We start from the raw sequence: 69,610 nt of genomic DNA on the forward strand, positions 1-69,610 counted from the left end.
GACTTCCGGAAGCGGCTTCCACACAGAGAACCGGTTGGTCACCTATGTGAATCCCACCACTGGTTATAGGGTCTCCTGCTTGAGCAGGGGTTGGACTAGAAGACCTCAAAGCTCTATTCTGATTGATTGATTGATTGATTGACCATTGCTTTTATACTCTGAGTGTATATTCCACCTAGCGCTAATGCTAAGGAAGCGCTCTGTGTACTTTACCGGACTATCAACAAACTGCGGAACACACACCCTGACGGATTATTTATTGTTGCCGGAGATTTCAATCATGCAAATCTCAGAACTGTGCTCCCTAAATTTCATCAAAATGTGGACTTTGCAACCAGAGGGGAAAACATGCTGGATGTTGTTTATACAAACATCCTGGGTGCATATCGGGCGAAGCCCCGCCCCCTCCTTGGTTATTCAGACCACATCTCTGTTATGCTAATTCCAGCACACAGACCACTCATCAGGCGTTCAAGGCTAGTACGGAAGCAGGTGAGGACCTGGCCAGCAGGAGTCATCTCTGCTCTTCAGGACTGCTTTCAATGCACTGACTGGGACACGTTTAGGGAGGCTGCAACCAAGGGCGACTCCATTGACTTGGAGGAGTATGCATCGTCAGTGACCAGCTATATCAGCAAGTGCATTGACGATGTTACAGTCTCCAGGAAAATTATCTTACACCCCAATCAGAAGCTATGGATAACTGGAGAGGTGCGTGCTCTATTGAAAACTCGAGACTCTGCATTCAGAGCAGGCGATATAGCAGCTCTAAGAATAGCAAGAGCCAAATTGTCCCGGGCCATCAGAGGAGCAAAGCGTGCACATGCTCAGAGCATCAACCAATACTTCACGGACAGCGGCAACACACGGCGTATGTGGCAGGGCATCCAAGCCATCACTAATTACAGAATATTACCATCTGCCTGTGAGAGCGATGGCTCACTTCCAGATGTGTTGAACAGTTTCTACACCTGTTTTTTTTAAAATCCCATTTATATCCCGCCCTTCTCCGAAGACTCAGGGCGGCTTACAATCTAAAGCACAAATCAATGTGCTTAGCAATAGCCTTCATTCTATGTATATGCCTGCTTATTAGGGCTTCCCCCCCCCCCAAGCGGCATTTTTACAAAGTCAGCTTATTGCCCCCAACAATCTGGGTCCTCATTTTACCTACCTCGGAGGGATGGTAAGGCTGAGTCAACCTTGAGCCTGGTGGGACGCGAACCTGCACTAATTGCAGGCAGCTGGTGTTACTTAGGGAGGCATTAGCCCACTGCTCCACCAAGGCTCTGTGCTGTTCATAGACTTTAGTTCAGCATTCAACACTATTATTCCCCAACACCTGATGGGGAAGCTGGCCCTGTTGGGCCTGAACACCTCCCTCTGTAACTGGATCCTGGACTTTTTGACTGGAAAATCTCTGGATCGCGAATAACATTTCTAACTGGGGCCCCTCAGGGCTGTGTGCTCAGTCCCCTGTTGTTCACCTTGCTGACACACGACTGTGTAGCAATGCACAGTTCGAACCACATCATTAAGTTCGCTGGTGACACGACCGTGGTGGGTCTCATCAGCAAGAACGATGAGTCAGCATATAGAGAGGAGGTGGAGAAGCTAATAGACTGGTGCAAAGCCAACAACCTGTCTCTGAATGTAGACAAAACAAAAGAGATGGTTGTTGACTTCAAGAGGACAAAATACGACCGCTCTCTGATGAACATCGATGGCTCCTTCGTGGAGATTGTAAGGAGCACCAAATTTCTTGGTGTTCACTTGGCGGAGAATCTCACTTGGTCCCTCAACACCTGTTCCATAACAAGGAAGGCCCATCAGCGTCTTTACTTTCTGAGGAAACCGAGGAAGGCACAGCTTCCACCACACATCCTCACAATCTTCTACAGAGGGACTATTGAGAGCACCCTGAGCAGTTGCATTACTGCCTGCTTTGGAAACTGCACCGTTTCGGATCGCAAAAACCCTACAGTGAATAGTGAGGATGGCAGAGAAGATCATGGGGGTTGCTCTTCCCTCTGTCGTGGATATTTACATCACGCGAAGCCAGAAACATTGTGGCTGATTACACCCCCCCCCCCATACACACTCTTCACTCTTTTGCCATCTGGAAAGAGGTACAGGAGCATTGGGCTCGGACATCCAGATTGTGTAAGTTTCTTCCTACAAGCCATTAGAATTCTCAACACAAAGAAACTGGAACTATAAATACTTGTATTTGTAGTTTTTTTAGTTTTTAGTTTAGTTATGTGTAGTTTGTGTTCTGTTCTTTTTTGGATTCCTGTCGTCTGATGTAGCACCTTGGTCCCGGGGAAACGTTTCATTTCACCGTGTACTGTACTGTATATTGTTGAAATGACAATAAAGTCTACTACTCTCTACTATAAAGTCTACTACTACTCATTGATTGATTGACCCCTTTTAAGTAGGGTTTCAGAGTGGGGTACTTGCAGCTTCTTTCTCAGCAGCGAGCCCTCCTGGCTGGGAGCATCTTCCCTCTTGGGACTGAAAGCCTCGGTTTTCCCAGGGTGGGGCCTGTGTCCAGCCTCCACAAGACAATGTCCACGGAGCAATCGGTCCCATTGAGGGTGATCAAACTGCAGGTCTAGGATGCCATCCAGAGACAACTGGGAAACGGGCTGGCAGGGGAGCCAGATGAGTCCTGGTACTGAGGGGCTGGCTTGGACCACAGCGACGGGAAGGCGGCTGCTTGGTCGCCAGATGTGCACCACAACAGGTGGCCACGGCTGCCGAGCGGTGAACTGAAACTCCTGCGCACTCTGCTCATCCCTCTTCGAGGCCCCACCAGGGATGAGACTCCAAGCCTGCTGCTGAATTCAAAAGTGGGGAAGGGGAACAAAATCAGCGGCCTCTACATCAGCCCCTCCCGCCCTTTGTCGCCACGCGGGGTGGGGAGGGGAGGGGAGGGGGGGCGTCTCCGGGAGCGTGGGAAGCAGGTCTGCTCTCTGGTGGCGGGGGGGGGCGCATCGCTCTCCCCAGGGCCGATTCCCACCGAGCGCTTCCTGGGGCTGAGTGCAGCCGGCCGGGGGAGGCCCCGCAGGGACCCACCTGGGGGACGCGGGACGGGCAGGGGGAGGCAGGACAGGAGCCGGGCGGTTCGGGCCCGGTCGCCCCCGCGGCTCGGAGATGGGCTGGAGGGCAGGGAGGGCGAACCCTTACAGCCCAGGCGCCCCTCCCCGCCGCGCCCACGGCTGGGCGCGGAGCTTGGCCCGGGAGCTCGGGGCCCCCCCGCCCGGTGGGATCCGGCCTTCGGAGCCCGGAGAGCCTCCCGCCAAAGAGCGGCCGGGGCGGCGCAGGGGAGGGGGCTTCCCACGCGGGGCCCGAGGCGCCCGCGGCTGCACCTGCGCGGGGCCCTTCCTGGGCGCCTCCCGCCGGTTAAAGAGCTGCCAGGCTGGCTTAATGGTTAACTGGCGCCGCCTCCCGCGCACGGCAGCCGCGCCGTCCGGGCAGAGGAGCGGAGCGGAGCAGCGGAGATGGCGGCGCGGCTGGACTCGCTGGAGCGCTGCCTGGAGCGGCACCTGCCCGCCGCCGAGCTGGCCGAGGCGAAGCGGCTCCTCCTCGGGGACCCCCTCAGGTGCGCAGGGGGCCGGCGGGGCTTCGGGGGCCCCTCTGCCGCTTAGCCCCGATCCGAGCAATCCACCCCCGAGACCCGCGCCGGGCCCTGCGGAAGAGGGGAGCCTCCCGGGGCCCCGGCCCTGGCAACGGCGGAGGGGAGGGGGAGGGCCGCAGCCTGGACTGGCCTTCCAGCCGGCCCACCTGAGCCCCACCCAGCCATGCAGGAGCCCTTGGCCGGGTACCCCCCCCCCTCGAGGCTGCGTGACCCTGCTCCGCTTCCGCGGCCCCGGGAAAGGCCCCGCCAGAGGCTCCCCTGCCTTCCTGGTGGGCTTCTGGCGCTGCGCCGAGCCGGCCCTGATCCCCCGCGGGATGGAAAGGGGATCTCCGTTGGCCTGCCTTTGGGACCCCCTTCCCCTGCAGGCGCTGGGAGGAGGTGGAGGCGCAGCCCCTGGCACACGCAGCCCCCCCCCATTGTCCAGGGATTAGGGTTCAGCTATTAATCTCCAGGTTCACTTTGTGTGCAGGATCCGTTAAAAATGAAAGGAAGTAAATATTTGGTTCTGGCTGTGCTCAAAAGTCAGTTGTGGTCTTCAAGTGAATAAAAAGTGCTCACACAAAGGAAGGGAGACTTTTAGAAGTTCCTTTTGTGTGTGAGGTATCATCTGTCCCAATTTTACACGTAGTTAAGGGTACATTGAAAAACTAACCTCCATGACATTTTAGATCCCGTGATTACTTACTGGCATTCTATGGTTGTATTTTACTTTTCCGCCCAATTAATATGTTTTCCACATTTCATTTGGATATAAAAAGTCTGAAGATGCCTTTATTATTTGGTTGGCAATTGCAGAAAAAAAAGAGAGGCTTCCCTCCTTTTCTTCAACTTATTTCAGGCCACTGGATCTGCCCAAGGAGGCTCTCTCGGCTGCTGCAGAGAGGGACTTTGAGCTGCAGGGCCACAAGTTTGAGGCGTCAGCAGAGCAGCTGCGGCAGCCATGCCTGGTCCGAGTGGGGCTGATCCAGAACAAGATTCCTCTGGCCACAGACGCGCCTGTCGCTGAGCAGGTAAGAGCTGTGGGGGTTCTCATTGCAGCCTCGGCATTCACTGTTGGTCTGCAGGGGCCCTCGGAGCCCGGAAGGGAGATAGGAACCAGCACATTGGGGCAGACGGAAACCACCGAGGGCTTGGTGGGGACATGGACATGTAGTGGCCGGGAGGGTGAAAATTCTCCTGCCTGCTGCACCCTCCGCGTGTTTATCAGGTGGGGCAGCTGCTGCCAGCTCCCCGCTTTGCAAGTTCAGAGGCAGGGCTGTGGGATGGTTTTGGGGTGGGCTCTAGGACAATGGAAGGGACGCGGTGGCTCAGTGGGTTAGGATGCTGAACTTGTCGATCGGAAGGTCGGCAGTTTGGCGGGTCGAATCCCGAGTGCCGCGTAGCAGAGTGAGCGCCTGTTACTCGTCCCAGCTTCTGCCAACCTAGCAGTTCAAAAGCACATAAAAAACGCAAGTAGAAAAATAGGGACCACTACGGTGGGAAGGTAACAGCGTTCCGTGCGCCTTTGGTGTCTAGTCATGCCGGCCACATGACCACGGAGACGTCCTCGGACAAGCACTGGCTCTTCGGCTATGAAACGGAGATGAGCACCGGCCCCTAGAGTCGGAAACGACTAGCACGCGTGTGCGGGGGGACCTTTACCTTTACCTTACCTAGGACAATGAGACTGCAGATAGAGATGCTCAGATGCAGTCCCCAAAGGATGTCTCCTCCTTCACAAGGCCACAAGCAAGGTTTGGCCGCCTGCCACTGTTGTACATCATGCAATTGCCTTCATTACAGTAAAGTATACCAAACTTATTTTGATGAAGTACACAACTCAAAGTGGTGGCCATAGGACAACTCAACCATCTCGTTACTCAAGACTTTAGCTCGGGGCACGCGTGTGACTTTGGGGCGTGAAGGTCCTATGGCCACAGGGATGCCACCCTGGCTCTGAGCACTGGCAGGGCCCCCCTTGTGCAGCCAGGGGCGAAGGAAGCCCTTCTTGGGGAGAAGAAGCAGAAGCTGCTTGTGATTCCAGGATGTCCCTGGCAGCAGTAAGACATCTGACGGCCCCTTTGACCTGGGGGGATGCTGCCCCTTTTGCTGGGCTTAAAAGTTAAATATTATTGGTCTTATTCTCCAAAGAACTGCTGGCTCTTGTTCTCTCAAAGAGGAGATGCTCCTTTACCTCTTTTAAGAAGCTTTGAGTGTGGAACTCACTAAAGAGCCTCCTTCGCAATCCTTCAGCATCAACCCCTTTCCTCACCTGGCATTTACCTGTCTTTTGGGGGGGAGTATAATAGTAATTTATTCACACTACGTTGCTTTAACCGTCAATGCTGCTTCTGCCTAGGTAGCTGCACTGCACAGACGCATACAAGAGATTGTGGAAGTGGCTGAAATATGTGGAGTAAATGTGATCTGTTTCCAAGAGGCTTGGAGTAAGTCGCAGGTGGTCTCAAAGCTCGGATTTGTAGAATAATTCAGCAATCAGACAAACGTTGGCCTTACGGAGAGGTCTGGAGCGGAAGGACTGCACTCAGCTAGCATCCATAGGGAGGGGGGGCATGAAATAACCTTGTTGGGTAGGTTTCACTGTGCTGCAAAATAACTCTGTGAAGGGAAATTTACTTGTTACAGCATAAGCCATTTTGGATGAAGAGGGCGAGGGCTATTTGGAAGCTAGTGGAGAGGAGACGGCCAGAAGGCAAAGCTAAAAGATCAGTCGGGAGGCAGGACCAAGAAAATAGGAAGAGGCCGGAGGGAGAGGTTCTCGGCCTGGGCTAGATCATAAATTCCTCCCAGGTTGCAGCTCCTGGCCAGAGCCCCAAGGGAGGGGCCTGGGAGGTGAGGTGACTGACCCTGATGTGGAGGATTAGGGTCTTCTGGAAGTTCTCCCTCCTTCATTCTTGTAGGCAGAGGAGAGGCAGTGATGGGGGAGGGGGGAGAGCTTGGTGGGTTTTTTGGCAGGATTTGCCAAAAATTGGTGATAGATAGATAGATAGATAGATAGATAGATAGATAGATAGATAGATAGATAGATAGATCCTGATTGGCTTCAGCAGAGGGGACAGAACAGCCTGGATGGGGGAAAAATAGCTTGACCTAATATAAGGCCCATATCAGTATTCCTCTGAAATTTGTTGTAATATTTTCTCTTAGGAAATCGAGTTTTAAAATAAAATGGAAGACTATTTTGCAAATACTTGACTTTGATTTTAAGGAATATAAAACAGCAAAGTCAACCCCGCTCACCTGGTTTAGATTTCCATCTTTGCAGAGATGATTGCATTAGTGGCAGAGAGTGAGTCAGTCAATATTTACAGGCTTCCTGACCAGGTTAAACACCGTTTTGTTTAACCAGAGCAAAGTTGGTGCTCATTTTTTTATGCTATTTCACCAGCCATGCCGTTTGCTTTCTGCACTCAAGAGAAACTGCCATGGACTGAATTTGCTGAATCAGCAGAAGACGGACCCACCACAAGATTCTGCCAAATGGTAGAGAAGTCCTTTTTTGCTCTCCCCCCTGCAAACACCATGTTTTCCCAAAAATAAGACCTATCCTGAAAATAAACCCTAGCTTGATTTTTACGTTTGTGCCTAATATAAGCCATACCCCCAAAATAAGCCCTAGTTAAGAGCCTGTGCAGCTGGCTGCCCGCACGTTCCGTCTGGTTGTTTGTGGTGCCACTGCCACGAGGTGAGGTAAGGCAGACGGGGAGATGGGGAGCTGCCCCACGCGCCCTGCACCTGTTTACCTCAGGGCTCCTGCAGCCAGGCTTCCCATGCCCCAACATTTGCCTTGCCTCATGGCAGCGGCACCCACACTCCTGTCCAGCAGGAGCCCACGTGGCCGCCACCGGCCCACTTCTTCTGCAGTCGCTTTCCACCACTCACGCACATCAGCCTCTGCATCCATTCATCTGCAGAGGCCTTCAGGAAGGCCACACATGCTGTTCTTTTAACATTGACATTTTAACATTTGACACGCATGCTGTTCTTTTAACATTGTTTGTGGCACACAGTTTGGTTCTGCATAATATTGTTTTGCATTCATATCCTGCATTTCCTCTATACATTCTCATCCTTCTGTAAATTGGGAGGACTATGAATATCTTTTACTGCAGGAGCCAGCCACTCTGCCAGAAGGAGGCTATGACTGATCATGCTTGTGATTGTGTACACCGCCATTTTGGAGTCAGACCCATTTAGCTAAATCGGACATTTGTTTGTTATGAGATTGTGTTGGGAAGGAATTAACAGTGAGAAATGTATAGTCTGGGTGGCTCCATTTATTGTTTCAATCAAAATGGGAGGATTGGGTCTCTGATGAGGAGGAGGAGGAGGCTGCATCTTTGCAGCTTTGTGCATCCAAGTGAACTTGCCTGAAAGTTCATCTTCTCTTCTTGAGTGGGAAGCATCTTGTTCTGTTTGCTGATTCCAAAGGGACAAAAATGCTCTGGTTAGCATCTCGACTATTTTCACTAAAGTGTAAGTTCAAGAATGGGTGACTATTAATGTGAGATTAATTGCATCCTGGGGGATGTTGTGGTAACATTCAGACATATGGAATCACAAGATGATCCAAGGGGAAGGAAGAGAGAAGGTAATTGGATCAAGAAAGACATAACCTATCAAGGTTGAAATATAATACAAAACGCTCTTTCCAGAAAGGGCAATAATGTAATCATTCACTTTAAGTTGCACAGAGAGGATAATTGCTGTGTTTCTAGAAAATGAACGCTGAACATGGTGCTCCTGGCTGATCTTAGAGGTGCTCTGCAAAAGGGCAGTTCTGCTTCTCCATTCCCCTTTCTGGTGCAGCCACCTGTCTGAATGAACAACACCCCCCCAAAGTGCTGAATACAACGTGGCATAATTCTGTTTGCAGCTGGCTAAGAAACACAATCTGGTTGTGGTCTCTCCCATCCTGGAAAGGGACGCTGCCCATGGAGGAACCCTGTGGAATTCAGCCGTGGTCATTTCCAGCTCCGGTTCTGTGCTGGGGAAGAGCAGGAAGAATCACATCCCCCGGGTGGGCGACTTCAATGAGGTGAGTGTGGGATGGCCGGGGGGGGGAGCACGGGGACCTCAGCTGTCTCTGCAGGGCTGGAGCTTTGGGGTCTGGAGGTGGCAGAAAAGCGCTCCCTGGACTGGAAATGGTGGCTGATCCTTCCCACAGCACTGAGAGGGAGTCGTGTGCGGGGAAGAATTCCTGGCTTAATCCCCAGAAGGGACAGCAGCTGATGGAAAGGCAGAGACCTCGGAGCAGGCAAAGTTGGATGATCCAGCTGAGCAGCCCAAAGAAAAAAATGGACACCCAGCAAGCAGGGCTGCCATCATCTGATCAGGGATGAGGCCAGGGCCCCCTTCCTCTCTTCGGCCAGGCAGGGCAGGAGAGCCTCTCCAGGCCTGGCTGCTTGGTGAAGGATAGAGGATGTAAAGCGTTTGGTTTTGAAAGCGTTCCAGGGCAAACATCCACACTGGATCCCATTTCGACGGCAAAAATGCGGGTTCAAGGGCGAAATGGGCTGTTTTGAGGATCTGAGATTCAAGGAGGAGGAGCTGCATTGTGGGACTGCCCCAGGAGGGGCTCTTCAGGGTTGGAGCCCTGGAGTTTTGCAACCTGTTCTGGGACCTGCAATTGCCTCATCAAGGTTCAGCGAAGCCAGGAAGATGTCGCTGTGCCAGCAGAGGGGTGAAGGCCCGTATCTCCTCTGGGGCAAAGGTTCTCTGGAACAGATTCCATTAGGTCTCCCTCTCCTAACCAAGTGGACAAACGACAAAGGAAAGAACAAATGGCCACCGGGTTTCTAGTGAGGAGATGTGTATACCCTAATCCCCCCCAAGCAACCAGGGACGCAATCAGAATAATTCCCTCCCTGGAATATTCCACATGTTGTTTTTTACTAGCCGTACAGAAAATTTACTTTCTACTGCAGGTTTATTTTTATCCACGGTCAGACTGTGATAGTGGAATAATCCCAGGCAAAGGACAAAGCCTCCAGTCATCTGAGCATTGCTGCAAATCTGTAAGCGATTGGGGAGCCAACCCACCAAGCGGCTCTGGGTGCAAGCAGACATTTGGCATAGCCAAACGTCCAGCTTCCCTCCCCTCCCCCCCTCCAGACACTGCCAAGCATCACCTTGACCGCCGGGACTTCCTGGGAATGTGGGAGCGCTCAAAATGTCTTCTGAAGAATTGGGCCTTGGGTCAAGCCAAGCATTCTGAAAACCAAGGTGCAGAGCGGCAATCCAGGTTTCATGTGGAAGCGAGAGAGGACTGGGGAGGGAGGGGTCTGCGGGAAGAGGACACGTGTGGAGGTCGGCCTTGTGAACAGCTCAGTCCTGGTGAGGTGTCCTCTAGATGGGGCTGGACGTAGACTAGATAGGAATTTATTTGTGCAAAGTCCAGCAAAACAACTGAAATTGCTCTTGGAAGAAATGGGTAAAGCTTTCTTTAGCTATTCTGAATACCTTCAGATTGGCCACAGAGCTTTTACCAACAGCTTACAGCTAGGTAGTAGCAACAGAGGTTAAATGGACGAGACGGGCTGAAATGAGCCCCTCTGGTTGTTCTGTGTCCTGACTTGGGTTATTTTCCTGCTAATTAACTTTTTTTTCAAGGAAGGGAACTTCAAAGAACTGAATGCAACTAGAGAGATTCTAGAGAATCATTTGCAAGTAGTGATCTTGTAGGTAATGAATTAAACACAATAGGTAAATAAAATGTGTTGGAGGCTACAAGTTTAATAAAGAAACTAAGGAAATAAAGCAAAGGGGAGACTGAAGTGGCAAAATCAAATTTATTATCTTCACTGTTCCTGCACTGAAGTTTGAAATACAGGTAACAACATGAGCTGAGTATCATGAGGCACAAAGACCTATCAAGGATTACAAGATTCCCCCCCCCGAGAAACGTTGGATTTGATGTGGACACCTTGAATCAGAGGAAAGTGGACCACGAAAGGGGAGAGAGGTGTTGAAGTCCTGGATTGGCCCAACATCGATGGTAATACAAGCCTAGAAGGCCTGCGAGTTAAGATAAAAGGGAAATCTTATAGGAAAGACGTCTCGCTGGGAGTCTGTTGCAGACCACCAACCGGTCGGAATATTTATTAAAGCAATAATGGAAGCTTCAAAACACCATGAAGTGGCTGTGATGGGATATTTCCATTACCCAGACATCTGTTGGAAGACTAATTCAAAAAGCTGGGAGGTCTGGCTCACACCTGGAAGAGCGACGGAGATTGCAGTCTCATCTGGATAATGTAGACGTCTGGGATCAGCAGGACAAAATGTCCTTCAACAGAGAAAAATGCCAGGTATTATATTTAGAGGGGTAAAATACGGGATGCACATGGTGATGGATTCATGCTTGAAACACGATGTTGGAGAACGTCTTGGGTGCGAGAGGATTGCCGGAAGCTCTGGCACCCAAGAGTGTAGCACTTCAGAGCCATGGTGGGAAAAGCACCGCGTTAAAGAAGGGGAAGATTTCACCCACCCCTCCCTCAGCCCTGGAGCATCGTGGGTGATTCTGGGCACTACATTTCAGATGCTTTTCGCAGGTCAGAAGACATTCGGAGGACAGCAATGACCCAGGCCTTGAGGATGGTCTGCAGAAGAGCGATGGAAGGGAGAAGTGGTGCCAGGGTCCAGTTACATAAAAGGGGGTCCTAGAGGAACGGTTTCCCAGGCCACAGAATCTAGGGCCAGAAATAAGGGATATAAGTTGCAGCCACCTAGATTTCATTTAAATGTAAGGACAAAGCTTTTCGCAGTACGTGCTGCTCTAGTGGCCTATCTGCAGAGGCTAGTGGGTTCTCCATCTTGAAATCTGTGAGAAGAAGGTGGAGAGCAGCCGTTCAGGGTGGGAGTAGAAGAGGCTCCGGAGTTCTAACCGTGATTTAGTCCTGAGGTGGCGGATCATCTCTTTTGCAGTCAAGATATTACCTGGAAGGGGACCGAGGACACCCAGTGTTCGAGACCCAATTTGGGAAGATTGCGGTGAATATTTGCTTTGGTCGCCATCATCCCCTCAACTGGCTCATGTACAGTTTGAATGGAGCAGAGATCATCTTTAACCCTTCGGCCACTATTGGCAAACTCAGGTATAGTAACCATCATTTTGTTGCAGAAAAATGGAATAAAATAGCTGGATAGATCCCACGAATAGCAGGATTTGGCAGCTTCCTAATGAGAAGGCATTCAGATGGTCTCTTGATCTGGATTCAGGTCTGTGACTTACCTGTCTTTAATGAAAACCTTGTCTCCAGAAGCTCAGATCCTTCCATCCATTTTGCAGCACGTCCTGGTTTGCCAAGAGGACGGCATGTTTGGGTCTGCCCCTTCAGCCAGGAGAGCCAAAAGGAGGCCGTGGCCTTCCCCTTTCTCCTCATCAGAAGTGCCAGGAGGAACCCGAGCCAGCTTCTCCGAGATCTGCTGCTTGCGCTGTTGAGAAGTCTGGGAGCCTTTTCCCAAGCAGTCAGCAGTGCAGACTTGCCAGCTTAAGTTCTCTGTTCTCTTCCTCTCCCTCCCTCGATTCTCTCTCTCTCTTGCAGTGGTGGCAGATATCTGTAGCTCCGGTGTGGATTTGTTCTCCCCCGAGCTTTTGTTACCAGGTTAGGTAACATCTCTAGCAGAGTTTAGCAGGCGTCAGTGTTTCTCTCTTTATAAGGGTTTTGTGCGGTCAGTTGCTCTTGTGATGGGGAGGTCAGGTCAGGTGAGGGTCTTGTGATGGGCCTTTGATTCAGTTGGATCAATTGGAGCAATACAAGGATCATCGGCTACACTATCGTCATGTTCGCGAGTTTATTGAAGCCTGGCACTCCACAAATAATTCCATCAATAGATGGCAGCCTACAACTAGCCTACGAACTCCTCAGAAGTCAAATCAGCTGCACGGCCAACCAGCAACAGCAGGACCCTCAGCCAACTCATGCAACCCCCCAACCACCTCTCAACCAGCCCTTCACCTCCCAGTGACCCTCACCTAATGTTTCCCTCCCCATTACAAGATCCTCACCTGATTTGGCCCACACAAGACCCATCACAAGACTCTCATCCGAAGTGATTCCCTATTACAAGACCTACTGATCACAGGAAGCCCTTATAAACAGGACCGCCAACATCGACACCCCCTAAAGTCCCCTGAAGATTTTACCTAGCCTGGTAACAAAATATTCAGAAACCAACCCACAAGCTCAGAGAACGAACCTCCACCCTTATCTCTGTCTCTGTCTCTCTGTCTCTGCATCAGTGCATAGCTGCACAGATACAGAAGAGTGATTTTCAAGTTTTAGAAGTGGAATCTTTTTCATGTAAGGAACCTAGGTTACATGAATGCAAAAAGTAAAACAGTGATAGAGCCAAGATACAACCCTTATTATTTCACCCACTACCGGGTAATGGAGCAGTCCAAGATTACGTAGGAAACGTAAAGGAATGCTTCATAAGCAGGTAATCTGTGTGCACGAGTTCACCCATAACCACAAATAACTAGTCGCAGGCAGGTTCCTCCTGATTAGGTTTTATTAAGTTTATATACTGGATGCTGTTTCAGATGACAGATTTTTTAGACCATCATGTTTCCTTTAAGGAGATCCAAAGGAGCCAGACCCCACCCCCAAATGGAGTTTGGAAGTTGGGTTTTCCCCGTAATTTTTCCACATCTCTTCTTCAACTTCTTCAATCATGGTTTGGATGCAAAGAAGGATAGGATGAAAATAAGCAAACGCTGCTTCAGTCCAAACAGACCCAACAGAGGTCCTGTGATTGGTAGAATTGGGGAGACAGCTGTGTTGGTTGGGTGGGTCATGCTGCCTCTAAAACTTTGGCATCAGGTGGTTCAGATGGTCCTCAGTTCATCACTACCTTGGGAAAATCAAGGTGAAGTTCCGGCACCCGCTCTTAGCTGGTCTGTCATTCAAACAGTGAGACTTTGTAAATTGGACTTTCCTTGAAACGTGCTGGAGAAATGTTCAACTGGTGCAAAACGTGGCACTGGGTTTTATCAGAAAGTGTTTCATTGGCTTTCAGTTTGCCTTGAGGCGTAAGTCAAATGCAATAAGGGCCGTCTTCCCATAGCGCTGTGTTTTGCTGAACGCCCCGTGCCCAGGGGACCACGTGGTGGCCCTCTCAGAGTAGCTCCTTCACCAAGTCTAACCCTCTTCAGTAGCTCCTGGGCAGGTTCATTTTTCATCCCTGGTTATTCATGGTCTTACGAGATGTTTGCTGCATTTCATTGCATGTCTATCAGGGTGCCCAGTGGGCAGCAGGTGCCCTGTGCCCATTTCATGACAAAACAAGCCACGTGGGTGGGAGAGAAAGTTTGTCTGCAGAATATAATTTTCTTGGTGGCCTTTACAGTGAATCCATGTGGCCCATCGAGGCAAGAAATGCCGCCATTGCCAACCACTGCTTCACTTGTGCCATCAACCGCGTGGGGACGGTAAGGCCTTTTGGCTCTCCTTGGCCAAAGATTTGACTTTAGAAACCGTCACTTTAGAGAAAATAGTCTTTGCGAGGTTGTCTTGTGTGTCAAGTACATAATCCCCATTCTGAGGAGCATGGGGGAGAGGGGCTCGTGCCATGAATCAACTCTCAGCTAGTCAGGTGCTTCTTAGCTATACTGTGGCTAAAAGTCTCTCTCTGCACTAAATATGGAGCAGTTTAACATGAAACATGGTTGATTTAACAGAATTTTCTATATAACAAATATTTAATAAACACTTGATATAGAAGCTGATAAAGACACATGTGTGTATGCTTAAGTCCATAAGGGATGTGTGGGGGGAACATTCAAACTCACCCTGTGTTCTTAGCTGCCTTCTTCCCACTGTTTCCGGGGAGGGAAGTGCCCCCTCCTGCTAAGGAGTCTTACCCTTCCCTTCCTTCCCCAACACCTAGACATGCTGAATGCCAACCACAATTCTGCTTGTTGCCCCGAGGGGGATCCTGCCCCTGGAAGCTCCAGGCACCTCCAGTGTTCCTGGGGGTCTGGTCATCAGGTACCTGCCCCGGGGAGGTGGGGCGGAAGGTACAGGCATCTCCGCTTTCCATGTTCCTTTCTCAAAGCCAACAACCGCTCGAGAAGATGCAATAAATTCTTCCAAGGCAGACAGAAGCTGTTGGATGGACAAGGATTGCTGGCTAATGTGGCCTCCTGGTTTTTTTAGAGCAGAGATGGGGAACCTTTGTAACTTGTGGACTTCAGCTCCCAGAATTCCTGACCCAGCATGAATGACTCAGGAATTCTGGGAGTTGAAGTCCACAAGTCATAAAAGGGCCATATTCCCCACCCCTGATTTAAAGTACGTAAGTTTGTACCTTTTGGCTTCTTACAGGAATTTTTCCCAAATCCCTTTACATCTGGAGATGGAAAACCGGGTGCGTATGGTTTTTTCCTGGGGGGGGGGGGCTGGCTGGCTGGCAACTGCAGGAGCTCTTCCCCCATTGTCTCCCCAAAGTCTTTGAGGGCTGAAATCTGGCAGGAGTGGGAGGATGCCAGCCAGGGCACTGCCTCCATCCACCTGCCCTTTTCCTTCCTAGGAAAGTGATATTGATGGTAGCTGGGAAACAACAACGGAAGTACGTTAGACTGAAATGCTGCACTGAGGAAAAAAGAGTCAAACACATTATTGCTTGGAAAAGTGAACATGACAAGAATCTAGAGTTGCAATTGGTCACAAACTAGAACAAAATTTCACTCTGTTCTCCGTGAACTAACTGTGGCCAGTGTTGAACACTGGGCTTCTGAAAAGGATTCAGACAAATTGGAAAGGCTTCTGTGAAGGAGAGGGAGGGTGAACAGGCAGCCAAGAAATGTGTCAGGAGAACAGATTGGAGCACCGGAGTAGAGCAGGTCGAAGTCCATCCTCAACTATGGAAATTCACTAGGTGGCTAAGCTCTCCCCTCCCCCCTCTGAGAATTGGAAGTGGGGGGGGCTGTTTATATCCCTCGAGCTGAAGAAAAGGCCCCATATGAGTCTAATGGGTGGTTAGGTAGATGGGCAAAGAGAATCCTGGGGAAAGATTCCTGAAGAGAAGATAGCAGCTGGAGAGATGGCACATCTCTTGCCAGAGAGCAGGATTAACGGGAAGGCAGATTCCGATGGAGGGTAATGAAAAGCCTAACCAATAGAGCACTTGGGAAGCTGGGGGGCTCTCTCCATCTTCTCTCTGGGGTACTTGAATTGGAACCTGATGGGCAAGGGATGATCTAAATTATCTCCAACAGGAGAATAATAGGGCCCTGATCACATGCTATCGTCGCTCTGCTTTGGTGAATCTCTTTGTTGACTATTAATAAAATCCTGTTGTTCTGTATTAATTTATGAAGCCCATCGTGACTTGGGCTATTTTTATGGCTCAAGTTATATAGCCGCTCCAAATGGAAGTCGGACCCCAGGACTGTCAAGAACCCGAGATGGACTCTTGGTGGCAGAGATGGATCTAAATCTTTGCAGACAAGTTAATGATGAATGGAATTTCAAGGTAAGACTTTTTTCATCTCTCAAACTCTTCAATGCACATTTCAGATCTGGGAATTTTGAACTCTGGTGGCTTTTATTCTTCTGAATATCATCTTTTATATTTGTGTTCTAGAAAAGTGCATCTGTTCAGGGAAGGTTAATATTTTGTAGGACCTGCAAAATATGGTCATCAACAATTAGAAAATAATATTTTATTCTGAGTGACCAAGACTAGACTATTACAGATTGGAGAAATATTCATTATCCTTTCTTTTGAAAAAAAGTACTGTAATTTAAATGTGAATAATTTCATCATGATGATCCAAGTTAGTCATATCTGACACTTCTTAAAAGGATTACCTAAGAAAATATTTTCAAGAATTGCCCACAGTTCTTACTTATTTAAGAGCCACTGTGTCCTTAAGTACTTCAGCAGTGCTGTGGCTGCTTCTCAGGGGCAAGAATCCCCTCTGAGCCCAGAGGCAGGGCAGACGAACAGGACCCCCAACCCAGAATGACCTTTGCTGTATGGGACCCCAGCTGGGAAATGCACCCTGTGAAGGAGCAGAGACACATCCAAGGCTGCTTTTGGACTGATCGGTCATTACGGCCTTGAGCAGCTTCTCTGGCCCAAACACCTCTGACCAGTCTCAGCTTCAGCAGTGAGTTGCTTAGCTGCAGCCATCTTGCATTATTATCTCAGAAGAAACCCAGAACCTTCACCTGGTGCAAAACGTGTCTGGGAGGGTCGAAAGCAGTAGCAATAGCACTTAAACTTATATATTGCTTCATAGTGCATTATAGCCCTAAGCGGTTTACAGAGTCTGCCTATTGACCCCAACAATCTGGGTCCTCATTTTACCCACTTCGGAAGGATGGAAGGCTGAGTCCACTTTGAGCCAGTCAGAATCGAACTACTGGCAGTTGGCAAAATTAGCCTGTGATGCTGCATTCTAACCACTGCGCCACCATGGCTCAAAGAATTACAACCAGGTCTTGCTGACCTGTATTTTATGCTAGGCAGGATTTTGAAGAGGCAGAGGAACTAGAGATCAAATTGCCAACATACGTTGGATCATGGAGAAAGCTAGGGAGTTCCAGAAAAACATTTACTTCTGCTTCATTGACTATGCTAAAGCCTTTGATTGTGTGGATCATAACAAACTGTGGCAAGTTCTTAAAGAGATGGGCGTACCAGACCATCTTATTTGTCTCTTGAGAAACCTATATGTGGGCCAAGAAGCAACAGTGAGAACTGGACACGGAACCACTGATTGGTTCAAAATTGGGAAAGGATTCCAGCAAGGCTGTATACTGTCGCCTTGCCTATTTAACTTATATGCAGAGCACATCATGAGAAAGGCAGGGTTAGAGGAATCAAAAGTTGGAATTAAGGTTGGAACCTAAGATATGCAGATGATACCACTCTAATGGCAAAAAGTGAAGAGGAACTAAAGAGCCTCTTGTTGCGGGTGAAGAAGGAGAGTGCAAAACTTGGGTTGAAACTTAACATTAAGAAAACCAAGATCATGGCATCCGGCCCTCTCAATTCCTGGCAAATAGATGGGGAACAAATGGAGGTAGTGACAGATTTTATTTTCCTGGGCTCCAAGATCACTGCAAATGGGGACTGTAGCCAAGAAATTAAAAGACGCTCCTGGGGACGAAAGCAATGACAAATCTAGACAGCACACTAAAAAGCAGAGACATCACCCTGTCAACAAAACTGCGTATAGTCAAGTCTATGGTCTTCCCAGTTGCAATGTATGGCAGTGAAAGTTGGACCATAAGAAAGGCTGAGCGCCAAAGAATTGAGGCCTTTGAACTATGGTGCTGGAGAAGACTCCTGCGAGTCCCTTGGACTGCAAGGCGATCAAACCTAGAGGAGATCAACCCTGACTGTTCTTTAGAAGGCCAGATCCTGAAGCTAAAATTCAAATACTTTGGCCACCTAATAAGAAGGAAGGACTCACTGGAGAGGAGCCTCATGCTGGGAAAGATTGAGGGCAATAGAAGAAGAGGACGACAGAGAATGAGGTGGCTGGATGGAGTCACTGAAGCAGGAGGCGTGAGCCTAAATGAATTCCAGAAGATGGTGGAGGACAGGAAGGCCTGGAGAAACATTGTCCATAGGGTCGCAATGAGTCAGACACGACTTCGCAACTAAAAAACAACAACATTTTACGCTAGCCCTATTTATTGTGACTGGAAACAATTTGGAGGCCAGCGATGGTGGGGAAAAAGTTGGCAGGATGCAGCTCTTCCCATATCAACATCCTGCATTGCAAGGAAGGATCTCAGGAGGATCAGTTTTGTAGTACTTGTCCTGGGGCCTTTTTCAGATCTCTGTTTCATCTTCATGTCTATTAATAGAAGATTTTACAGGCCAAACAGATCAATTGTTAGGATGACCTTTGCCCTCCCCCAAGGATTTAGCGCGTACACACACACACACACACACAGAGAGAGAGAGAGAGAGAGAGCGAGAGAGAGAGAGCGCAGTTGAGATCTCTGATGCTGATGGAGTCCTGCAGGATCATGATCTCTCCCAGAACATTGCTGGCTGGAAAGCAGAAACCTCTTTCCTTCCTTCCTGGACTTCCTGCATGAGGGCTAGGGTTCTCTTGTTCCTCTGGGCAAAATATTTTTATCTGGATATGTCCCCTCCATCCTTCGAGTGATTCTCCAGTGTATAAAATGGGAGACTGCCCCTCAGGAGAGTTGATATAAAGGTTTCCACACACATTCAGTGTTCCCGTGATGCTGCTGGAGCTGTGGACCATTGTGGCCCCACTGAGAGCTATTGCAAAGTAGCTTTGGGGACCGGTGAGAACCAATCATGAGACCCCAGGAAGCACTGTTTGATCGCCAACCTGGTTGCCTTCTGGCCCTGACCTGTAGCTGCCTATCATAGGCCGAGAGTCTCTGCAGAGTGCACGTAACACAACCTGCCCTGAACAGAACTTTTCTTGTCAGATTCTGTAGTTTTATAGCATCTGAGCAGGCTGTTGCTGTGTTCAGATATATAATGATGGAGTAATTCATTTTATGAAGCATTTGGTAAGTTAATCCTGGAAAATTGGACCTCCTTTTCCATCACTAATGTGAATATTTGTTAGGGGATGCTAACCATGATTGCTTAAAAACCAACTTAGCCCCTAGGCTTGAAATACCACTCTAGAAATGTTTGCAGCAAGAGCTGGTGTGTGAAAATAGTGGTTTCTTTTTCTCCCTTTTCCAGATGACTGGAAGGTACAAGATGTATGCCGAGGCACTTGCTGCATTTGCCCAGCCCAACTTTGTGCCCAACGTCGTCCGAGAGTGACCTGTAAGGTCCTGCCTCGGCTCTCTTCTCAGGAAAGCAGGACTCTTGAAACAGGCGTTATTTCAAAAGGATCTTTTACTGAGAGAAAGTGATTGTAGAGAAGCCAGACGGAATATGAAGTTGCCGCGTGAAATGTTAAGCTAATTACCCATTATTCAAACCCCAACCCAATGCCACAGTCCATCAGGAGCCAATCCGCTTGTGTGAAGGTGTGAAAGCTCCAAGATGAGAAGGTAATAACAAGTCATTCTCTGGCACTGACACCTTGGTAACAGGCGGGAGCTGGTCTGAAAGGAGCGCCTAATTCCCACACAGATTCCTCAAAGCAAAAGCATCAAATTCTTCAATCCCAAAGTAACATTCCCCCCTTCCCTCGCAATGGCAGCATTCTGACAGGGACCTGATATGGTGCCCCCCTAAAAGCAGAGCTTTTATTCTCATAGAACACTCAGAATGGCGTTCCGGCACCTTTTTTTGCAAAAAAAAAAAAAGCTCCCTCTGAAAGCCAATTGCGGGGCTAGGCAATCTTGGCCCTTTTTATCACTCGTGGACTTCAGCTCCCAGAAATCCTGAGCCAGCCATGAGGACATTAAAATTATTTACAGGGTTACTTCTTTAGGAAGTAAACTTTTAGAATCTAAAACAGCTAATTCAAAAAAGCCAACAGGAAAGAACCTCACATTTTTCATCTGCTTCTGTCTTTTGGAAGGTAAAATTAGATAACAAAATAATCTATTTCCTATGTTAACATCTCTGCAATGAAATCAATAAAGGTAACAGGAAAGAAATGAGAAACATATTTTTCAATGTAATATGTGTAATTAGCTGATGCTAGAAAAAGAAATCTTTTGTGCATACTCTTGAAAACCGTTTTGAATCTAACCATCTATTACAACTAAACCACTTTAAATTAAACAATTCTTAAAAATGAAATATTCTTAATTTGGACTTTACTTTTATTGTTTAGACTGTTGTGTGTTTTGAAAAATAGATTATTTAGAATCTAGTTATGTTGCACTTCAGTCTTTAAATAATTAACCTATATCATAACTATATATGATATTTTCCATTTTATTAAAAAGGCTAAAATAATTTCTGGTGGTATTATCTGTACATTAAAATTTTGTTTAGTCACAATCTTTCACTTTTCACATTCTGGAAAAGCAGTGGTCATGTATCCTAGCAAAAGATGTTACATATGTGCATAAGCGTAGTCAGTAGCATATGCCTTTTTAAAAATTTCAAACATGCAAAGAAACAAAAATAAGTCCAAAATATCTGTATTGCATCCAGAAATGCCAACTTTGCAACCAGTATTTCTCATCCATAACTATGGCACCCTAAGGATACCTGCATACATGCAAATGCTTCTCTGGGATCAGTAACACAGCAGGAATTGCTTTTTCCTTCCAGTAACAGATTGCTGGGAAATACCAAACATGGCCTTAAGAATTCCAGTGTTTGTTACAAATTTTTCTGGATGTGGTTGGAAAGAGGCCTAGAAATGCCAGCACAAATACATCACACTTGCTGAACATGCACACGCAACTAATTACAATCTTCAATTATATGTGATATATCCAGGGCTTTTTCCCCCATAGAATGCTCAGAACAGTGTTGCGGCACCTTTTTTGCACACACACACACACACACACACACACACACACACACACACACACACAAAAGCTGAAGGAAACTGTTCCAGAGAGCCAAATTCTCCTCAGGCAGCCAGGTTGCAGAGCAGCAGAATGCATTGCAGCGACAGGCCTTCAGATGGCTCAAATCGAAGGAAATGCGATCCGTACAGGCTAATTTAAAAGTGGGAGGGTTTTAAGGGCCAAGTGTGAACAGGTTGCTTAGCAACCTGCTTAAACAGTCTGTAACTTTCAGCTCCCGGTGCCTTGCCTTTTTTAAGCTGGGAAGTTGGGAAAAAAAGGCTAAAAAGAAGGCAATAGAGTGCTATCAAGGAAAATGTATAGATATAGCCAGCAGATGTTTAGGGAACCTTTATTTTTCATACACTGTTCGAATTTGGTTTTAATGCCATGGTGATACACAATCAAATGTAGTCAGTCTTTTTTTTAATCCCAAAGCATCTTTTCGTTAAATACAGTATAACAAAGTTTTGGATGATGGAATTATCTAAGGATAACTAATGATAACAGCTCTTAAATCTGTTATTTTGTTTTATTTTTGCACAAAAAAATGTATAATTTGCATTTGCATTCATTTACAAATAGAATATGTTGTTAAAATGTATTGGTGTTGAAATAATTAGTGCACACATATACCTAAAATCAGTTTATTGCATTTGGCAATTGTACTAAAAAAAATCTCATTGTCAACCAATACAATTCATTTAATTTGAAATCAAGTGAAAAATTGATTTAAATTATTTTATTAAAACAAATTAATGGCAATTCTTTTATAAGAAGTTGCCTCAAACAAAATGAGTTTGACATGCCTGCTCTAGATAGTTGAATGCTCCAAAATAAATTCTAGACCAGGCCTGTACATGCAGCCTACCAAGCACCCTTGGACAGAGCGCAGACTTTTTTTAAAAAAAAAATGTAATAAAATCACCACCACTGCCCTGAAAGTCATGTTGCCTAATGCCTCCATGGCTTACCATAACCACGAACTCTAGCACTGTAGATGCTCCTCTAGTCACCAAATCATTGATTAGCCCACCAACATTCCTTTGCAGACCACAAAGATTTTTAATTTTTCAGTGTGGGCTGAAGTTGCCCAGATCTCTTCTAGATTTTCCTCTTGCCTTTCCGAGTTAACTCCTTGGTCTGTCATTGAGCAAGAATTGACTTTGTAGGAAAGCATATTATCATTTGATATATGTTTAACGTATGGCCACCTAATGAGAAGGAAGGACTCACTGGAGAAGAGCCTAATGCTGGGAAAGATCGAGGGCAATAGAAGAAGGGGACGACAGAGAATGAGGTGGCTGGATGGAGTCACTGAAGCAGTAGGCGTGAGCTTAAATGGACTCCAGAAGATGGTAGAGGACAGGAAGGCCTGGAGGAATGTTGTCCATAGGGTCGCGATGGGTCGGACACGATTTCGCAGCTAACAACAACAACATAATATTTGTATGCAATCCACATGGCGAGGTTTGGGGCAACTTACAATATTTTTAAAATCATAAGATTAAAACATAAAAGCAGGGCTTTTTTTCTCATAGAATGCTCAGAATGGTGTTCTGGCACCCTTTTTTGCACAAAAAAAAAAGCTTTTGCACAAGCTATGCTACTCCCTCTATTGGCTTTCAAAAGCCTATTGGAATTTCTAAAGCCAATAGGAATTGCTGCTGAGCATGCCAAAAGACCTGACCGGCAAACGTTGCATTGGCAAGTTGTCTTCAGTGAAGGCAAGTTGGCAGGAACTTTGTATCCCTCCCTGCTGCCCAACTACACCATCTCAACTAGGTAAGAGAGGACAAGGAGTGGGAGGTGGGTTCTGCAGAGTCCATGTGCACTCCTTCCTTGTGCTCACCCATGTCAGCCAGGCTGGTGGCCTACCTGGTACTGGACCTGTGCCACCATCGCCTCGCTCTGCGTGCCTAAGTGGCCGCCCTGCATCGCCTGGCCTGCCCCGCCTCTGCCGCCCGCCCCGTGCAGCCCTGCCATATAGAGTGGGCCCCGCTGCTCCCACAGCACTAGCTGTGCTGGCTCTGGCCCTGGGGGGCAGCCCGCCACCAACACCCCTCGCACCCGTGACCGCAGCAGCGCCGTCCCCCCCACCTCCTGCACCCGCCAAGATGAGAGTTCCTGCACTTTTTTTTTAGAAGAAAAACACTGCCTAAAAGCTTTGTACCTGCAGGAGAGAAATTAATAAATGGGGAGCAAGAAAACAAAGGTTATACTCATTTTGGTTTATCTGGGTACCGATTGTGGAAGCATTTAAGTATTCTAGGGGCCTTAATGTGCTTCTTGTTTACCCATTTGTCCTGGGCTGAAGGGAAACCTTTCCGTGCTACTACGTATTAAGTGGTTCCCCTCTGTGTGCCTGAGTCAAGGATTTCTTTAATTTCAAAATGCTGTTCCCCTTCTACCATCAATGGTTCAGGTACAGGTGGGGGCATTGGCCTTAAGTGGGAAAACCGTTACATTTTTTAACAGACTACAGTGGAATACGGGGTGTATCTTTCTCAGTGACTTAGGCAACTCCAACTCTACTATAACTGATGAACTCCAATGTTAACTTTATTAGGCATAAAACAATCCAGCAAGTTTGAAGAAAAGCTAACTCTGAAACTATGGCGGGAAAGAGATAATTAAAAGAGTAAAACTTTCCGATCCCTCTCTGACAGTTCAGGTCATTGTCCAATATACCTTCCCGTAATTATGATGAGACGAAACTTTAGCTGCCAAAACAACTCCTCACCTCTCAGGTTGATAAGGAACACCTGTGGATTCAAAGCTTTCCCCTCTTCCCCTCCTGCACTGTTGGCAAGCTGGAAGCAGGCAGTGGTCCCAGAGGCAGGAGGCTTCGCTGCTTGACACAAATTCTTCAGTCCCAAAGTAACATTCCCCTCAGAATAGCAGCATTATGACCGGGACCTGATGTGACTTCTCTGCCCAGAGGGAGAAGAGTCTTCTCCAAATAGTTCCATCTTTACAGGAATGGCCTCTGCTTTCTGAACTGTTTCTTCCTGACTGTCTGCTCCCCTATATTAAAAGCTGCCCTGATACCTTCTCAGCTGCAAAGGTTGTGTTATGGGGCATGGAGACAAGCATCAACCTAGAGTCTCCCCCATTGAATGGAAATATTTGGTCCTATCCTATCCTAAAAACAATTATAAAGTACGTGCCTTTGATGAAGGTGAGATATACTCAAGAGAAGTTCTTAGTTCAGAAAGGCAAATTATCAGATGATAAAGAACTGGTGGACGATGCCTACGAGGAAGAGAGCAGGGCAAACCAGGGTCTTCTCCTTTACTAGAGAGGTGGAGGGAGAGCCAAGTGGTGATGAACACCTGGATGGAATCCAGAAGACTGCTTCAGCGCAGTATCTTAATAGTGTTGCAGAAGTAGACTGGAAGTTCAACAGTCAAACTTCAGAGAGACAAGGGCAGGTTTCATTGAGGGAATGAGCACGAAACACACAGAACAGGATGGGGATTAATGAAATATGCGATATTGTGCCCTATTCAGGTGACCCTGAGGGCACAAATGAACCTCCAGTTGGCCTCAGAGTGCTAATGACCAGCTGACTGCAAAGAATATAAATCCTTCCATCCTCCACCATCTGGTCAGAACTGAGTAAACTTTTTGGATGAGAGGCAAAATGTCTTGAAGGAAAGACAAAGGCCAATTGCTTTTGGAAAAAACACCTTTGGGGCATTAATGAAATGTATTAGCCTCCCAAGGCCCTGCAACACCAGGTGGTTTGCAAACTGTTTAAAACATTTAAGAACAAAAAGGAGGCTAAGGGAACCAGCCCCTCCCCCTCCTCCAGCCCAAAGGAGGCTTCAGGCCAAAGGCCTCGCTCGGTCCAAGGAGAAAAGAAAAATAATGGCTGAAAGGGAGGCAGAAGAATTTTAGGCACAAGCCATAGAAAAGTAGCTTCCTACTTGGAAGTTGCTTGTTCCATTTTATTTTGTATTAATGCCAAACTGCACCTCCAGTATTGTGTTCAGTTCTTTGTGCAGTATTTAAGAAGTCAGAAAAACCTGAGCCAAAGGACAGCCAAGACTGTTGGGGGTGGGGGGGAGAGATGCTACAGGGCAGACCGCTGGCTGCATTGAGCTTAGACTAGTGACCGGTGGCACTGCTCAACTCCCCGAGGGAATTGCACAGGTCAAGATGGGGCTCTCGCTCCCGAAGGCAGACACGGAATCACAGGACCACCCCAACCACGAGAGGGATGGTGGACTGCATTCAAGGAAGGGCAGGATTGGGGGAAGGGGGGTTTCCATTTGTCTTTCTGCATGGAGAAGCAGGTTGCCCCCCTCCCCCCAAGGTCTCACTGGCCTCTTCCGAGTCCAGCCTTCTCTAAGGGTTCCTACCTGTTGTTCCCTCTCTCCCACCTCAAGAACCAGCTCCTTCAGAGGCTGGCAGCTCTCCTCCGGGGACCCCTCCTCATCTGCCTTGAGAGGAGTGATAAGGCCCTCCTGCACTCCCAAGGTGGATTGACAACCAGGCACGAGGGTGCCTATTGGGCAGGCTTTGTCCTGTGGCTTTCGAAGTCTCCGTCTTTCAGCTTCCAATTTCACTCTTGAGCACCCTTCCATACTGGGACTCCCTCTAAAGTAGACACTTATTTATTTATTTATTGATGGGATTTATATCCCGCCCTATCTCCCAAAGGACTCAGGGCGGCTAACAACAAAACATATAATAAGTACAGAAATCAAGATAAAAATAAAATTGAAATCATCTGTGCAATAAATTAAAATTAAAGAAATTAAAAAATTAAAAATTCTAAGTATAAATTAATTAAAATGCCCGTCAGTCCAGGTCAGCCTGGTGGAACAGGAGTGTTTTGAGGCCGCGGCGAAAGGATTGGAGGTTTTGGGCCATCCGAAGCTCAGGGGGGAGCTGATTCCACAGGGCTGGCGCTCCCACAGAGAAGGCCCTCCCCCTGGGGGTCGCCAGCCGACATTGCCTAGCTGACGGTACCCTGAGGAGGCCTTCTCTGTGGGAGCGTACTGGACGATGGGAATTTGTTCCCGGCAGCAGATGGTCCTGCAAGTATCCCGGACCTAAGCCATGTAGGGCTTTAAAGGTAAGTACCAACACCTTAAATCTCACCCGGAGGGCAACTGGTAGCCAATGCAGCTCATGCAGGAGGGGTGTAATATGGGAGTATCGGGGTGCTCCCATCACAACCCATGCAGCTGCATTCTGCACCAGCTGAAGCCTCCGGGTGGTCTTCAAGGGCAGCCCCATGTAGAGAGCATTACAGTAATCAATACGGGTGGTGTCGAGTGCGTGGGTGACTGTACGTAGGGCATCTCGGTCCAAAAAGGGGCGCAATTGGTATATAAGACGAATCTGTGCAAATGCCCCCCTAGCCACGACTCCAATATGATCTTCAAAACTGAGTCGTGAGTCTAGGAGGACGCCCAGATTGCGTGCTCTATCAATGGGAGGTAACATCTCTCCTCCTATAGTCAGAGATGGAACCTCTTGGACTAAACGAGATGACAGTATGTACAGCCACTCAGTCTTGGCCGGGCTGAGTCGAAGCCTGTTCTTTCCCATCCAAATCTGTACCGCTTCCAGGCAACGGGACATCACATCGAGGGCATCACTGGGTTGGTTCGGGGTGGAGATGAATAGCTGGGTATCATCAGCATATTGATATTTCACCCCGAAGCCACGGATGATCTCTCCCAGCGGCTTCATATAGATGTTGAACAGGAGGGGCGAGAGCACCGAACCCTGAGGCACTCCACAATTAAGAGGCCTAGGGCTTGACCTCTGCCCTCCTGCCAACACCGTCTGCAAACGGTCCGAGAGGTAGGAGGAGAACCACCGCAGAATGGTGCCTCCCACTCCCAGCCCCTCAAGACGACGCAGTAAGATACCATGGTCGATGGTATCAAAAGCCGCTGATAGATCTAATAGGACCAGGACAGAGGAATAACCTCTATCTCGGGCCCGCCAGAGATCATTCACCAGTGCGACCAATGCCATCTCCGTGCTGTGCCCGGGTCTGAAACCTGATTGGTATGGATCTAGATATTCAGCTTCCTCCAGGTGGGGGGGGTGTTTGTGCTCCATCACAGCCTATGAGCTCCCAAAGCCACTTTCCATGCAAGGAGTGGCGCTGCTGAAGGACCAAGCACTCCCTCGCAGCGCTTTGCGGTGGCCAGCAATTTGTACTGTTTTGAGGAATGAAACCATCTCTCGCAGGGGTGTCAAACTGCTGGCCCGTGGTCTGGTTGCATCATGTGGAGGCCACGCCAACCCCAGCTCTGGCAATGCAAAAAAAAAGTTGCAATACATCACGAAACATCACGTGACATGGCGAGTTTGACACCCGTGCGCCTAAAGGAATCAAACTGCATCTTCCTTGAAAGATGGATTTTCTTTCCATCCTCTGGGAAACCAGCAAAGCATCAACCTAGAAAGAGTAGCAGAAATATCTGGGGGGGAAAAATCAGTGAATTTTTCCTGATTTAGCCACCTCACCCATTCCACTTTAAAAAAAGTCTAAACGTGTTCAAGAAAGCAGGCTTTATTGAGTGATTTACAAATACTTTTGTATATAAAACTTATTTTACAGATTTTCTTCCCTTTTACTGTCATGTGATCACGTTTGCATAAACATTTCCTTGTTCAAAGCACCCAAACGAAGAGAAACTTGCAGGGCCCAGGCTTCATTCTGACTGCCCCAATGCCTTGGCCTCCCTCCCAAGAGTGGCGGCCCCCAGCCCCTTCCCTTGCACCAGCCGCTCCGCCAGAAGCAGCTTTGCCCTCTCGGCCAGGAAGGCAGAACTCGGAGCTCTCTTTGCCCCTTTGCAGGTTCTGCACCAAGACTGGGAAGCCCCCCGCCCCACCATTGGCCTCTAAGGCGGCAGGCGCATCACCCGTATCTGGGGAATGCCAGGACAGACGGCCAACCTCAGCTGCGTGAATGTTTCCTGTGTGAGGATAGCACCTTGTAACCAAGCAATCTTTCCGACAGATGGAGACACATCCTCACCCTTGTTAATGAGTTTGGTTATGAAAACAGCTGCTGTTTCTTCTGGGTTTTGTTCAGAGGGAGCCCCTGAAAAGCAGCACCCCTAAACTGGAGACTAGAAGCAGCACGTTCTTTACTACTTATGAACAAACCCTGTACTAAGAGCGGGGCAAGACAGAAAGAGCCCCAAGCAAAGGTTCTGAAAGCTGGGCTCCTCCCTTGGCAAGAACTGCAGAAAATCCAAAGGGACACAGACGGTCTAGGTGGGAGCAACAAGGGTCCCATTTGATAAAATGTCACCCTTGCCCACTTCCATCAGCTCCTCACCCGACTCGCTTTCTTTGGGCTAGAATTAGGAAGCGGTAGCTTCACTTGGATAACTTCAAAGATACTGCCCAGAATTCTTTGCCGTTAATAGGCACTTACGAGTTTGACCACAGTGCAGACGTACAGCACAAAGCTATTTCAAGCCACCAGAGAAGGGCCTTCCCCGCCCCACCTCAACTGAGAGCAGACAAATATGGTCTGATGAGGTAGAAACCTGGGCCTCCCCGAGGGGCACAGCTCTCCTCCCCACCCAGCAGGCAGCACCAAGGAGCTGGGCCTCACTGCCGGACACAAGGCCCTGCTCTTCTCCTGAAGGCCTTCAGCCCTTCTCAGGGCTCGAACGGATCGTATTTGGACTTGCTGTGGTCACTTTAACACTGGCAAAGCGAGGCCGAGGTCCAGAGTGGCCGTTACCCAGGAGCAAAGGGTGGGAGGCAGGCCCACAGCTTCGCTTAGGTGGCAGGAGTTAAGGACGGCTAGAAGGGCAGCCCCTTAAGAGTGATTGTGTCCAGACAGCAGGCTTATCCTGGCTTAGCTGGGAGGAAAAACTGACTGGATCTAGCCAAGCCGACTTCCGGGCAAACGTGAGTCTTGGCCGAGCTCAATGAGGAGAATGCTGATGAACTGCAGCTGCTGAACTAGCACAAGGACGCAGCTGCTCTTTTTAAAAGACGAAATTAAGCACAATCTGGCAGCCTTTCACAAATTATCTAACCAGAGAGTATTAATTAAGTGGACATTATTCAAAATGATAGATTGACAAAGTGCTGATTCACACAATTGAAAACCTGTAGACATAAAGGATTTTAGTCCTCTGGAAAAAAAACATTTTCCTTCTGCCAACACTGCAAAACTCTGTCTCACCTAAAAAGTCCCTGTAAGTGGGAATGAGGCTTCAGAAGGAGCCACTGATTGCGATTACTGGGGGTGTTTGTGTCTCCTTCTGGGAAGTCCCCCTTTGAACTCTTCTAAGAAGAGTTCAAAGGGGGACTTCCCAGAAGGAGACACAAACACCCCCAGTAATCGCAATCAGTCGCTCTAAAGAAGACACCAATTCCTTTCTTTCCTTTCTGCCTTCTCCCTCTATTACTTTTTATTTGCTTGATTTTTATCAGAAGACTCGAAAACTGTGAATGATACTTAGGATAGGAGCTGCTCCTATGGAATTCAGGGGGCTGGATTGCCTTTGAGAGTTTTATTCCTGTGAAAGGACATTCCACATCTCAAGACTTCAAATGTGCAAAGATCTACAGATTTGCTTTTTCCTAGGGCAGCAGCCTGGCCGGAGCAGAAAGAGAGGTGGACTTGGAAAGGCTCGGAGGGATGCAGACTTCAGATTGGGCGACCACACCGGATCCTCTTGCAGCATCAGAAGAGAGCCCAGAGTTTAGTTTTCTTTAGGGAGGGGGGAATCGGCCACATTTTGGTCTGGGGCCAGAGTTGGCACACACACAGCCGTGGCAAAATCACCTGGGGTCCCCAGACAGACCCCAACTGGAAACCACATTCTGTAATTTATTATGACTGCAACGGACCTTCTGCTGTAAGGTGGCATAAATACACTCTCCTCCTTTGCTTGCAGCCCGGTGCAGTCCAGGAGTCCTGAGATGGCTGCCAAGATGGCAGTGAGCTGGGAGCTCAGCCGGAGGGTCAGCTGTTTCGATAAATGAACAGGATGTCCTCGTCTGTGCCATAACTGGTCCTGGCTTCTTCAAAGTTATGGATGCTGGTGCTGCATGTTCCTGTGGAGCGGGACCAGAGTCAGACACGGGCAGCGGCAAGCAGAGCACCCAGCCTACGCACAGCCCCCTTGCGGAGAGATCGCCTGACCCCCACCACACTGCATGAGAAACGAGGCACCCAGAGACCCACAGGGCTCCCGCGGGGTGGGGGTGGGGAGGCCGACACCTGGGCGAGAGCGCAGTTACTCACGGTCCGCGTAGGCAGGGTTGTTGTAATAAATGCACCCCAAAGCTCTGTTGTAGCCACACAAGATGATGAAGTGGCCCTGGTAGTCGGGGCTGCGGCAGAAGCACTTCTGGCCGATGGGCAGGAAGCAGCAGTACTTCACCGGGCTGGAGCAGAGGTCGCACAGCAGCAAGACGGCGTTGACCAGCACGATGGCGATGTGGCCCTGCGAGAGGTGCTCCTGGATGTCCCGGATGGTCACCGTGCTGCCGGAGAAGGGAAGGAGGAAACCTGGGTTCAAGAGGATCTCCCACGCCAGGAGCCCCGAGGAAGAGAAGAGCCCTTTGGGGCAAAGGGGGACCCGGGGACCTGGAGTACTCCGGGCCAAAATGTCTTACTTCAGGAATAGCTATTTATCATCTGCCCATCTCCCTCCTAGAGAGACTCTGGACAGCGTAGAAATAAAGTATGTACAGGATACAGTATCTCCTCTTGTGTAAAAGTGGCTCTCCCATCAGAAGCAGCAATTAGTATAACCCTTCTGACCTCAAAGGAATGTTTTGGCTTTAAGGCAGAACGAAGAGCAAACTAAAGGAAGAAAAATACAATGAAACATTTCTTGTATCCACAGACAGATGTAACATTTTCTACTTTTTCTCCTGAAAGCTAAAAGCAAGGAAGGAGAAGCACTTCCTGACTCCCAAAGTTAAGGGCTCCTCCTCAGGGGTCTTCCATCACTGTTTCTCACTGGGAGCCCCGCTGGGGAGGCTACTTACGGGCCCCCACTGAGGCCCAGCCACGACTTGACAAGGGCCAGGGAAAGACGCCCGGCAGCCTCTCCCCAAGCCCCCTCACAGAAGCAGGCAGAGCCTCCAGACAAAGGGAGACCCAGGCCCGAGTCCCCCCCACTCCTCCTGGGCTACAATTTCTGCACAACCCCCTCAGCAGGCTCTTGGGGGACGTAAGGAGGGAGCCGTCGGGAGGCCAGCCTGAGCCTTTGGAGAAAAGGCAGGACACCAGCCAGGGCAAGCGAAAGAGCCTGGATTCTCCTGGCCCTCCAGCTGACATCTTTGCAGTCAAAGGGGGACTTAGCAGGCAGCTCCTCTCTCATCTGCCACACAGGAGCAGCTTTTCTCACTCTCAGGGGCCTGAAAAGGATCTGGAAGCAGCCTGTGAACTGGATCCGGCCCACCCCCTCCCCTCGACTTCAAGGCAGCCGGCCGGGTGCTGAGGGTGAAAGGAGCCCCCCCCCCCGGCCAAAGGGGCAAAGGGGCAGAGGCAGCTGCAGGGAAAACGCTCCACCTTCTGCTCCGATGTCGGCTGCCACCCAGTGTGGACGGTCGTGTGGCAGAATCCAGCAACCTCCCAGGACGAGAGCCTGACGGGAGCGAGGCGTGCTGCACGGGGGAAGTGAAACGCATTCGGAATCCCAGGAGGGGCGGCAGATCCCTCCACATCGCTGCCACAAGGCAAATCCGGTCACCTTTATTTATACCTGCAGTGGAGAGCAGAGCACTAAACTGGGCTCTGAGTTGATTGAGTTAAAGCTCTCCTCCAGGCTGGAAACTGAGGGAATCCCACAGGTCTGAGTGGGGAAAATCAACTACTTAAGAAAAACAACTTTGGCTAACCGAGAGTGAACTGTCCTTTCTGTGTGCAGCACATGCCCCGCCTGTCCTGTTCGCCCCCTCCCCAAAGCAGCTTCTCAACTAGACCTCCTGCAGTCCAGCACTGAAATCACCCGCTAGCCCCAGAAGGGTCAACTCGTGGGCAGAGATTTAGGTAAAGAAAATGAGTGAAATCTGGTTTGTTTGTGATTCTATCCCACAAACCAGAACTTGATACAGATCGGGTGCTATACACAGTGCTGCCCCCTTCTACAAAAACACCAATTATCAATTTATCTATATGCTGCTAAAATAAAAGTACCAGATCGGCCTCCAAGAGAGAATCTGCACAGTCTTCTTGTGGGCGCACTGCGACAGCGGCTGAAAACAAAGGCCCTTGTGGATCCGGCACTGGAGGGGGCCCAGCCAGTAAGTGGGACCAGGGCAAACGAGAACCGCTCCCCCCACCTGCCCAAGGAGAGGATCCCGTGGGCCCCGATTCCTTTTGGCCTACTTTAGCAGCAGCCTTAACAGGGCCTCCACCTTTCCCCCACTCGGCCCATTTTCCGTCTTGGCATTTCGCCTGAGCACGTGCCGCCTTCCTCGAGAGAAAGGACACCCAACGCCATTCTCTGGCCCAAAGACCACGCCGAGGTTAGAGCTGCCTGCCGGGGGCTTCAAAGGGTTGAGGACGCATAAAAAGAAGTAAAAGGGAGAAACTAAAATCTAATTAAATAGTCCCAATTCATTAGTATAAATTATACAGCTGACGGATTTTCATACACACACATGAACTTAAAATGAGCGCCTTCTCTTATTCCTCACCTCCAAAAACACAACTCCAAGCAAAACAGAAACCAACCTCTTCTCTCTGCCACCGTGCCCACCGACAGAGGTCTTGTTGGCATCAGAAAGGGGACCTCCCGGTAGGACCTCCCCCCTGGCTGGAGCTGTGCCCCAGCTCTCTTGGGATCTTCCAAGCACAGGGATCAAGAGCACCATTCCCCTCCCCCCAAATGGGTGGGGGGTTCCCAGCCCAGATAGGGAAGGGTGAAGCCTCCAGGGACTCCCTACCAGAGCCGGGATCTTTGGCTGAAAGGAATTACCTTTTGTATGCAAATCTAAGGATTTGCCTCTGGATCTTTTTCTTCATATCTTCCCTGCTTCTATGGCCCAAGATTTCCTTTGCCCTGGAAGTGAATTTAGCATTCTCATCCTCAATTTTCCTACATCTCTCTTGCAAAACATTTTCTGAAGTTTCAAATGTGCATATCTCTCACCGCACATCCTCGGCTCCACAATATTATTTCATAGATGTCGGCAGTTTGAACGGTTATTTACACACACTCCTTTTTGCTAGCAACTATTTACATTTTTTTTAAACAGCAGGATAAAAGCACATAATAATTTAATGTAACTAACACTGATGATGTTACCTAGTTAGGATAACGAAATGTCTGCAAAGAAACAAGCAAGCTCAGAGAGCACCAAGGACCCCTCATTTCAACCCTGAGATACAAATATTTCCCATCAGTAATGTAACTAGGTCTACCACTGGCACGGTGGCCAGAGCACGTCCTCCATTCCCAGGTTCCATTAAGCACAAGGAGGATTTTTCATTTGCACAGGAAGCAGCTTCTAGCCCCGATCTACTCGGCTAGGACCCTGCCCCACTTCCAGGGCGCACAGCCTGCTCCTCTCTCCTCTGTGTGAGACCGCAAGGCAGAAGAACAGGTTGCTTACCTGTAACTGTGGTTCTTTGAGTGGCCATCTGCCATCCCCTTGCCAAGAAAGTTCTGCGAGTAAAAGACCACCGTGTTAGTTCACAAGCCGGAGATAAAGGTAGGGAACTTCCTCGGACAGATGCAGCTGTTCCACAATGGCCCCCTGCCCAAAGGCCGAGTTAGGCCCCGACAGCTTTCCAATGTCAACACAGGAGGGAAGCCGCTCCAGGGGAATCCGCAGACGACCACTTAAAGAACCAGCGTGAAACTTGTGCATCCACTTAAAGAACCTACGTGAAACTTGTGCATCCCATCCTGGGCATGCCTGCGGCTGGTATCCTCAAAGGCAGCATAACCCACTTTCTTTGCACCTTTTCATCCGACTTTAGTGAGGCGCACTGAGTTCCCATATTTTGGGTAGAACCCCAACAGCAAGCGGGGCCAATCCTGCCTCTGAGGATACCCCCTTGCAAAAGGAGTCAACCCCAACCGAGTCCTGCCTGTTGCTCCCTCCTGCTTCTGGTCAGAGAAACCGACCGGCTGCTACCGTCAAAATGAGCCAATCTCGAGACATCTGGCAGGAGCCCAAGGGACGTTTTATTTCAAAGCCACAACTGCTCCAGAACTTCTGCCAAATGTAAGATTTGGGGGAAAAACAAAACCTGGAACATTTTGGCAGTTTCCACATTTAGAACAAAGTCAGCCTGGTCTAGTGGTGAAGGCTAGAAAGCAGGCGGCCAGGAGTGCAAGTCCTGCATCAGCCATGAAAGCCGGCTGGGTGACTTTGAGTTGGTCCCTCTCTTTTGGCCCAACCCACCTCACAGGGTTGTCGTGGGGAAAATAAGAGGAGAAAGTGGCAGGAATGGTACAGATTCTCCTGCTTGAGCAGGGGTGGGTGGGTTGGACTAGATGACCTACAAGTTCCCTTCCAACTCTGTTACTCTGTATTCTGTAAGTATTAAGCATACTTGCCACCTTACTTGTAAAAGTAATGAAGCAGGATTAAATAAACATAAAAGCAGAAGCCAGAGGAATATTATGAGAAAAAAGTAGAACAGGGCAGGTGTGGTTCAGTCCCCTGAGTAGTTCCCAGGGTGGAATATCCACCTGTCTCTCTGCCCTCCAATCCCCCCAGCACTTTCCCCCCTCCTCTAGGCCAACGCCAAGGTCTCAACAGCTCATCCGTGGCCTGCATGATCCTTCCCTGAGTCACTGCCACTGACAAGTCTTCCTCCTGCTCTTACCCGCTCAACTCCTCTCAAAAGCCTCCTTTCAGTCTGGGCATGCACCCAAACATCTGCAATTCACATCTCTATTTGAGCTGAAGTTACTTGAAACCGGCTATTAAGTGGGCTCTCCATCCTTCCCTTCCTGTCCTCAAGGAGAAGGAACAAATTGGTCCATCAGCGTCACCCCTTCTCCAACTTTTCCCTTCAAACTAACAGCCACACTATGCCTTGGGAGGTCCCTTAGGATTGCCCATGGAATATTCTTACCCATTGCAGGGGAACCACAACCCGTGAGAAATGAGGATGTGGGGAAAACTGCAAGCAGTAGCGAGAGCACTTCAGCTGAAGCTGATCATCTTTCACTAACTGGCACACATGGTCCATGCACAAGCAGATTCGGAACGCCATCCTTTATTATCTCTAGCACTTTTAACGAGAGGAAAAAAGCTAGAAAAAAGTGGCCCCAGTCACACCGGACCCTTTTGCTCAGCGTATCCCACTCATCCTAGGTAGATTTATTTCCCAGCACCAAAGGACTGTTAGTTCTCAGGGCTACACAGGAAGGTGGTGCAGTCTTGTTTAGGTACTCTGGCTTATAACAGACCCTGCACAACTGGATATACAGTTGGATCACCTGCTAGAAGAAGAAAAGCAAAGCATCAGCCCGGAGCTCACCGTTTATCCACCAGCACCTTGCAGGCTTTTGCTTGGGCAAATAGTTGGTTTACCCGGTTCTCCTCTGTGTCAAAGTGTTTCCTATAAAAAGACTAAAGAAGACAAGGAGCAAACGTTAGATGACAAACCCTTCTCCCGGTGGAAAGCCTAAGAAGCGACTGCTAGGAAGCCCCCCTCCGCTTCCCCCAAGAGAACACAGGTGGGGCAGCCCTCTTGAACCAAGCCTGCCAATGAAGATCATCTTGGAAGGCTTCAAAAGAGGCTTTGAGGCATCCTGTGAGCAAAGGGCAAGCCTCTCATTGAGGCAGCCCAGGGATTTCTAGTAGACGGCGCCAAATGTTATCGGGCAGCGTGAATACCGCTACGCCTCTTCGAGCGTGCAAGAACCTAGAAGCCCTTTGCGTCTGGAGCAGCAGCAGCAGCAGCCCGGCCAGCTACCTGGTTCTTGTAGCCCTTGTCCACGCCCAGCGTCTGGGTGCAGAACAGGTGCTTCACCCCAAAGTGACGCATCAGGTAGGCCAAGTCAATCGTCCAGATGCTTTTGGTCAACTGGAGGTCCCGGACGGCTCTCTGGAAGTCTTCGTCGTCCAGCAGGTTCAGGTACCTGAGGCCAGGGCAGACGGGGAGGGAGGGGGGCAGAAAAAGGCGACCGTTTCCTTCTGGAGACCAGCGAGGCTCCCCACGGCAAGGCTCAGGCAGAGGTCGGAAAGGCCCGGGCAGAGCGGGCTCCACACCCGATACGGCCCCTCGGCCTTCCTCGCCGCGCCCGCTCGGCGCCGCTCCTCCCCATCGGCGAGGCTGCGTCTCTCGGCGCCTCGGAGGGCAGCGCGGCCACTCACCGCAGCGCCATCCTGGAGCAGGCCAGCCCGCAGTCCCAGTGGGAGAGCTGCTGCAGCGCCGGCACCTTCAGCTGCACCGCCTCCCCGCCGCCCTCCGCCGCCGCCGCCTCGGCAGGGCCGGGCGAGGCCAGCGGGGCCCGGAGCTCGGCCGCTCCCCTCCCGGCCGCCCCCGGCCCGGACCACCCACCCGCGGGCGGCGGCGCGGCGGCCTCCTCGGCCGGGCTCTTCATGGCGCTGGGGGGCGGGGCGTCGCCGCTCCTCCTCCTCCTCCTCCTCGGGGAGGGCCGCGCCATAGAGGCGGCGGGGCAGAGCGGCGCGCGCGGGGCAGGCCGGGATCGCCCTCCTCCTCCTCCGCGGGCCGCCGCCATGTCCATCGGGGTGCCGATCAAGGTGCTGCACGAGGCCGAGGGCCACATCGTCACCTGCGAGACCAACACGGGCGAGGTCTACCGCGGGAAGCTCATCGAGGCCGAGGACAACATGAACTGCCAGGCAGGGCGCGGGCCGGGGGGCGCCGGGGGGGCTGTGGGGGGGTCTCGGGGCTCACCGCCGCCTCCTCCTCCTCCTCCTCCCGCCCGGCAGATGTCCAACATCACGGTGACCTACCGCGACGGGCGGGTGGCGCAGCTGGAGCAGGTCTACATCCGCGGCAGCAAGATCCGCTTCCTGATCCTGCCCGACATGCTGAAGAACGCGCCGATGCTGAAGAGCATGAAGAACAAGAACCAGGGCTCCGGCGCCGGGCGCGGCAAGGCCGCCATCCTCAAGGCGCAGGGTGAGCGGCGCCCCCGGGCCGGGCGGGGTGGCGGGGCGGGGGCGAAGGGCCAGGGAGGCCGGGGCAGCCTCTTTCGGGGAATGCGGGGGGGGGGGGTTCCGTGGACGTTTTGCACCAAGGACCCCGAACGTCTGAAAGGCCCCGTCGATAAGTGGCACCGGACCCGGTCTCGGATGACTCAGCCTCGCCCCGATCGTGACCCTCCTCCGAGGGGGCCGGGACCCCTGGCCCGCCCTGGGGGGGGAGTTTTGAGAACTGCCCAGAGGACCCCAGCGGCAGAGGGGAGGGAGGGAGGGAGGGGGCTCCCGCCTCCTCTGCGCCAGCTTGTGCATCCTCCTTCCCCGCCAGGAAAGGCTGCAAATGGAGCTCCAGAAGCGGAGAGAGTGGGACGGACAGAGATTCGTGATGCCTATTGTGGAGTTCACAACTTGAGAAGGGCTTTTGTTTTATTGGCTTTAAAATGTCAGAGCAACTACTTCCACCTGCTGCTTTCTAGCTTCTTTTTAGTCTTCTCAGAAACATCTGTGGATTCCAAATCCAGCACGACTGGGTGTCTTCCTGTTTGTCCTTTGCTGCTGATTTTTGTGTTCTGTTTCTTTTCTCCAGTGGCTGCAAGAGGAAGGGGACGTGGAATGGGGCGTGGCAACATTTTCCAGAAGCGGAGATAACTTGGGATCAAACCCTGCTTTGCTGAAGAGAAAAGTGTGCTAAATTGTAATTTGTGTGTACTTTAATAAATATGTTTCTTACAAAATAGGAAGAAAGCATCTGCTGTGTGTCGTTGACTTAACTGTGATATACAGTTGCAAGAAAAAGTATGTGAACCCTTTGGGATTATGTGGTTTTTTGCATGAATTGGCCATAAAATGCGCTCTAAACGTCATGTAAGTCAACAATAGAAAAACACAGTCTGCTTAAAATAATACTACACAAACATTAGCTATTGTCGTGTTTTAATTGAACATAAGATGGAAACATTCACAGTGCAGGGTGGAAAAAGTATGTGAGCCTTTGGACTTAATAACTGGTTGATCCTCCTTTGGCAGCAATAACCTCAACCAAACGTTTCCTGTAGTTGCAGATCAGACCTGCACAATTTGGACCACCACTCTGCACAAAACTGTTTCAGTGTAGCAATATTCTTGGGATGTCTGGTGTGAATCGCTCTCTTAAGGTCATGCCACAGCATTTCAATCGGGTTGAGGTCAGGACTCTGACTGGGCCACTCCAGAACGCTGTTCTGTTGAAGCCATTGTTTTGTTGAATTACTTGTATGCTTTGGGTCATTGTCCTGTTGCATCACCCATCCTCTGCGGAGCTTCAGTTGGTGGACAGATGGTCGTACGTTTTCCTGCAAAATGTCCTGATAAACTCTGGAATTCATTTTCCCAACAATGACAACAATCCGTCCAGGCCCTGAGGCAGCAAAGCAGCCCCAAACCATGATGCTCCCTCCGCCATGTTTTACAGTGGGGATGAGGTTTTGATGTTGGTGTGCTGTGTCTTTTTTTCTCCACTCATAGTGTTGTGTGTTTTTCCCAAACAACTCAATTTTGCTTTCATTTGTCCACAGTATATTTTGCCAGTAGTGCTGTGGAACATCCAGGTGCTCTTTTGCAAACTTCAAACGTGGACAGATGGGTAATGCATAAAATAAAAACACAGGCCCATAAAATCTAAATCATGGCAAGGTATAAGAGCTCTTATTAGTGCTTAAATGTTTTTAAGTTTTGATTTTTTCCCCCCTATCTTTGCAAAATGCAGAATAAAGCTTTAAAATGTTTATCTAGCAAGTATCTTTATACTTGTGTTCACTCATGATTCTAAAATTTTAATTATCTTTGAGCATGCGTTGGTGGATTTGGAGAGTTATATAGGGCAGGGGTCCCCCAACCTTTTGGGCACCAGGGACCTATTCTGTGGGGAGAGGTTTTTGCGTGGACCGGAGTGGGCCTGGTTTTGTGTGCTGCTTGCATCCTGCAGATGGGGCTTTACTTGCTTCTGTGGACCAGTTGCTGGCATCCTGCGGCCCGGTACTAATCCACGGACCGGGGGTTGGGTACCCCTGTAGTAGAGGATGATGTGTTTGGTTTGGTCTCAGATGTTAACAAAACCTTTTGGACCAGAATTGGGAATTTTATTGTAAGGGAAAGTATCATATTACATATTGAGAAAAGGTTTTGACTTCCTCCGATTGAAGATGACCAGTGATCCTGCTCTCTCAATCCATTTGGACAACCTTTCCTCTGCTGTCTCTCAACCAGGGAGCTTCTTCATTGCAAAGCCTGCAAGTCTTACCAGCAGAACTCTTAGCTTTGGTTATTATCAGAGGCTTCTAATAAGTGGGCTGCAGGTGTTCAAGAGGGGCTGCCCAAGGCTTAGGGGACTGCATTGGGGGGGGGGAGAATTTATTTGCATCTTAAGTTTTTATCTCTACAGGATTTGGGTTCCCAAAAAAATGGGCTTGTATGGAATGAAACCCAAAGGTGCACATAAATGGCCACACTTTGAAACTAAGCCACCTGGGAACACCTTTGGATCATCATCAGTGGCTCAAGTTCTCCAAGTTTTTGTCATCTTAAAAGATTCTTCAGTCTGAGCCACAGGATAAACCCTAACCAAGCGATGCATTCTGCAAACCCACTTATTAATGGCTTAGCAGCCTCATGTCTAGCTCTGACCTTTCAGCTGTGGCTTAGATGTCATCACTATTTTGTACGCCCTAAATTGATTGGGGGGGAGGCTTTTTCTGTAATTAAACTGAGGAGAGGCAATTTCTCCACGAAGGAACATCGCCGGCCTTCCTTGCAAGAGATGTTAAACACAAACATCCCTTTATTGGACGGGTGAGAAAAGCATTCTAGCCCCCCACCCCAAGGCACAGCTGAAAATCTGCACATGCTTCCTTTTGAGGGAAAAGCCAAGTGGTGGCAAAGCAAGGAAACCCCCATTATGAAGAAACAGTTGGAAACATCTCAACAGGTGTTTCTAGAGATGCTTCTGCAACTCCCAATGATTGCCCAGTGAAGTGCTGACCAATGTTTTCATCCTCTCTCCAGGAAAGTCATTTACTATCAGATCACACGTCACAAGGTTCTTCTGCTGAACTGGCCTTGCCCAGGTTACTCTTTCCTCCTGGGCATAAGGCAGGGCCACCATCACTACCTGACTCAGAGCAGAAAGCACAGAGGCGTCGGAATGCAGACGTCCACGAAGCAGCCCAAAGAGCAGAAACACTAGTGGAAAAAGGGATGCTCCAAACAGCCCCCCCCCGAGACAAGCACCTGTGCAACCCACTTCAGCTCCCCACCATCCCTGCGATGCCACCGGTCACGTGTCTGGGCTGCAGACACCACATGCCTCGCATTCCGCCACCCTTTGTTTAGCGGGGAAGAGGGGGAGGAGGCAGGCTGTGCCATCCTGGTGCCGTCTCGGCCCCTATCCAGTCTTTCCATGCCACTCTCACACAGCTCTCTGGACCTGTGGACCCGGCACATCTGGGAAAGGATGGGCCTGGGGCCTGCTTGCTCCATGCATCTCCCCACAACAGCAATTGCCCACCTTCTGCATCTCCAGATGGTCTCCTTTTCTCTAGCTCGCCAAGTTTGCGGCATCATGGTAAGTGACTAGCCTGGTTTGGTGCACATTAGAAAGCCCCATGAGGAGAAAGAGGATGGGGCAAGGGGAGCAAGTCAGGATTGGAAAGGCTCAAGGAAGTGGGCAGATGAGGCCTGGTGCGGCCTCTCTTCCATCAGAGCTTCTGCAGGTGTGGCTTTAGTCTTCCAGAGGACACCTCCATGTCCAGTCATCTTTCACATGACTGCTGGCGGAAGCGGCGCTTGGTCACTGGCGGGATACCCTCTTCCCCTTGCAGCACCTCCTCCTCCTCCTCCTCCTCCTCCTCCTCCTCCTCCTCCTCCTCCTCCTCCTCCTCCTCCAGCAAGCTGGTCTCAGGCCCACTGGGTGCCTCAGAAGCGCAGTCCAAGGACTCGTAAATGGTGGGAAGGGTTGTCTGCTGGCTGAGCCGCTTCCGCAGGCCAACAAGCAGAGGCTGTGGCATGGAAGAGACATCCACATTGTTGCCCAGATCGATCCAGGCTAAGGAGGGGAACTTGGCCATGTCCTTCATGGCGTCGGTGAGGTCCTTCACAGTGGCTCGGGTCAGCTGGTTCCCGTTAAGGGAGAGGTGAGTGAGGCTGGGCAACGACCACAGGAAAGGCATCAGGAAGCGCATCTCCTCATCCTTCAGGTCAGTGAAACTCAGGTCTATGGTGAAAAGGCGGTCACCGCTGCTCTGCAGGTAGCTGGCGAGACGCTGGAGTTCACGTATGGAGAGAGAGACCCCAGAAAGATTGAGGGCTTCTTGGCTGGGCTTCTTGTGCAGGCTCCACTTCAGGCTGAAGAAGGAGAAAAAGAGAGGCCAGGGGCTTCAGAAGGAAGGGCTGCTCCCTTCAGAAAACTGGGTGTCTGGAGAGGGGGAGGGGGACAATCCAAAATGGGCCACATCACACAAATGCTCCACCTGGCCTGCTTGGGTTCTATTTGGGGTGCAAGTGCGTTACCGTAGGCTGGTCTAGTTGGCACCACCGTTGTTTGCTGCAGGGGCCTGGCTTGAGCCAGCTATTTTGGCCAAGCCATCCCTTTCCATTGGTTGATCTTCAGTCAAGGAGTTTGAGTAAGTTTTGTGTGGAGGTCCCACACCCAAGATCATGGTGGGGAGGGGATTGCAGCATTAGACCCCAAATAAGCGCTTGCAACCCTTCCATCCACTGGATCCAATTTCCCATCCCCCATCTGTGGGGAGGGGGGGGAGTTGGAGCGAGTGCGGTGAGCTACGGCTGCTTTGTGTTCTGGCTGCCGAGGAATGGCGCTGGGTAAGGGGGCTTGCCTTGGCCGGAAGAGGAGCAGAAGGGGCGTCTTTGGCTCAGCTGTTGTCCTTGCACCTTATGCCCTAAACCAGGGGTAGGCAACCTCGGCTCTTTTATGACTCGTGGACTTCAACTCCCAGAATTCTTGAGCCAGCTAAGCAGGCTCAGGAATTCTGGGAGTTGAAGTCCACGAGTCAGAAAAGAGCCGAGGTTGCCTACCCCTGCCCTAAACAAACTTTTGTGGATGGAAATCTGGGCCTTGTCCAATCACATTGTGTGAACTAGGCTATCACATTATGTTATATTATAATTTGCTTGGAATGCTGCTTGTTTTGTTACTTTGGATTTCATCTGCTGTGGAAACTGAGCTCATGTCACACCCTCTAATACTGCTTTTCCTCCTGGTTCCTGCAACCCCCGACCATCCACAGAAGGATTTCTGTGGCACACCATTTCTGCTCACCTGCTGTGGGACTTGCGATGGGGCAGCCCAGACCGATGCCATTTGGAGTGTGGAGTCAAGTGGTAGATCAGCTGCCGGCAGATCCGGTCGGAGGATTTCCACCGATCGTATTCCTGAAAGCAGGGAAGTGGCAGCCGTGGGCAGGGGCCGGGGCCCCTCTCAGTTTTCAGAGCTGCCAGTCCCACATCTGCCTCCTTTCCAAGCGCTCAGGGTCTGAGCTCTGCCCTGGGAGATGCCTGGCTCCAGCCAGCAGCTTTGCCTTTCCAAAGGCTCCGGTGACTATCAGCCAGGAATCAGAGGAGACCATGCAGCCATTGGGGGACATGCCGATCCTCTCCTGTGATTCTACTGGATCATTTTTGTTCTTCCACCTAGGCTCTGCTCAGAAATCCAGAGATCTCAATTTTGGGAGTCCCTAACATAATAGAACTTTTGTACCTCTTAAAAGAAGAGCAGCATAATCTGAACATTTTTAAATCTAAAAAACCCAGCAAGTGTCTCTACTGGAGGCCAGCCTAAAAACCTCTCCTTTCCATCTGCCAGCCTGTCCTGCCTCTGCCCCCATTTCATCCAGGGCAGGAACACAGAGCAGGGCCAGAAGAGCCACGGCCCAAAGACCCGGCTTCTCTGGCAGGTTCCTGGGATTCCCACTGGCACTTCTGGACTGAGGTGACTGGATCGCTGCAGAGGCTGCTCTTTTGGAGAGGGGATCCTGTGAGGTCTCTGCAGAGGAGGACGTGGGGAGACATGGATAACCGTGGGAGGCAGGGCCAGCTGACAAGATCAAGCCCCATCCCCCCCTCAGGGCAGAGGCAGGCTGGGGGCCAGGGAAAGGGTGGCCGAGGGCCTGGGAAGCCCCTCCAATCTTTCCTAGCTGAAACTCCCCTCCCTAACTTAGCCCACAGCAGGGGAAGAAAGAGGAGGAGGCATCTCTGGGCTCCCGGCAAGGAGTGTCGCAACATGAAGCTGCCCCTTTCCTCACAGCTACACCCAACGGGGGTGACGGTGGCTTCTGTCCTTTTTCCCAAGGCAGGAGGACCTGAGGGTGCCTGAGGCCTGGAGTTCCTCGGCCAGGCCAAAGTGGGAGGGAAAGGCCGCACGTGCCCTTTACCCTGCTGAGGAGGAAGACCAGCTCTCCTAGCGGTTGGATAGGAACTGGCCCCTGTATGGTGGCCATCAGGCCTTTTGGCCCCCTGGTCTGCCCTTTCCGCAGATGCAGCCCCCAGGCAGCCAAGCTTTTCTAGAGGAGGTGCCAGCAGGGCCCCCCAGACAGTGGCCTCTTTCCCCACCCAGAGACCTACGTGCCATGGTGCCTTAGGGCACGTGCTCCCCCCCAAGGGGCCCAGTGGCCCTTACCTTTTTGGGGCACTGCAGGTCTCTGGCCAGGCTCATGAGGAGGTCGTGGGAGATGGGGTCCACCAGGTTGAGGAAGGTGGCCTTCTTGTAGAGCACGTCACTGAGGAACGTCCCCTCCAGGCCAAGGTCCTATGAGCAGAGAGCAAAAGTGGCTAAGAACTGGGTGGGCACTGAAGAGGAAGCCCCCCAGCCATGCCACTGGCCAGCAAGCAAGCCAGGCCTCTGGAGGGTGAGGGTGCAGATCTCATCACTCAGGTGCTGGGCAGCTCCAGAGGCTGGAAAGATTGCATCCTTGCAGCTGAGGTCCTTAAAACTCTTTCAAAGCAATCCCCAGCTGCAAAATTGCTGGCAGCAGCTCTTGGGCAGATGAACCAACCGAATTTTTTGATAGAAAAAAAGGTCCAAGAGCAACTGCTCCCCACCCCCATCAGAGCTTGTTTGGCAAAGCTGCTTCTTCCAGCATCTCTTCCAACCCTGCTGTGCGAGTGGGCACTCGTCTTCATCTGCCTGGCACCCCTGACCACCCCTCCTGCTCTCCTGCCAGGTGCAGGGTCTCTCTGGATCAGGAGGACACTTTTGACTAAGGAGCAGAAGCTACAGCAAACTCACCGCACCCACAACTGACAGAGTCAACAACCGACTGGGCAACACAATTGCTCTCCAGCAGTCACACAAAGGCTGGCCTGCCCTTGGAACTGGGCCTGGAAAGGCTGGGACAATCCACACCTGGGGAAACCTGCCATCCCAGCAGGGCTGCCAGGGGAGGGTGTCTTTTGCTTGGCCCTGCCCCGGGCAGCCTCTTGTAACCGGCCCCAGGTCTGCCGCATTTCTGCCTCCAGGTCAGGGGACTCTTTCGGTGTTGCGGGGGAGGGGGGAATCCCAAAATGTCAGCTAGTACAAAATCCCGCGGGGTGTGTGTGTGTGTGTGTGTGTGTGTGTGTGTGTGTGTGTGTGTGTGATTGGAGCCTCCACCTCTTTGCCCGGCTGGTCTTTGGGGGCTGCCTGCACCCACCGAGCTGGAGAGGCTTCCAACGGCCGTGCCGTTAGGAAGCGCCGCTGCCCGCCCCCCCTTCGCCGCGCTTTCTCCCCATCCCCGCCGCGGCGCCCTTTCCCAGCCGCCGGCCCGCCCGACAGCCGCGCTCCGAGCGAAGCTTCTCGCCGGAGACGCGCCCGCCCGGCTCGCTCTGCCGCAGAGGGCTCCGCGCGTCTGCCTCGCCCGCCGGAGGGAAGAAAAGCGCCGGGGCCGCCGTCCCGCCTCCCCTACCTCCCGCAGCAGCCGCAGCAGCCGCCCCGCCTGCTCGTGCCGGTGCTCGCGGAGGGTGGCCTGGATCTCGCGGACCCAGCCCACCCGCCGCACGTAGGGCGCCGCCGGGCGGCTCTTGCGCAGCCCCGCCGGCCGCTTCTCCGAGCCGAGCAGCAGCGAGGCCAGCCGGCAGTCCGGGCCGCGGCGGCGCAGCTGCTCCTCTGGGCGGCTCCTGCCGCGGAGCGGCCCCTTGGAGCGGGCGGGGACGCCCGTCGCCTCCGCGCCGCTCTGCCGGCTCAGCCGGGAGCCCATCGCCGCCCGCCGCCCGCCCGAGACGCGTCGCCCGTCGCGCCGGGAGGCCGGGGGGAATCGGGCGGCGCCGTGCAGCAGACGGCGCCCTCCTGCCCGGCTGGCGCTGCCGCGCGGCCCCTCCGGCTCCTGCCCGCCCTCCGCCCTCGCCTCGCGGGAGGCGGCTCTGCTTTTCTGGGCACGGGCGCGCGGCGCGCGGCCGGGGAGAGCCGATCTTCGGTCGCGTCTCTGCGCCAGGAAACTTCGCGTAGGCTGCCCGGTCTCCGCCGAACCCCCCTCGAGGCAGAGTAGAGCGTCCCTTGGGACCCTCAGAGGCCAACAAAACGGACCTGAGACGGAGCGCCCCGCCTGCTCTGCCGGCCAGCAACCGGGGGCTCGGTCTGGGACCCGGCACGACTTAAGCCAGCCCGCTAGACAGGTGGGGGCGTTGGGGTTGGGGGCGCAAAGTCAGGCTGTCGTGCAGGAAGAGAGCCTCCCATGCCCCCCCCCCCTTGTGCTTGATAGGTGCAACAGAAGAATCTCCGGTGTAAAAAAGAAAAGGATTTTGATTTGATATTTTGGTTTGAAGGTAAGGGCGATGGGGGTTTAAACAGTCTGTGTGGTGCACCCGTTGGAGATCCTGGATTCCTGCTTCTGGCAAGGTTGGACGTAACGATCCCGAAGATCCCGTCTCTTGCGTTGCGTGGACCCCTTTTGCTCAGTTTGCTTGGCATAAGCTGAGGGTCGCCGCTGTAGCCTGTCCCCGCAGAGAGGCCCAACCCTTTGGGATTCTGGCGTCCTTTCCTGCTTTTCTTCAGCACCACGGAGGGGGTCTTGGTTCCTCGTCTCTGAGTTGCTGGGATAAAGATGCTCCCTTTGTTTTGAGCACTGTAAACTAGCGGGTGGCCACTCAGAACATCTGGAACGTATTAGCTGTGTGCTTAAGTGTGCCATACTGTCATGGTTCCGACAGATGAAACTCTTCAAGGAACGTCGAGGCATTGTTTACATCCAATGTTAGCAGCGTTGACACGTAACGTAGGCCTTGAATGGTGTGTACAAATGTCACAAAATTTCCACTCTGCCTTTCTAGGCAGCAAACAACGCCTCAACATAATGAAGACCAGCATGCAAGGGAGCTGAGCCGGGAAGGAAAATCCTCCATATTTTAGGAAAAACACTTTGGGAATTTCAGCTGCCCGACCACACAGCTCGCCTGTCTCAGTGCTGCAGCCCCAGTTCCACCTTGGCTGAGGGGCACCAGGTACCCCACGGCAGCTCCAAAGAACAGGGTGCTGATGGAAGTTAGCAACCCAAACAGCAGCTTGAAAAGCAGGAGGGGCTTCTCTGAGCCCAGGACCACATCTGGCCTGCAGCAGAAGTCTGTGCTCCTCAACCCACCTGGTGACTCCCTCCTCCATCATTGGAGGTCAGAAAGAGTGAACTCAGGACTGAGATGCAGCAGGGGCCTCAGTGGGTGGGAGCTTCGGGGCCAGCATCGTGTGGAGAGTGATGGAATTGGCCAGGGAGCTCCTGGGCAGATCCTTCACCAAGGCCAGTGAAGGATGAAGTAGAGGCAACCAGGGCTGGCTTCTTGCAAGAGGTGAGTTGAGCAGCGCTGTTATCACCTTCATCCTTTGTGGTCATTGGCAAAATGTGGTGGTTTCATGCTGCAGCTGCCTTCTCTGAGTGCTAGCCGCTCAGAACTTAGCCAGGCAAGTGCCCATTCAATTCTGCAGATCTCCTCCTTTAGGTGGGAAATGTTGGGTTGGCCCGGATTGCTTTCCTTTACATCATAAGGGATTTGGGCCAATTCTGGGGTACCTTTTACTTATAAAGCACTATCGTCTTACCTGCAGAGGCTTCTTCCATCCCTGCCTGAAGGTTGTTCTACTGGTAAAACAGGAAGATCTTGGGTCAGCTCAAGCCAAAGACTCGTTTAGAAGATAGCATCTCTCAAGGGCCATTGTCCAGCTCAGTCAGGCATGTTTCCCCCACCCCCACCCCGATGAGCTGGCTGGCATTCTAGTGGCCTCAAGAAGTTGTTGAGATGTCCTTCTGAGCCAATCTGTGAACTGACTGTGAACTCACTCTCTTCCCAACCTTTGCCCTGGGTTGAAGGTGGTGGGCCAGAGCAGAACCTGGTCCCATTGTAGGCTTCACCTTGGAGCCCTGGGCTGGCTGCCCAGGTGGCACCCCAGAGGGATCAAAGAAAGAAGCCAGGACTCCTATTTGGCCAGAGTGGACTTTTACCGCATGAAAGGAAGGCCGGGCCCTCATAGCAAATGGAAAGAGAAATTAGTCACCTATCAACTGTCGGGGCTCACAAGAAGCTTTCCATCAAAAGGCTGGTGCATTTTGACCTCCTCCCCTTCAGTTTCAGTTTGTCTGGATCAATTCAGCCCTAAGGGAGATGCCGGCTGTGCCCACCACACAGATGCCCAGCGGGGACTGTTCTGGCCAAGTAGATCTGCACCCAGCCACTCTTAATGCAAGAAATAATAATAATAATAATAATAATAATAATAATAATAATAATAATAATAATAACAACAACAACAACAACAACAACAACAACATACAAAGACCTACAAATAGAAATAGAAAGACTGTGGCAAAGGCAAGCATGGGTAGTACCAATAGTAACAGGCCCCTTGGGTGCAATTGCAAAACAACTGGAGCACCACTTGGACACCATCATCGGCATTGACAAATTCGCCATCAGTCAATTGCAAAAGGCAGCCTTACTAGGAACTGCTTCTATCCTGCGACAATATCTGTAATACCATCAAACATCCACATCTGCCTATCCCAGGTCCTTGGTAAGGACTAGATAGGTAGACAAAAATGCCAAATCCAGTCTGAACATCTGGCTGACTGTGCGATGATCAATTATTATTATTATTATTATTATTATTATTATTATTATTATTAATAATAATAATAATAATAATAATAATAATAATAATAATAATAATAATATAAGTTGGAAGGGACCTTGGAGGTCATCTAGTCCAACTCCTTGCTCAGGCAGGAAACCCTATATCATTTCGGACAAATGGCTGTCCAGTCTCTTCTTAAAATCTTCCAGTGCTGGAGCATTCACAACTTCTGGAGGCAGGTTGTTCCACTGGTTAATTGTTCTAACTGTCAGGAAGTTTCTCCTTAGTTCCAGGTTGCTTCTCTCCTTTATTAGTTTCCATCCATTGCTTCTTGTCCTGCCTTCGGGTGCTTTGGAGAATAGCTTGACTCCCTCTTCTTTGGGCCAACCACTGAGATATTGGAACACTGCTATCATGTCACCCCTAACCCTTCTCTTCGTTAAACTAGACATACCCAATTCCAGCAGCTGTTCTTTATATGTTTTAACCTCCAGTCCCCTGATCATCTTTGTTGCTCTTCTCTGTACTCTTTCTAGAGTCTCAACATCTTTTTTACATAGTGGTGACCAAAACTGGATGCAGTATTCCAGGTGTGGCCTTACCAAGGCATTGTAAAGTGGTATTAGTACTTCACGTGATCTTGAATCTGTCCCTTTGTTAATGCAGCCTAGCACTGTGTTGGCTTTTTTGGCAGCTGCAGCACACTGCTGGCTCATATCTAAGTGATTATCCACTAGGACTCCGAGATCCCTCGGAGCAAGCCCTTCCCAACTCATCCACCCCTTTGGCAGGATGTATTTCAGCAGGGTCTCATCTTACTGGTTATTATGGGATACTTCAGCCGAGACTGGTGCAAAATGTCCCAAAGAATTACAGTAACAACTGCCAAAACAAGGTCAGTCAATGTTTTGCTTCTGTTGGCCAGAGTCCAACTGGCATTTTGTCTAGGATCAGGCTTCACCTGGTTGCTTGGCACATCACAACACTCCATGTTGCATAAGGATCTCGCCCATCCTCTCTCCCACATGAAGCAAACTTCCTCATAGCAAAGCTGTTGCTGTTTTGGAAACTAGGTAAGCTGCCATCCTCTTGTTTCTGTCAACACCTATTTGCTGGTTTCCTCTCCATCTTCCACCTCCATCCCACCTCCTCCCAGTCGGCCTAAACCAAGAGCCGCTCAGACGTGGCTGGTCCCTGCGTTGGGTGGCAGAAAGCCCCTTTGCAGCACGCGGGGGAGAGAGCATCCACTGGTGGGATAAAACTGAATTTGGACTTCTCCAAGCCAAGAATAAAGTCTGTTATTTGACCGGTCAGTGCAGATGTGCTTAGACGAAGACTTTACATATGTGTGAAGAAGTGTCATTTGGCAAATGTCTCTCGTGGGTGCCCCCTCCCCACTTTGAGTCTGTGAAGCCCAGCACCAGCTGGCTCTTTGGCACTTCCCTTCAGGGTGCTTGGAAGGCAAGTGGAGCATTTATGGGAAGTACAGAATCTGACTGGAAGAAGTCCTCTCGGATTGCCCCACTGCTGACCTTTCTCCTGCCCCCCCATTTCCAGTCGCCACAGTTGCTGACTTCCCTCCACAAAGCTCTTCCTCCCCCTTTGAGGCCACCCAAGCCGGTGTTGGAAGAGGGGAAAAGATGCTACTTTTTCTCACTGTGGCTTCTCTCACTGGCCCATAACGGCTGAGCATACCTGCCTCTTTCTCATGCTGCAGCCATGTGGGTCCCCTTCCTCTGGTCTGCAGCCCATGCCAGGGCAGCCTCGAGTCGCTCTTAGCTGTTCTGGTTTGCACTCTGGAGGCAATCTACACACCACCAACCCTTTGGTCTCTGTTGTGGTCAGTGAGCCTGCTGGTTCCGTTGGCCACCCCACGTTGGTTTACACAGATACACAGACACACCCTTTTTGGCCACCAGACCCTAACCCTAACCCTTCCCGCCCCCTTCCGGACTCCTGTGTTCGGGGCCAGAGTGACCCACGTGAAGCCACTTGACACCCACCACCTGCCACTCCCAGGCAGGGCGAAGGAGGCTGATGGGCAGGCGTTTCCCTGCCAGCTGACAGTTTTTAGAAAAGGGGGGGGAGAAAGGTTGAGGGATGCCCCAAGCCCTCTGCTCGACTTGGCCGATGCCTGAGAATGAGGCTGGCACAATTTGTTAACCTGGTGCCGCTGCAGGCCCCGGGCTTGCCAGTGGGGCAGAGACAGAATGCCAGGGTTTTTTCTCCTTCAGCCCCTGGCAGACTGCCCTGGTGGGCTGCGACGGGGTGGTGAGTGCTGGGGCAGCAGCTACAGAGGACATGAGCCGCCTCCCCAGCAAAGGGAGGCGGCAGAAAGAGGCTGATGGCCCCCCTTCATTCCGCAGGTAGAAGAAAGCGGGCAAGGCTCACCTTTCGTTTGAATTTGCGTTCTAAGCAGCTTCACTCAGGCCTAAATAGCTTTCGTATGTGATCGTAATGGATTTCAATGGACCCGGGGCAGGGAGAGCATCCTTCGCTGAACTGAAGAGAATCTCTCTTGGATCCCAATCTGGTGAGACGAGACGTCTTTTCAGCTCCAGCCTCCTGCCAGCCTGCAGCACACGGCTCAGGGTCTCCTTTCATAGGCTGGGAAGGGCCCTCAGAAGCGGCCCAGCTGTCCTCCTCTGCAGGGTGGCTTTGCTGCTCTGCTGCAGCCAGGCAGGAGGGGAGCGGAAAGCAGGCAACCGCTTGCCTTGCGTCAGGCAGGGATGCTCCTCCAGGCACCTCAAGGGCTTAGCCTGCCTGTTTCCAAACGGTGGAGCTGCCCTTCTGGCCTTTCCCTGTGAGGCAGAGCCCTAGAAGCAGGGCGTGAAGTCCACGTTCTTTCAGCCTGTCTTCTGCCCAGGCCATTGGCTCCCTTCCTCCTTGCCCCTCCCCTTTATAAAGTTCACCTGTGGCGGTGGCGGCTGCTGCCACACGGCTCCTTCCCCGGCAAACCAAAGGCCACCAGGAGAGGCAACTGCAGGGGAGCGTCTTGGCCCTTTGAGCCCAGGGCCCTGGCGGGGCAGAAAGGTAGGAATGTGGAGGGGAGGGGCTGCCTGGCCGTGCAAAGGGTCCAGCTTGATGGGGGGAGGTTTGTCACCCTCTGGACACAGAACAATGTTGAGCCATAAGCTAGGCAAAGCAAGGTGGTGTCTCCTTCCTTCCTCTCTCTCTCTCTCTCTCTCTCTCTCTCTCTCTCTCTCTCTCTCTCTCTCTCTCTCTCTCTCTCTCTCTCTCTCTCTCTCTCTCCCTCTCTCTCTCTCTCTCTCTCTCTCTCACACACACACACACACACACACACACACCATCCCTCCCTCCCTCTCTGTCTCCCCCTCTTTCTTTCCCTCCCTCTCCCTCTCCCTCCCTCCCTCTCTTTCTCCATCCTTGTCTCTGTCTCTGTCTCTATCTCTATCTCTATCTTTCTCAATCCCTCTTGCATAACAACTGGTGCAGCTCTTCCCTATGGAAAGGAAGCACCAAGATTTGCTGTCATTTCAGTTGCACAAAATGTGCTGGGGCTTCAGAGGTCAGAGTCACATGTGGGGTGGGGTCCCTTCCTCAGCCATGGAATTTGTGGAGTTCCATCAATGCTTGGCAGGTAGCAGCATCCAGACTGTCCCAGAGTGGCATTCTGAGTCTGGAGCCCATTGTTCTGGGCAGATTCTCTCATAACCTGATGGACATCAGACATCAGAAAGAACAGAATGGAGTAATAGAGTTGGAAGGGACCTTGGAGGTCTTCTAGTCCAGCCCTCTGCTCAAGCAGGAGACCCTATATCATTTCAGACAAATGGCTGTCCAGTCTCTTCTTAAAAGCCTCCAGTGATGGAGCACCCACAACTTCTGGAGGCAAGTTGTTCCACTGATTATTTGTTCTCACTGTCAGGAAATTCCTCCTTAGTTCTAGGTTGCTCCTATCCTTGATTAGTTTCCATCCATTGTTTCTTGTCTTGTGTTCTGGTGCTTTGGAAAATAAGTTGACCTCCCCCGCTTCTTTATGTCAGCCCCTCAGATATTGGAGCACTGCTGTCATGTCTCCCCCTAGTCCGTCTTTTCACTAGATTAGAAATACCCAATTCCTGCAACTGTTCTGCATATGTTTTAGCTTCCAGCCCCCTAATCATCTTTGTTGCTCTTCTCTGTGCTCTTTTCAGAATCTGAACATCTTTTTCACAATATACTGATCAAAACAGGCAGCAGTATTCCAAGTGCGGTCTTACTAAGGCTTTATAAAGCGGTACTAATAGTTCACATGATCTTGGCTCAATGCCAGAGTGGCTTTGTGCAGCCTCAGAGGTCAGGTGATGGGCCTTCCTTTTCCAGATGTTTCCCTTTGGGTAGGAGGTGGCCGAGCCCGTCTGCCCTCCATGTTCTCATGCCCTGCACAGTGCACATGTGTGCCAGTGTTGGGTGCCCTGCAGGGCCAGTCCAAAGTGAAGCCGAAGAGGGGGCAGTTGGAATATGGATGTCCTGGGAGGAACCCCCTCCCCCAAACAAGGGAGGGCAGCAGGAAAGAATGACGTGGGTGAGGTGGTACCTGCAGGTCTTTCCCGCAAGACCAATGGCAACCCCGCCAGACCCACAAGATGGTGGTGGCTGCCAGATCCCTCCCGCAGGTGCTTCCCAGGGGTTGGAAAATCCTGTGACCAGCTGGGCTTCTCTTCAGAGCCTTAAAGGAAGGGAGGGTGGCAGACTCTGCACTGCAGAATTTGGGGAAGGTGCTTCAAAATCATACCAATGCTTTGCTGCTTTTGGCTGCTGCCTTGCATGAACATTTGGCAACTGAAATGGCAACAAAACTGGTTTGCAGCTGGAAGTCAGATGGTTTTGCAAATTGGATAGATGAGAGAGAGATTGAGGGAGATATTATAGATGATAGCTAGGTGATAGCTGATAGCTGATTGATGACAGACAGATAAACAGATGACAGAGATGATTGATAGATCATGGATCCATTGAAAGATGGATAGATGATAAATTGATGATAGATGATAGATAGAAAATAAGTAATACATGCAATACTGCATCCAATTTTGATCATCCCATTTCAAAAAAGGTGTTGAGACTTTGGAAAAACTGCAAAGAAGAACAACTGATTAAAGGCCTGGAGACAAAACATATGAAGAACAGTTGCAGTATTTGGGTTTGGCTAGTCTAGAGAAAAGAAAGACTAGGGGGATAAGATAGCAGCGGGCTCCTACAAAGAACCTATTTTCCAAAGGACCTGAACGCAGGACAAGAAGAAACGGATGGAAACTCATCAAGGAGAGAAGCTGTTAAGGAATTTGTTGTGCAGAGGTCTCCTTGTGCTACCAAAGAGTTGCACAGACAAGGAATGGTACTGAGAGCAGTAAAAGTCACACACAGAAGTACACTGAGTTCTAAAAACAAAAAGTAGTTTACTTTTGAGGTGGTGTAAGAACAAAAATGCACAATCAAAAATAAACAGTCCAGGTCATAAACAATAGCAACAGTCCAAGCTACAAAGTCTTCTTACCGGTCCAGAGGTCAATACACAGTTCAGGTTACAACAGTAGTAAACCAACAGCAGAGCAAAAACAGTAACAGTAGATATCAGTGAAATCAGAGAGAGAGAGAGAAACTACGTTCCTAGCTTCCTCTTATGGCCATGAGAACACTTACACACCCATTGGCCAATTAACTTCTTAAAGACATAGCATTATGGTTAATATATTTTCAACCCAACATTGTAGGCTAACACCATATGCCTAACATTCTCCCCTTTGGGTAGAATAATATATAACTCTTACAATCTTATGCACATTCTTTCACAATTAGCATTGTGTTTCACAGCACTTTGTACCTTTGTAAAATGGTCTGCAATATTTACATCAGATGAACAATACTCTAGCTGTATTAATTTATCCTTGACACATTGTCTGACATTTAAATAACGAAGATCAGTATATTTAGATCTTGTTCTTACTGCAGCATTGTTAGCCATCTTTATCGCAGCTTTCCATGATGCCTGTTCTTTTTCAGGATACATCCTGATCTCATCATAGTTAGAAGGCTCTAAACTAATTTGACATATTATACTAGCTTCATAGCGATCAGGTGGATGTCTGATGCGCGTTGAACGCCAAGGAATTACAGGGCTTTGAATTCCTGACTCCTCTCCTTCCTCTGATTCATTTATTATCTCCCCTATCTCTTTTTCATCTTTTATATTTACAGGAGATGTATTATCATTACTACTTACATTATCAGAGGAGTCCTCAAACACTAGAGGATCAGTATTAACAGTTTCTTGCTCTAACCTATCCCAACCAACGTGCTCAAGCAATTTTGCACTCGCACTGTTATATACATTAGTTGTGCCTCGTTCCCAGAAACGATAGGATCTGTGGTTAGCTTCATAACCTACAAAGTATAATTGCCTAGCCCTATGTTGGCCTTTACTCCTGAGTTGTGCAGGAATGTGGACCCAAGCTGGGGTGCCAAACGTGTGCAGGTAATCAAGGTTTGGTCTTCTACCATGCCATATAGTGTATGGTATTTTACCAGTAGAAGTATTAACAACTAAATTCAGAACATGGTTTGCACATTTTGCTGCCTCCCCCCACAGTCTATCTGTTAAGCCTGAATCTCTTAACATGGTTCTCATCATGGCTTGTAACGTTTGCCCACGTCTCTCAACAAATGCATTATGTTGAGGCCTATAAAGAGCTGAACGTTTATGCTCAATGCCAGCAGATTCTAGCATATCAACAAAGCGCTTATTTGTAAATTCAGTACCATTATCAGTAATTATGCACTGAACCTTTCTCTTTGTTTTTCTCTCCACAAACTTCAGCCAGTTTGCAAATTGTTGGAAAGTGTCTGCCTTTGACTTAAGCAGATAACAAAAACCATAACGAGAGTAGTGGTCCAGGATACTTAAAATATAACATGACCCTCCTAAACTTGGTTTCATGGGTCCAATTAACTCAGCAAACACAACTTCCAAAGGAACAGTTGTTTTGAAGCTGTTTATCCTGTTTGCAGGAGTTGCCTTGCTTTTTTCCTGATTACAGGCATTGCAATTCAAATACTTACTACATGGCTTCAGTGTAATTCCTTCTACTAACTCAACTGTTTTACGTAGTGAGTTAAAGTTTACATGACCTAACCGCCTATGCAATAAATGTATACATTCATCATGTGGCTTCTTGTTCTCACATATTGAGTTAGCTTTAACTGTACTAACCTGGTTACTTGTGAGAACGAATAAACCATTTTTTCAAATTAGCAGTTACACAGGTTCCATTCCTCTCAATAGTGCATTGCTCTCCTCTGAATGTTACCACAAACCCAACTTTAACCAATTCCCTTACAGATAACAGGTTGAATCTTAGTTTAGGTATATATAACATAGGTAACTGTTCATCAATGCATGGACAATAGGAATTACCTTCACCAGAGGCCTTCATCCTCCAACCGTTTGCTAGTGAAACATATTGGTTGCTCTTTTTCATATTAACAAACCTCTTTTTCTCTTTAGTAATGCATTGTGAAGCCCCACTATCAACAGCCCACAATTCATTATTTCTGGATGTTGGTTCACCAGAAATAGCCAAACCAATGCCCTTTTTAGCCTTCCCACTGCTATTCACATTCTGTTTTCTACCCTTTCTACAGAATTTGGCTATATGCCCTCTAGCCCCACAAGAAAAACATTTCTTGACGTTGTAAGCAGTGGTGAATGGCTGCTCCTCTCGTGGCTGTGTCTCTCTCAGCTGGTCTCTGTCACGCCTCCTTCTGGACTCTTCCAGCAGTCTTCCAGTAATGTTAGTCAAAGTCAGTTCCTCTCTGGTCAGGACTTCCAAAGAAGAAACATATCCATCATAACTCTCATCCAAAGATGACAGAATAATGTAGACCTGATGCAACTCTGAAAAAATCAGCTCCTTTTCATGAAGCTCTTGAAAAGTTGCCTTCATGTAATTTAAATGGGTCAGCATATCTCCATTCTTCTGCAGACGAGCCCTAAACAGCTTACGTGTAAGGTGTATATGTGCACCCACACTGTCACGAACATAAAGCCTTCGCAAAACATCCCAACACCTTGCAGCAGACTCCTCACCACGAATATGGACAAGCTGCTGGTCATTCAGTGTTAGCCCAATAATGCAAAGAGCTTTCTCATTGCTTCTTTTAAAGTCATCTAACTTCTTTGCATCCTCTTCGTCATCTGGATCCCAAGCAGTAGTATCTGGTGGGTTATTTACAACAGCCCATAGTCCTTCCTTGCGCAAAAACAAGCAGCATTTCGTGGACCAGGAAACATAGTTTGTCCCATCCAACCGGGTTATCCAGGAGATGCCTGACAACAGTTCCTGTGCCATTTTACACCAAAAATAGCTAACACAAACTCAGCTAGGAATACTGTGTGAACTAACTCTCAGTACAGGCCTGGGCCCATAGCCAGTGTTAAGGAATTTGTTGTGCAGAGGTCTCCTTGTGCTACCAAAGAGTTGCACAGACAAGGAATGGTACTGAGAGCAGTAAAAGTCACACACAGAAGTACACTGAGTTCTAAAAACAAAAAGTAGTTTACTTTTGAGGTGGTGTAAGAACAAAAATGCACAATCAAAAATAAACAGTCCAGGTCATAAACAATAGCAACAGTCCAAGCTACAAAGTCTTCTTACCGGTCCAGAGGTCAAATACACAGTTCAGGTTACAACAGTAGTAAACCAACAGCAGAGCAAAAACAGTAACAGTAGATATCAGTGAAATCAGAGAGAGAGAGAGAAACTACGTTCCTAGCTTCCTCTTATGGCCATGAGAACACTTACACACCCATTGGCCAATTAACTTCTTAAAGACATAGCATTATGGTTAATATATTTTCAACACAACATTGTAGGTTAACACCATATGCCTAACAGAAGCAACCTGGAATTAAGGAGAAACTTCCTAACAGTGAGGACAATCAACCAGTGGAACAGCTTTGCCTTCAGATGTTGTGGGTGCTTCATCACTTTAGGTTTTCAAGAAAAGACTGGACAGCCACCAATCTGAAATGATGTAGGGTCTCTTAGACAGATAAAGATAGATAATAGAAAGAAACAACATGGAAGAGTCAGTGCACATACCGTGGAACATGAAATGGATACAGGCAAGATACAATTTTATCCTGAAAAAGAGTCTTATATTTGAAGGGGAGAGCCAACTTTTTGCAACCAGGGGACTACATTTTCATTTCTAAAAACAGGAGGAATGGGAAGGATGTAGCCAGAAACGAAATTACAGAGCCCAACACGAGAAGGCGTGGAGCGGCAATCTTTTGTCCTTATTTTTCCCAAGTAACACAAGAGAAAGAGATTTGCAGAGAAGGTCAGATGGGGAACAGAGGTCAGAACAGTCTTTTGTGCGTGTTGTGCTGGGAGATGGAAAATTTGGTCCTTGTTAAGCCTACTCAGCTTGTCCAATTGCCTCAAGTTCTTTCTCAACCTAGGCAGAGCTTTACTGGCCCATTCTAATCAGAACTTTCCCTTTGCTGAAAGAAATACTTTTCTGAGGTTAAATGAAGCCACCTTGACTTCAAACAGCCTTGTTGAGCTAGATATCCTAGTTTCAGAACTGAAATAATAATGGATGATGATTAGAGAGCCAGTTTGGTCTTCTGGTTAAGGCACCAGGCTACAAACCAGGAGATCTTGAGTTCTAGTCCTGCCTTAGGTGTGAAAACTGGCTGGGTGACTTTAGGCCAATCCTTCTCTCTTGGCCCAACCCACCTTGCAGGGTTATTGTTGTGAGTAAAATAGGAGGTGGAAGGAGTATTAAATATATTTATGCCTTGAGCTACCTATAAAGACAGCGTAAAAAATCAAACAGATATACATATCAGGGCAATTATGAGGAATTGGAATAATAGGGAGACAACTTGGGGCTTTGATTTATTAGAGGGGATTTCATATTATTAATTAGAGGGTTAGAGGGAGAAGTTGAGATAAGGGGAATTCTGGTCATTAGATTTAAAATATTTTGAAATTAGTTGAAAATTAGGATTTTATCTGTTTAATATTTAAAAATTACACCTAAAAGAAAAAAATATTATGAATATGTTTGATTTATTGATTAACCCAGGTAATTTATACAATGGTTTTGATTTATTAAAGGGGATCTTGTATTATTAAGTAGATGATTTAATATGGTGGGAAATAGATAACATTTAGGAAATAGAACAAGATTATTTATTTATTTATTTATTTATTTATTTATTTATTTATTTATTTATTTATTTATTTTAATTCCATTTATATCCCGCCCTTCTCCGAAGACTCAGGGCGGCTTACAAGCTTAGCAGTAGCCTTCATTCTATGTATATGCCTGCTTATTAGGGCTTTCACACACCCCCTAAGCGGCATTATTACAAAGTCAGCTTAATTGCCCCCAACAATCTGGGTCCTCATTCTACCTACCTCGGAAGGATGGAAGGCTGAGTCAACCTTGAGCCTGGTGGGATGCGAACCTGCACTAATTGCAGGCAGCTGGTGTTACTTAAGGAGGCATTAGCCCACTGCTCCACCAAGGCTCTTATATTCAAATAGATAAAATATGTATTTTTGATATTAGATTTTGTTATGAATTGAGATAAGGGAAATCTTGATTACCTGAAAATTATAAATATCAAAGATGAAATTGGAATATTGATGGGAAACAAAAAATTGAGAAAAAATAATAACAGGATATGGATTGTTTATGAAGATTGAATGTAAAAATAATTAGATATGTATAAGCTAAAATTTTATTAATAAGTGTAATAATGTTGTTTTTACTGAGTTGATATAATAAGAACTGTATCAGCTTTAATATGAGACTGTAAATGTTAAGGGAAAAAGACAGGAAATATTTGTTGTTATAAATTGAGATTTGTACTAAAGATTTTGTTATCAAACTATTGACTAACCCAGCCACCACATTGCTTTTTAAATTTGTTGTTATTAGTTGCAAAGTCGTGTCTGATCCATCGCGACCCCATGGACAACGTTCCTCCAGGCCTTCCTGTCCTCTACCATCTTCTGGAGTCCATTTAAGCTCACACCCACTGCTTCAGTGACTCCATCCAGCCACCTCATTCTCTGTCGTCCCCTTCTTCTCTTGCCCTCAATCTTTCCCAGCATTAGGCTCTTCTCCAGTGACTCCTTCCTTCTCATTAGGTGGCCAAAGTATTTGAGTTTTAGCTTCAGGATCTGGCCTTCTAAAGAACAGTCAGGGTTGATCTCCTCTAGGACTGACCGGTTTGATCGCCTTGCAGTCCAAGGGACTCGTGGGAGTCTTCTCCAGCACCATAGTTCAAAGGCCTCAATTCTTTGACGCTCAGCCTTTCTTATGGTCCAACTTTCACTGCCATACATTGCAACTGGGAAGACCATAGCCTTGACTATAGGCACTTTTGTTGACAGGGTGATGTCTCTGCTTTTTAGTGTGCTGTCTAGATTTGCCATGGCTTTCCTTCCCAGGAGTAAGCATCTTTTAATTTCTTGGCTGCAGTACCTGTCTGCAGTGATCTTGGAGCCCAGAAAAATAAAATCTGTCACTACCTCCATTTCTTCCCCATCTATTTGCCAGGAATTGAGAGGGCCAGATGCCATGATCTTGGTTTTCTTAATGTTAAGTTTCAAGCCAAATTCTACACTCTCCTTTACCCGCAACAAGAGGCTCTTTAGTTCCTAGCCCTGCCTTTCTCATGATGTACTCTACATATAAGTTAAATAGGCGGGTGACAGTATACAGCCTTGCTGGACTCCTTTCCCAATTTTGAACCAATCAGTGGTTCCGTGTCCAGTTCTCACTGTTGCTTCTTGACCTGCATATAGGTTTTTCAAGAGACAAATAAGATGGTCTGGTACACCCATCTCTTTAAGAACTTGCTACAGTTTGTTGTGATCCACACAATCAAATGCTTTAGCATAGTCAATGAAGCAGAAGTAGATGTTTTTCTGGAACTCCCTAGCTTTCTCCATGATCCAGCATATGTTGGCAATTTGATCTCTAGTTCCTCTGCCTCTTCGAAATCCTGCCTGTACTTCTGGTAGTTCTCAATCCACATACTGCTGGAGTCTAGCTTGTAGGATTTTAAGCATAACTTTACTAGCATGTGAAATGAGTACAATGGTGCGATAGTTTGAACATTCTTTGGCACTGCCTTTCTTTGGAATTGGAATGTAAACTGATCTTTTCCAATCCTGTGACCACTGTTGAGTTTTCCAAATTTGCTGGCAAATTGAGTGTAGCACTTTTACTGCATCATGTTTTAAGATTTTGAATAGCTCAGCTGGAATACTGTCACCTCCACTAGCTTTGTTGTTGCTCAGCTTTCGTAAGGCTCACTTCACTTCACATTCTAGGATGTCTGGCTTGAGGTCAGTGACCACCTCATCGTGGTTATCAGGGACGTTAAGCTCGTTCTTGTCTAGTTCTTCTGTGTAATTTTGCCACCTCTTCTTAATCTCTTCTGCCTCTGTTAGGTCCCTACCATTTTGGTCCTTTATCATGCCCATTTTTGCATGAAACGTTCCCTTCATCTCTCCAATTTTCTTGAAGAGATCTCTGGTCCTCCCTATTCTATTGTTTTCTTCTATTTCTTTGCACAGTTCATTTAAGAAGGCATTCTTATCTCTTCTAGCTATTCTCTGGAATTCTGCATTCAATTGGGCGTATCTTTCTTTTTCTCCCTTGCCTTTCACTTTCCTCCTGTCCTCAGCTATTTGCAAAGCTTCCTCAGACAGCCATTTTGCTTTCTTGCATTTCTTTTTCTTTGGGATGGTTTTGGTTGCTACCTGTTGTACAATGTTGCGAACCTCCGTCCTTAGTTTATTTATTTATTTATTTATTTATTTATTTATTTATTTATTTATTTATTTATTGGATTTGTATACTGCCCCTCTCCCGAAGGACTCGGGCACTCTAAATCTATTTGTCACCTCTACTGTATATTCATCAGGGATATGATTTAGTTCATACCTGAGTGGCCTAATGCTTTTTAAATTAAATTCACCCATTCCTGTCCATTTTAGTTTGCTGATTCCTAAGATGTTGATGTTCAGTCTTGTCATCTCATTTGACCACGTCCAGCTTTCCTTGATTCATGGATCTTACATTCCAGGTTCTATGGAAAAAAAATCTTTACAGCATCGGACTTTCCTTTCACCACCAGATACATCCACAGCTGAGCGTCCTTTCGGCTTTGGCCCAGTCACTTCATTCTTTCTGGCACTACTAGTACTAGCCCTCTGCTCTTCCCCAGTAGCATACTGGACGCCTTCCAACCTGAGAGGCTCATCTTCCAGCGTCATATCATTTTTCCTTTTGGTACTGTCCATGGGGTTTTCATGGCAAAGATACTGGAGTGGGTTGCCATTTCCAGTGGATCACGTTTTGTCAGAACTCTTTGCTATGACCTGTCCGTGTTGGGTGGCCCTGCACGGCATAGCTCATAGATTCATTGAATTACGCAAGCCCCTTCACCATGACAAGGCAGTAATCCATGAAGGGGGCTTTTTAAATACTTAAATGTAAAAATGGAAAATTAATAAAATATTATTTAAAAAATCAAACAAATAAATAACAAAATTCATCAGCACACCTGCGGTTGCATCAGATCTGGAGCAGCATTTTCAATGCTGAGTCGACTTGCAGCTCTTTGGGATTGAGGCACCACATTGCTCAACTTTGCCATGTTTACTTCAATGCACTATTTAATAAGGTGTCTATTTCAGAACGATGCAAAGTCAGAGTCGCAAAGCTCAAACCCAGAGTCATCCTTGAAGCGGGGATGAAAGCCTCCCACTAGCCAGCCCCAAGTCAGTTTCTCTGCAGGCTTCCACCTTTGCTCCTCGGGGTCTCCCTTGTATGAAGGCTCTTGATGGAGAAGGGGAAGAAAGGTTAATATTGGTTCAGTTCTCGTGGGGGGTCTATCCTCAACCCACATGGACTCCCACTCTGTTCACACGTAAAGATTAGTGGCTCCATTGGCATGTCCTAAACTTGGTTAACATTAGCCATAGTCAGATGGTGGCTTAATGTGTTTGTGCAAATCCAGCCACTTTGGTTAGGTTATATTTGGCTTACTATGTGAAAGCAGAGCATTCAAATCAGTGGATTTGAAGGGCTGGGAGGAACCAGCGATGTAAACTTGTTGGGAACACTTGTCCGGCCAGCTCTATATGAAGAACATTTCCTGTTTCTATGGTCAAAAATTAATTGTTGAGCACATGGGCAAATCCCTTTAACACAGAGAAAGATTGCTAATAAGCCTTGGGGAAAATGGATCAAGATGCATCCCTCAATAGGCCCCCTGTTTGCACATCCCCCTTTCTCTGGCGGTGGCATGATGCCAAGTTCTGGTTGGCCAACCTGAGAGATTATGGACCGGAAGGGCAGGTAGGACAGCACTGCTCTTAGATTTTCTCTGAAATGTGGTAGAAGGTGTGTAAGCAAACAATTATGGTGGTTGAAAAAAACCCACAGATGTTATGAAATGCCTGCAACAAGGAAGTCCTTGACTCAGACTAACGTCGGGGGGTGGGAGGCGGAGGGACAGGAATTGTGAGCCAAATGTTTTTAGGAGCTCCTAAAGGGTCCAGATCACACTTCAAAGAATCTCTGGCTGAGAGATTAACTTTCAGCTACTTTTCTTCCATATTTCCAGTAATCAGAACCCAACTGATAATATGTATCTGTTAAGAAAGGTTTACAAGGTAAGAATATTATTATAAATTCAATATAAAGCCATACTAATAGGGAAATAACCTTTTTCAAAACATTTCAAGTTAAATGAAAGAAAAGGTTAAATCATATCAGCTGGGGAATACTAGATGTGCTTGGTGCTCAGTGCTGTGATTTCCATTAAAAGAAGAGTTTGAACTAACAAGAAATGTCCTTAGTAAGCTTAAAAGAAATCACTGCACCCAAAATTCTTCCATGTTTGCAGCCTTCCATTTTGCATGGAGGGATTTCCTGAGCCACGAATGCTGGGAAGTGAGGCCGCCTCGGCCCCAGGAGCTCAGTTTCTCTCTGGACCCCATGACGTCTCTGAACAGGGAGGCCACGTAAGGCAAGGGGGGAATTAAGCTGAAGGGTTGTGGAAATGACTAGCTGGGATTCTGGTCCTGACGCAATCAGCTATTCTGAGGCGTGTCTCACAGCCAGACATGCAGGAAGATGAGCACCTCTCGTGCCCAGAACACAACTCACTCATTCAGGGTTTTGTTCCTGAGCTGCCCTGTGAAACTGGCAATCTTGCAGTACTGGAAGGGCTGTTACAAGCAAGAGGGTGTGGATGTCTTCTCCACAGCTCTTGCTGGCAGCAGAAGAACCGGTGGGCAGAAGAGGAGGGAGGGACCTGCCTGGCTGGGAGAGCTTTGATGCGGGGGAAGAGCTTGGCTGCTGGAGGGTTGTGCAGGGTTTCCAGCAGAGGCGGGACGGCCATTTGTCAACGATGGCTTGGGGACCCCTGCCCTGGGTAGAGGGCTGGACTGGACCAGGGCTTTTCAACCTTTTCACCCATTGTATCACTTTTAGGATATGGCGACATCCGAGTATCACCAGTCACCTAGCAAGGTGTCAAAAACTTGACCAAAAAAAAGAGGAAAAAAGTGATGAAGTACAGGTAGTCCTCGACTTACAACAGTTCGCTTAGTGACTGTTCAAAGTTTCAATGGCACTGAAAAAAATGCCCCCCAAGCCACAGCTGAGCAAGACACCTGCCTGCCCGCCCGGTGGCGCTCTTCCTCCTGTCCGAAGTTTTCATTGTTGTGAGAATTTCTGTTGAGGATTGGCAGCGGGGGTGGGGTGGGGGGGTGTTTGGTTTTTATTCTCCCTGTCTGTTGGGTGGTTGTAGCAGGTTTTGGTCACTTCACACGACCCTGGGACAGTGTCACCGTCATAAATATGAATCAGTTGCCAAGCATCTGAATGTAAATCACAAGACCCTGGAGATGCTGCAACATTCCAACTGATTGGCGCTTCTTCTGGGCTCAGCAATAGCGCTAGGATTAGTGCTGAGCTCCAGCTGGAGCCTGGTGCTGATCCTGGTGCTTCCACTGAGCCCTGACAGCCCTGCAGCTCCAGCCGTCTCTCACTCAGGCTTGCGCGGTGCTGCCACTGGTTCAGCTCATTCCCCTCCCTTGCTACTACTTTTCTAGGATGGACGCGTACCACCTGCCAGGTGCCAATGTACCACAGGTGGTACCTGTACCACTGGTTGAAAAGCCCTGGACTAGAAGATCTTCAAGGTCCTTCCATGATTTCATAAAATCTCCATTTGAAGAAAGGTTAGAGTTAGCGGTTGAACTAGCTAATATTAAACAAATATTAAGTGATTGAAGTAACAAAAAGGAAATTCATAGCAAACACTATCATAAGAAAATATTTTTAGTCTTAGCCTCTTGTCAAGTTGAGACTATTCAGGCAAGGGTGATGGGCAGTCTAGAAACTTAATAAATACACAAATTTAGCTTTCGCTTTGATGTTGAAATTGAATGTTTGCCAAAGTACATGATGACAACCCAAATGCCTAAAACTGTTAAGTTCAGAAGCCGATCTCCACTTTTGGATAACATCCTGTGATCCATTTTTCCAAACATTAAATCAATGAAGAGCATAATCTGAGATGTTTTTACTAAGACTCAAACACCAGTAATTCAAGAGGAGGGATGCCCAGGTGCCAAATAGAGCATTTTGTAGTGAAATAAAATCTCACTTTTCACAAAAGTAGGGGGGAAGGGTTGTGAAAGACCCCCTCACGGTGCTACCCTTTTCAGGAGAGAGACGAGACAGAGGCCACTCAGGCAGCCTCTCGTCCTCTGCAAGGACAGCCAGGAGGAGCAGGAGCCCACCCTGGCAGGGGGATGGGTTGGCCGATGGGGCCGTTCCCACAGCCAGCGAGTCGGTGACCTGCCGGTGCTGATTCATTCGGAGCCTCTGGAAGGGAGAAGCTGCAGGAAGCCAGGGCCCCTCTGAACCAGGCCTGGGTGAAGGCAGGCTTGCCGAGCCCCATAGGCGCTCAAGGCAGGGAACAATGGGGCTGGTGGGGACCTGCTGCTCTCACCTTGAACAGCAGCAGCAGCAGCAGCAGCTGGGAGCAGGAAATCAGGACTTCAGAGTCTTCTTCTGGTGGTACAGGATGGAGTCTTCCTCACAACTGCTGGAGACCTCTCAAGTTGGAATGCAAGGGCTTCATCCACGGAGAACTGCAACCAGGGCAGTTGTTTGGGGGGGGCAGTTGGGGCAGAAAGATTGTCCCACAGCTGAAAGCCTTTCATCTTCCCCAGCTGCTTCTTTCCAGAGAGATTCCACAAAGGAGGAAAGGAAGGAATCCCCATAGATTGCTTTGGGATCAGAAGGAGCCCTGCTTCCAGACGTTGCTCCATATAATAGCAGGTAATGGTGGCAAGAACACATCTCCTGTCCCTCATCTCACCCCACCTCCAGCACACTGGGGAGGGGGAGGGCAGGGAGGCTTTGAATTTCAGGTTGCAGGTGGGGGGGGCTTCCGTACTGGTATCAGGTCATGCTGCTTGTGCCTTGTTCGGGAGGCACCACTCAATGGACTGCGCAATCTGTTCCTGTCATGCCTTGAGGCTCCCCTGGCTTTTTTGGAGGTCTTCCTCTCTGGTGAAACTCAGAAGAGGACGGGCAGTGGAGGGCAGGAGGACTAGATGATTTGGTCAGGGGGAAGCATGATTTCCTATTTGTTCACAGGACCCATCTTTGTTACCAGCCTTGATGACAATATGAGGTTTGCAGCCGTTATCTATAGCGGTGCTTACTTATTTGAAATAATTGGTGGTGTTTCTGTCTTCTGGGACTCCCAGCAGTGTCAAATTTCTAGAAACTGAATGAGAACATAGGAAGCCTTTGAGGCCAGTGCACCAGCTGAAACCACTGATCACAAGAAGCTTCACCCACCCCTTAGCCAGAGCTCCCCCCCCGATGATTGGCCATTCGGGGAGGGTTGCCTCTGCGGCGTGAACTGTCCTTGTTTCTGCCTTGACTGCTCTGGCAGTTCTGCTAATCCGCCTCTCCTTTTATTTCTCAAGAAATATGAACACGAAGCTCTTGAAGATCGGGACCCTGACGGCGGTGCTCTTGGCCATTGCAATTGGGGTTGGGTTGTTCTTTGGGCTGCGCCCACAGCCACAGAAGCACATCTATGGAAAGGCAGCAGTGGCTACCGATGCAGGCCCCTGTTCGGTCATCGGGAGGTAAGTGTTGCTGGTAGGTGGCAGGAAAAAGCTTCAAATCTTCATTTTTTCAAAATCCACAATCCAGACAGCCTCCAAATGACATCTGAAGTAAAATCTGCCACAGGAATTTGCTTTTTCAGCAAATAAAAGAGAACCGTTGTGGTGTTGTGGTTAAGACCACAGGCTAGAAACCGGGAAGCTGTGAGTTCAGCCCCACCTTGGCCACACAGCCAGTTGACACCCCTTGGGCCAGTCACTCTCTCTAAGCCCTAGGAAGGAAGCAGGGCAAATCACCTCTGAAAAACTTTGCCAAAAAAGCTGCACTTCAAAGGCTCAACACTGACTTGGAGGCACAACAAACAAATAAACAAAACCCCTCACACTGTTAGATGTTTTGGGCCAGCCATGGCAGTTCCCCAAAAGGGTCATCAGATGGGAGCAAAGAGGCTTCTTTGCTTCCACTGATGAGTCAGGGGTCCCAGACCCCTGCATCCCCATTGGCGAGAGAGTTTTATGGTTAGGGAGGGGCTGAGACCCCCCATAAATACCTCTGCTTAAGGGGCTGCTCTTTGCTCTAGTTCTGCTTCTGCTTCTACTTCTTGTTCTGTTCCAGTTACGCTATGCTAGCTTGCTCTCTGTTCTTTTGTTCTCTCTCACATGCAGGCATGAATGCCTCCATGCCAAGTAATTCTTTCTCTCTAATCTATCGTTAAATAAAGCTTCATATGATTGCATCTCTGCGTGATGCCTTTTACTTGGAAGCACCTTAACGATCCATCGACCTCGTGAGACCATCTCACAAGTTGGAAGCAAGAGGATGGTTTAAGGCAACGTTTCCAAGCCAGCGGCTACTACAAGATGTCTGGAGGGTCCAGCACAAATCCATTTAAAATGAATGGCAGGAGGTCTCCGGTCGTGACCAGGAGTCTTCAATCAAAGACAGCAGCCCAGCCTCCAGCCCCTGAAGCAAACTCCGCTCCAGGTGAGAGCACAGATGACCTCCATTCCCTCAGAGGATCCAGCAGAGCATCTGGGACCCCTTTGCATGCCTCCCTACAGCTGCATGCCACAGAGGGAAGCATGGAAGGCTTGCAATCCGCCCAAGACTGTCCAGATGCTACAGAAACGGACCTGGCTCAAGCCAAATGCCGCATGAGCCAGATGACTGAACAGGAACGCGAAGAGCTGCTTCTAAAGTTCCTTACAACACAAAAGATGCCACAAGCCTCTCCACGGGGGACCCCAGTGCAGGAAGCCTCTGGACACCTGGTGAGTCCTTCCCAAGTGCCCACGAGGCCCCCTAATATGGTGCCCGCCACCCTGAGTGACCCCGGGACCCCAGGGCTTTTGGCGTGAAATTTCCCGCCAAACTATGACTTACAGCTTCCTGGGGCAACCGGAAGCAAGATGGCAGCCCCCAGGGCGTCCACATGGCCTGACACCAGAAACAAGATGGTGGCCCCCAGTGCACCCACATGGTCTAATAAAAATAGGCCTCAACCAAGCCTGGAGGCACAGCAATCTGTGGCATCCAGCCGAAGCAGCATGCAAACCCCTGGGTCCTCCCCACCAGAAAGCCTCAAGTCCTATGATGGCCTGTCCACCCGAAACTGCTACAGCAGGGCTTGGTTGCAGCCCTGGAAGCCAAAAGGACAGCAGCTCCAACATCGGGGGTAGCCAGCCTCCCTCCAAGGCCTCCTACCCTCTCCCCAGGGCCTAACTGCCGGGAGGCGCCCAGCCTGGAGCCTCCCAACTATGAACCCCCGCGGCCTCCCACCTTCTCTTCAGGTCTTCAGGACCAGCGATGGGCTCCTCAGGGCAAATCAGGCAATCCGGGCAATCCATGTGCCATCCAGTCTCCATCCTGCCGGGAGGCATCTTGCAATCCTCAGGAAGAATCTCTGCCGGCCAGCAGACTTGGAGGGCAACGCCCTCCCCGGATCACATGATTTCCGGGCATGCCCAGACGGAGCTATCCAATAATCAGAGAAAAATCCCACTAACGACCACAAGAGGGATCCCTCTACCTTTTACCTCAATGGACAGCTCTCAGATGTTTGCAGATCAAAGATAGAACCAACAAGAACTCTCTGTTACCTTTTTATATGAGCTAGAGGGCGATAGAATTAATAGTTTATTGTTGTTAGCATATGGATGCTTATGATTGCTCTTTGTTTTTATACCTTGTATTTAGCTCTGGGAAGTCGGGGGGAGGGGGAATGGGGGGGAGGGATAGGGAGGGTTAGGTAGGGGTGGGGGGAGGGGGGGATTGTCAAAGTTAAAATGTACTGTAAAACTTTTCAATAAAAAAAAAACTCTCTGTTACCTGCATCCCCGCTCCCGAACGACTTTAAAAAACTACAACTTGGGGGGGAGAATTACAACAGTTGGAATAGAGATGTGCAGGTATGTCTATTAAAGGATGGGACTCTAGAGATGGTTCTGAACTCCCCACCTCTCCCCTGGGGACCCTGAGAAGAGTGGCGTCATAGACAAGCATACACCACTCTGCTGAGCTCACTGGATGGCAACTTGTTCTCCAGCATTCCAGATGGACTCACAGTTGGTGAAGTTTGGCGGTTATTATACAATTTATTCAACAGCGACAGCATTGGTTCGATCACCAGACTTACAACTGAGTTTTACTCCTCCAGACTGAGATTTGGAGCCAGCATGCCTGAACATCTTGGAAGATTGAAGGCACTCAGGGCAGAACTGATGTCCAGAGACCACCCTGTAACTGATGCGAACATGGTCGCTGTCATTCTGGCTTCCCTAGACAGAAGTTGGAGCAGCTTCATTGTTTCACTGGAGGGGACAACGAAGGAAGCCATGACTCTGTCCTACCTCACAGGGAGACTCATCGAAGAAGATAGGAGGAGAAGAGATGCAGGAGAATACGCCAGAGTCACCACTCAGCAAGCCAGAAGGGGGCGCCACAACTCAGAGCAAGTTAATGCTCTACTTAAGTGTTTCATCTGTGGCTCTGAGGGGCACCTCAAGAAAGACTGCCCCATCAACAACAAACCCCCAAACGTGGTCCCAATCAAGTAAGGGGCAAGGAAGGGGGCGTGGCGGGGGCAAAGGAAATACCAAGGGCAATTTTCTGCATACTTGTTCCCTCACCCCCATCACAAAGGCTGATAGC

The 69,610-nt window shown here is 49.3% G+C and overlaps 5 protein-coding genes across 7 annotated transcripts in view; 3 read left to right on the forward strand and 2 right to left on the reverse strand.

Annotated features, from left to right (window-relative positions):
- Positions 1–3,330: 3,330 nt before the first annotated feature.
- UPB1 (beta-ureidopropionase 1) lies at positions 3,331–20,377 on the forward strand. Its single transcript, XM_083373345.1, has 10 exons — positions 3,331–3,607; positions 4,482–4,653; positions 5,982–6,069; positions 7,032–7,126; positions 8,520–8,681; positions 11,573–11,742; positions 14,000–14,081; positions 14,977–15,019; positions 15,972–16,126; positions 19,346–20,377. The coding sequence occupies exons 1-10, from the start codon at positions 3,507–3,509 to the stop codon at positions 19,427–19,429; spliced, it is 1,152 nt and encodes a 383-aa protein (XP_083229471.1). The 5' UTR covers positions 3,331–3,506; the 3' UTR covers positions 19,430–20,377.
- Positions 20,378–27,612: 7,235 nt separating this feature from the next.
- On the reverse strand, positions 27,613–36,800 carry GUCD1 (guanylyl cyclase domain containing 1; the record flags this gene model as incomplete). 3 transcript variants are annotated; one of them, XR_014493812.1, is made up of 7 exons in its annotated part: positions 27,613–29,342; positions 29,415–30,144; positions 30,335–30,576; positions 33,024–33,107; positions 35,546–35,637; positions 35,984–36,149; positions 36,385–36,800. XR_014493812.1 is itself a non-coding variant. In XM_083373922.1 (6 exons), 6 exons carry the CDS (start codon positions 36,798–36,800, stop codon positions 30,053–30,055), a joined length of 1,092 nt encoding a protein of 363 aa, XP_083230048.1. In that variant the 3' UTR covers positions 27,613–30,052. The 3 variants fall into 3 exon arrangements, 2 of the variants coding, with proteins under 2 accessions (XP_083230048.1, XP_083230049.1); XM_083373922.1 differs by having other exon boundaries at positions 27,613–30,144; XM_083373923.1 differs by lacking the exon at positions 33,024–33,107 and having other exon boundaries at positions 27,613–30,144.
- SNRPD3 (small nuclear ribonucleoprotein D3 polypeptide) lies at positions 36,713–37,926 on the forward strand. The gene is made up of 3 exons (XM_083373924.1): positions 36,713–36,876; positions 36,967–37,159; positions 37,766–37,926. The coding sequence occupies exons 1-3, from the start codon at positions 36,751–36,753 to the stop codon at positions 37,825–37,827; spliced, it is 381 nt and encodes a 126-aa protein (XP_083230050.1). The 5' UTR covers positions 36,713–36,750; the 3' UTR covers positions 37,828–37,926.
- A 335-nt stretch (positions 37,927–38,261) lies between these two features.
- LRRC75B (leucine rich repeat containing 75B) lies at positions 38,262–45,401 on the reverse strand (the record flags this gene model as incomplete). Its single annotated transcript, XM_083373854.1, has 4 exons — positions 38,262–41,556; positions 42,491–42,603; positions 43,847–43,975; positions 45,111–45,401. 4 exons carry the CDS (start codon positions 45,399–45,401, stop codon positions 40,965–40,967), a joined length of 1,125 nt encoding a protein of 374 aa, XP_083229980.1. The 3' UTR covers positions 38,262–40,964.
- A 20,142-nt stretch (positions 45,402–65,543) lies between these two features.
- Positions 65,544–69,610, forward strand: part of GGT1 (gamma-glutamyltransferase 1) — a 32,389-nt gene continuing 28,322 nt past the window's right edge. The window contains exons 1-2 of the mRNA XM_083373853.1: positions 65,544–65,656; positions 66,316–66,480. Of these exons, the coding sequence (XP_083229979.1) occupies positions 66,320–66,480 (161 nt within the window). The 5' untranslated portion in view covers positions 65,544–65,656; positions 66,316–66,319. The remainder of the gene's footprint in view (positions 65,657–66,315; positions 66,481–69,610) is intronic.

Source organism: Vipera ursinii (assembly GCF_947247035.1).
Source record: "Vipera ursinii genome assembly, chromosome: 14".
Classification (NCBI taxonomy): Eukaryota; Metazoa; Chordata; class Lepidosauria; order Squamata; family Viperidae; genus Vipera; species Vipera ursinii.

Bases quoted from the DNA above. Each gene is read 5' to 3' on its own strand.
- SNRPD3 (XM_083373924.1), top strand. From the start codon at position 36,751: ATGTCCATCGGGGTGCCGATCAAGGTGCTGCACGAGGCCGAGGGCCAC. The intron at 36,877-36,966 runs GCAGGGCGCGGG...CCCGCCCGGCAG, and splicing joins AGGACAACATGAACTGCCAG to ATGTCCAACATCACGGTGAC. The intron at 37,160-37,765 runs GTGAGCGGCGCC...TCTTTTCTCCAG, and splicing joins CGCCATCCTCAAGGCGCAGG to TGGCTGCAAGAGGAAGGGGA.
- UPB1 (XM_083373345.1), top strand. From the start codon at position 3,507: ATGGCGGCGCGGCTGGACTCGCTGGAGCGCTGCCTGGAGCGGCACCTG. The intron at 3,608-4,481 runs GTGCGCAGGGGG...AACTTATTTCAG, and splicing joins CTCCTCGGGGACCCCCTCAG to GCCACTGGATCTGCCCAAGG. The intron at 15,020-15,971 runs GTGCGTATGGTT...TAATTTATGAAG, and splicing joins ATCTGGAGATGGAAAACCGG to CCCATCGTGACTTGGGCTAT.